This window comes from Coptis chinensis, chromosome 6 (genome assembly GCF_015680905.1).
Source record: "Coptis chinensis isolate HL-2020 chromosome 6, ASM1568090v1, whole genome shotgun sequence".
In the NCBI taxonomy this organism is placed as follows: Eukaryota; Viridiplantae; Streptophyta; class Magnoliopsida; order Ranunculales; family Ranunculaceae; genus Coptis; species Coptis chinensis.
In genome coordinates this window covers 37,617,845-37,685,243 of record NC_141461.1, presented here as the reverse complement: position 1 = coordinate 37,685,243, position 67,399 = coordinate 37,617,845, and the positions used below count along the sequence as shown (strand labels likewise).

The 67,399-nt window shown below is 36.8% G+C and overlaps 1 protein-coding gene and 1 long non-coding RNA gene across 52 annotated transcripts; both read left to right on the top strand.

Moving 5' to 3' along the window:
* The first annotated feature begins 7,894 nt into the window (after nucleotides 1–7,894).
* Nucleotides 7,895–21,939, top strand: LOC147492853 (putative prolyl 4-hydroxylase 12). 50 transcript variants are annotated; one of them, XR_015198346.1, is made up of 18 exons: nucleotides 7,902–8,278; nucleotides 10,822–10,879; nucleotides 10,992–11,164; nucleotides 11,269–12,489; nucleotides 13,167–13,482; nucleotides 13,630–13,692; nucleotides 13,785–13,869; nucleotides 14,938–14,998; nucleotides 16,179–16,234; nucleotides 16,594–16,627; nucleotides 17,344–17,433; nucleotides 17,523–17,568; nucleotides 18,466–18,497; nucleotides 18,620–18,801; nucleotides 19,464–19,611; nucleotides 20,167–20,307; nucleotides 20,667–20,742; nucleotides 21,757–21,939. XR_015198346.1 is itself a non-coding variant. In XM_086565497.1 (12 exons), coding segments are annotated over exons 5-11 (411 nt in total). In that variant the 5' UTR covers nucleotides 7,897–8,278; nucleotides 10,822–10,879; nucleotides 10,992–11,164; nucleotides 11,269–12,489; nucleotides 13,167–13,480; the 3' UTR covers nucleotides 18,798–18,801; nucleotides 19,464–20,095. The 50 variants fall into 50 exon arrangements, 6 of the variants coding, with proteins under 6 accessions (XP_086421622.1, XP_086421626.1, XP_086421625.1 ...); XR_015198348.1 differs by lacking the exon at nucleotides 14,938–14,998; XR_015198345.1 differs by lacking the exon at nucleotides 16,594–16,627 and having other exon boundaries at nucleotides 17,328–17,433.
* Nucleotides 21,940–22,447: 508 nt separating this feature from the next.
* On the top strand, nucleotides 22,448–29,838 carry LOC147492852 (uncharacterized). Of its 2 annotated transcripts, XR_015200170.1 has the most exons (4): nucleotides 22,448–23,349; nucleotides 23,517–24,489; nucleotides 24,609–24,696; nucleotides 29,694–29,830. It is a non-coding gene; the product is annotated as an uncharacterized LOC147492852 (long non-coding RNA). The 2 variants fall into 2 exon arrangements; XR_015200169.1 differs by having other exon boundaries at nucleotides 22,448–24,489; nucleotides 29,694–29,838.
* Nucleotides 29,839–67,399: the final 37,561 nt, after the last annotated feature.

Sequence of the window (67,399 nt, the reverse complement as noted above, 5' to 3'; positions counted from 1 at the left end):
ATCAATTAAGGTAGTTTAATTATGTTTGTATTGTCAACCACTCTATTCAATCGCATCAACGACAAAACCGCACTTGCACCAAGTGCAACACCAGTACAGGCACACTTCCAGCACTCTCATAAGTTCCAATGCTCTTAGTGAGTAGTACGCCTTCAGAGGGTCAATACGCTCTCAGTGAGCCATATGCTTTCATAAGCTAAATACGCGAGCTTACAGGCTCACAGCCTCTCCAATTCTCACTAAGTTGAGAACCTATACTTCTAGGATTGACTCAGTGAGAACGTTGTCAGTGAGTAGTACACCTTCAGAGGGTCAATACGCTCTTAGTGAGCCATACGCTTTCTTAAGCTAAATACGCTCTCCACGAGCAGCACGCTCTCATGAGCTTACAGGCTCACAACCTCTCCAATTCTCACTAAGTTGAGGACCTATACTTCTAGGATTGACTCAGTGAGAACGCTCTCAGTGAGCAGTATGCCTTCAGAGGGTCAATACTCTCTCAGTGAGCCATACGCTTTCATAAGCTAAATACGCTCTCTGCAAGCAGCACACTCTCATGAGCTTACAGGCTCACAGCCTCTCCAATTCTCACTAAGTTGAGGACCTATACTTCTAGGATTAACTTCGGTGTGAACGGCTCTCGATTGAAGCGGTATGCCTTCGTGAGGGTCAATACGCTCTCAGTGAGCCATACACTTTCATAAGCTAAATACTCTCTCCGCGAGCAGCACCCTCTCATGAGCTTACAGGCTCACAGCCTCTCCAATTCTCACTAAGTTGAGGACCTATACTTCTAGGATTGACTCAATGAGAATGCTCTCAGTGAGCAGTACGCCTTCAGAGGGTAAATACGTTCTTAGTGAGCTATACGCTTTCATAAGCTAAATATGCTCTCCATGATCAGCACGCTCTCATGAGCTTACAGACTCACAACCTCTCCAATTCTCACTAAGTTGAGGACCTATACTTCTAGGATTGACTTAGTGAGAATGCTCTCGATGGCGATGACTCCTTCAAAGGCTAAATCGCTCTCGATGAAGCGATGCGCCTCTTCATAAGGCTAAATCGGCGCTCGATGAGCGATGCGCCTTTAGAGGCTAAATACGCTCTCAAGTGAGTAGTACGCCTTCAAAGGCTAAATATGCTCTCAGTGAGCAGTACACCTTCGTAGGCTAAATACGCTCTCAGTGAGCAATACGCCCTCATAGTCTATATACGCTCTCAGAGAGCCATACGCTTTTGTAAGCTAAATACGCTCTCCACGAGCAAAATGCTCTCTTGAGCTAACATGCTTCATAGCCTCTCTAATTCTCACTAGTAAAGGACCTATATTTCTAGGATTAACTCAGTGAGATTGCTCTCTCGCGCAAAATTTAACGAGTAAAATTTTTGCTTAAGCTATATCTCAGGCTTCGTAGCCACTATGTACTACAACCATCATAAACAACACACTAGCTACAAGCAATCAAGCATAAGCAAAAGCATGGATTCCATACATATTCATCAATAGAACTACCGACCTAAGGCCAGAAAACCAGTTTGCAAATTCACCGATCTGCTGGGTTTACCCAGGAAATCCAGATCGGTAGTTCTTACAAGTGAGATAAAACATCGAGTTGTCACTCTCATGGAAACCAGCTCATTAAAGATTCTACACCAAAAAGCGAACTGCTCAGGCAAGCCTGAGAAACCAGCTCTATTGTTTCACTCTTTTGCAAAGAGGAGAAATTGTAACATATCCAAAAACTCGCTTTAACACTTACAGAGAGAAGTCTAAAAAGTCATCGTCATGCATCAGCAACAACATGCTTGTCCCTTGGAACGACACCAGTAGAAGGGATATGACTTGGCATCACGGGCAACAAAAAGTGCGGCGGTTTCTTCAGCTTCCTGGTCCTGCTTCTCCAGTAGCTCCACGTACAATTCCGCCAGCAGAGCATGATCTTCACAAGTTCGATCATACTCCTTTTGCGCTTTGTGAGCCACCACTTGACACTGCTTTCCGTACTCAGTCACGGACGCCAACTATTTTTGTAGATCCCTCATTGCCCTAGCCAACACAGTCTTCTCCTTTAGGGTGTCCTGATGTTTGTTCCTCAGGGACGTCAGCTTCTTTTTATCGACTTCCCAAGCAGCACGTATCCTCGCCAGCTCAGCCACGCCACCATCGCTGCTACCAGGACGCTGAACAGTACGCTTCAACCTATCGTACCTCGCCAAAAACTGCATGAAGAACATTACTGTTAACAGTCCTCATTCATGTCACAATAAAAGATACAACTAGAAAACTTACCAAACAACAAGCCGCGTCGGTGGTCTTCAGGGTCGTTTCCATACTTTCACTCTCTAGCTCGTCTTTATCACCGTCTAGCACTATCCCCTCCAAAAGACAGCTCGCTATAGAGGCTGAATGGAAACTACAATCAGAACGCTTCACCATGCGCTTCTTCCCTATCTTCCCAATGTAGAAGAAGTCGCGCCCCACATCACCAAGACGCGGGGACAAGCTGCCAGACGTAGCATGGTGATCTTGCCCCGGATCGTCCCCCCCTCCATGACGCGGAGACCTGAACACGACCCACCCCCCCCAGGTTGTCTGCGCATCCCTCCACCTTCACACGCTTGCCTTTCCTAGCATCAAAATCGTCAGCTTTACGCTTACCATGGTTACCAAGAGGATAAGGTCTAAATTCCATCTCCTCCATCACCAGGGGAGAAGTTTCCCTCGACCCCTCACTACCACCAGCAGTCTGTTCTCGACGTCTAGCCATTTTAAAGTCTACAAACACAGCCAATGATCAGCGAGCCGCTACATGAACAAAGTTTACTAGGACAAACAAAGAAAATAGGAACAAAAATACGTACCTGAGATGATCAGTAGAGGAAAGAAAGTCGACACTATCTAAAAGAGCAGAGCAACTTGAAGAAAGAGATAAGCAAATACTCTTCAGATTCTCGAAACCGTTCTATTTATGCCCAAGTAATGTCTCTTCCCAAGGCAAGTCATAATGGCATCGAGACGCCAAATGGCAGGCCACCTGGCAACCATCATTTCATATCTCCCGATTGCTCATATTCCTACACGTGCCGTGCATGTACTGTAGCCCAAGTAACTTCGGAATATAGAACGCTCCAAGCGTCCTCAAGATATGTGCAACCTACAACGCTTAAATCGAATAACAAGCAAGACAGGTCAACAAATTCACATGTCGGTTAGACTATATCACTCTTACAACAAGTCGCAACAGCAGTCACACGCTTACAAAATGCAATCAGATATATAATACGCAAAGCTAATTGAACAAAGTGAAGCAGCATGCTTTCCATACAAGCACATGAGTCAACTGACGACCAAAGTTAAGTCAAGCGGTTAAGCGACTAACCGAAATATTTGTCGACTCAGAAATCCAAAATTTCGCTTAGCCACCAGTCATCACTACTTGAACCCCCCAATACATTCAAGGAAGCCAAGTAGTTCATCATTGTCACAAACATAAAGCAAGACGAATTGGCCAGGTTATCCCAGGAAACCAGCTCTATTGTTTCAAGCCAAAGGCCACATACAAACACAAATTCAAATGACCATCTTTAAACAATGTGGTTAAAACTTTCAGTAAAAATGACATCTAAAACTTGAGAAGAGCTCGGGTCACCAGAAGTCGCTACAGCTGCATCAGTCACGGTCATGTCCAGGTCGCTCGAAACCGGAGGCTACTCAACCACCGCACCAGTAGATGAAGGAAGCACGACTTCGAGAAGAGTACTAGCATCTTTGAGTGGTTCGCCCTTATGATCACCCAGAGCCCCACGTTTGTGTTCCTCTTGCAGATCATAATATTTTTTCTCTAGCTCCTCTATCTCAGCACGAATTGCAAGATAGGCATCCTTTGCTTGCATGGCGGTAGTTTTGCACCTTTTAGCATAAGCATTCACGGTAGCTACCTTGTTCTTCAGGTCGTCCACTTCATGCCTCAGCCCGACCGACTCATTGACAGCTGACGTTTTCTCTAGCGTCAGCAACGTCAGTTCCGTCCTCAAAGCATCCAGCTTTTTCTTCTCAGACTGCTCCACTTCCTGAAGAGTCGAGAGCTCGTCCCTCAGTGGCTCGACCTTAGTCTTTTCTAGCTTCGTGAACTGGGCAGCCGTCTTCAATTTTTGGTACCCAGCAATCAGCTGCGACAACTCGCACAGTATATCACATTAGCATCAAGTAATAACACAAAGCACAATAAAACAGACAAGTCATAATACATGAGCTACTCACCAGACACAACGCCTTATCCATCCCCCTCAAATTCGACTCCAGCTCCTTGGCATCCAAGTCCTTCCTATCACCATCCAACGTCATTCCCCCAACAAACAAGCAGCTATATGTGCGGATTTGTAGCTACAATCCGACCTCTTCACATAACGTTTTTTGCCAGACACATCATCCATATACATCAGATTGCGCTCCAACTCATCTTTCCTACCACTGGAGGGACCTTTGCTATCTCCAACGACCTTGGTCAGAGCGACCTCCGTGGTCTCCTCACCCAGCACGCTGAAGTTGGGCATCGGCCTAGCCCTCGAACCACGAGCCGCCCTCCCCCCGGTTTACCTTTCACCACCAGTTCCAAAACCACCTCCAAGCACGGTTTCAACTACCCTTGTGACCTTGGCAGGTCGAGACTCTGATCGCTACCCTTCCTCTTGGGCAAGCGACTTTGCTCAGGGATTTCAAAGTGGATGTCATCCAAGTCGAATGGAGCATCCTCTTGCCCCCTCCCAATTCCAGACCCAGACGTACCAGCACCTCTAGCGGGTCACTTCAACCCAGCATGGCCTCGGTTCTTATCTTCCCTCGTCACCAAATCACTCTTACGCTTTTCCATCACAGGATTCCTCAATGCTTTACCACTCACCTTACCCCGCGCCTTCTTCTTTTGCACTTTCCTTTTCTCCCTAATCACGGGCCCTCCCCGTTCCTTAAAGAAATGCACAACCTCAGGAAGCTTCGCCCATTTCTCAGCTCACGTCAACCTAGCAAACTTCTCAATTACCTCCCGATTCGTCTCCTTCTCAAGAGCGAGCTCTACAACAAAATAGTAATGTCAGTACAAAATCAACTAATGCAAGATTAGAAATCTCACATAGTGTACTGGTACCCGCCAGTAAATTTGCATATTTTATTTTCCACACTGAACCCCCTAGCACAGTAGTTTCCAACAAGCAGCAATGGTCTTTTATCCCAAGACTTGTTACTCACACCATCCATAACGCTCGACAGCTTAGCTCGAGTTTGCAAGCTAAAGTTTAGCGCCCGAGATCGCTTTACTAAGAAATGCTCAATAATATCAGCGACCTCTATCCGGTATTCACCGCTGACATTCAGCAGGTCAAACACCTTGAACAACTGCCACGTGTTACCCACAAACTGAATAGGCGCTTTGCCACAACGGTTCAATAACTCACAAACCAGGTTCGAGAACGGTATCGTCATGTGCGCCCTCAACTGCCCCTCATAGATTATAACCCCATAGTTCGGTGGGTTGTACCTATCACTAAAGACCCGAGCGTCCTGATCGGGTTCATGGATCTCCAGACTGCTTACGGTTATCCCATACGTTTCCTTTAAATAGGGGAACGCCCTCAAAGCGTGTCTGTATACAGCCCTAGGAGGCAGCCCACTAGAAGATGACCTCTCACCGCGACCTGAAGTGCTAGTTTCAGCAACCACAGACGCAGATCAGGCATCATCTTCCCCACTTGTCGCCTCATCATCTTTGTCGCCACCCTCACTCACCCCACAAACCGACTCTTCCTTCTCTTCCTCCGCGTCATCCCAACCAAGGGAAACCTCACGAACCTCATTAGATTACGTATTGTCTGAGTCAGACATCTCCTGTCTCTCACAACTCTAAACGCAAGCAACTAGGCAAGCGACCTAACAACTTACTAACAAAGCGCAAGAATGAAGCACACAGTAGAAGATCAACAATGGCAGAAAACTAACCTGAAAACTCTTGGTGTAGTGAGGTTTTTCTGCAAAGAGAAGCAACAAAATGGTGTTTCAGTGAACCAGTGTAGTTTTTGTATAACCGCCCCTCCAGTTCCCAAAGCGTTATGATTGCACCCTAGCCCTAGCCGCACACGACTTCCAATAAGCTGTCTTGTCTTTTCAAATCCCAAAAAATAGGGCGGCACGTTTTCTCTGCAACTGCTCAGATCTGCTCACGTGTTGTACACGTGTCAAATGTTTTCGCCCATCAAGTCACCAGATAGCACGGATCGATCTCCACAGTCCGTTGGGTATTTCCACTATCGCCTGCTCCACTCTTTAGCCATGCTTAACACGCGCTAATGTGTTCTCTCAGCAGATCGCTTCAATGACCCCCGCGACCTACTGAGAGGGGGCTGCGAGAGAGTAATATTCTCTTCCGGAATATCAAGCACGTGCTCAACATGGTGGAAATACCACACCAATCTCTGACGTACTTCGACGACCTATGTCACTAACTCGCAGCGGCAAGCTACGAGATCGCTCCAAAACAATTCATATCATCATACAGATCGTTCTATAGCGTGACTCATCTTACCTTCTAGAAGCAATCATGAGGGAATCTACACGTACGCAAATCACTGCCGCCAGCTACTGACCACTGCCGCAAGCTACTAAGCTAGGCTACTAATCCCCATCATTACAGTAGGCCTATAAACACAGTTCCCACATGCCTCCACAATCATCACCCTACATTTGCATTGTTCTTTACACGTGTTGAGTGGGGATTCACTTTTATCGCCTATAAATACTCTCCATATGAACTACACCAGACCTGATTCTTCTCTCCCCCCAGAATCAAGATCGAGAAGATACGTAGGCAGTTCGCTTCTCGATGAACTCGGTCTTAATCATATTCCAATCCGTTCTCCTACTCTCTTTTTGTATGTAAAGGAAAGACCAAAATGCACCTTTACACCATGCACCAATTGGGAGAGGAAATTTTGTGTACGTTAAAGGCTCCCAAAACTAGTGTGGGTTAGTTGAAGACTTAAAGTTCTTAGGAATGTGAGGGAGTAATATTCACATCCAATGAATATCACACACGTGTCCAGCATATACAGAACTACCAACCAATTAATCTCGCATCCTCGTCCTCAGAGCTCGCTTCATAGTGACTTATCTCAGGTAAAGAGATCTGTTCAATCAAAGCAATGATCAACCGATCTCAACTATTCGACCTAAGAGCTCGCTTCATAGCGACTTATCTTAAGCAAAGTGATCTGATCAATCGAAGCAGTGATCAACCGATCATAGCTATTCGACCTAAGAGCTTGCGTCTCAATGACTCAAGTCGATAAGACGATCTCGCCCAAAGACAACCTCCATAAAGCTCACTCATCCCATCTCATAATGGCTTGTAACGTATGTCTTTATTATCACTTTCAAGACCGCATCATCATCCACGTACTTCATTAAAGCTCATGACTCGCGAGTGGGATGAAGACCAGAGCCTGACCTGACGTGGGAGAGCAGGAGGCATGGGAATCTTGCCTATAAAAAGAGGATGAGTAACTACGTCTGACCTGATTTAAGTCTCCCCCAGCAGAAAGAACTTGATACGTAGGCAGTTCGTCCATATGAACTCGGTCAAATCCAATTCATTAATCCCATCTTACCCAATTTGCCTACGTTTATAAGGTTAACCCAAATTCAACCTTTACAAGGAACAAATGTAGTAGTTAAATAAAATATGTAAGATTGCTAATAGATAATAGAAAAACTTGAAAAAGAGAACTCATGTTCCCGACCCCATTAATATAGGACAAAAGCAATGACAATGATGATGTGACAACGAAGACGTTTTATAATGTACTGATGACTAAGATAGACATTCCTCTAGTCAACTATTCACGGAATCCCATTACAAAAAGGAGAAAGAACCTATCAGTGGCAGTCATATTAATTATGCAAATTTCCAAATTCTTGATAAGCTCAAACTTGTCGTGAGCGCAGATTCTTTATATATTAAGAGGAGGCTCAAGATAGAACATAGGTCGGACAATAATTCTTAAAATCAATAAACAAGCTAGTTTAGGTTGTGATATCTTACCATTTCCATCACGAGTAAAGGGGTTAAACAGCTGCAGGTATCATTCTGTATTTGGTGTAGTATGGGTTCTTCGATTTAAAAATAATACAGAATAAGTTTTCAGGAGTTAATGTTAAGGCAAGCATTTTGAGTAGTGAGGAGCTCTCCTCTGCAGCGCGGTTCATAAGGTTTCGGCGGTTTTACATGTGAGTCTTTCATCCACTCTACCATTCTATTTTCTCTTGGTCATTCTATCAAACTGAAGAAAAACAACACTTGACATACTTTTCTAAAAGGAACTGGGTACAACTAAGATGTAGAAAACTGAACATGTCTATTTCATTGTTTACGTTTTGATGTGGTTCCTATGTGTAAATCATATAACAAAGAAAAGAGAAATAGAGATTTGCCTCATTTTCTTAAATTTGATCTGGATATAACTAGCACACACACTATTGAATAAGCAAGATTTTTAATTTATTTTGCATACAAGTAGGGATTTTTTTAAGAATATTAATTGGAATGGTACAATACTCCAGATAGTGGAGGCATTACAACCAAATTAAGCAATATTTTAAAGATAGGGTCGTTTACTAAGAGTATGAAGCTTTACTTCAACTAGTATTTTTTTAACAAGATCTCTAAGTTAGTACCGCTTTCTTTACACTACTGCAGAATCACAAATTTTCTGTCTATACTCTCCAGTGTCCATTCAAATGCACAAATCTGTTCTTCTGCCATGTTACTATTTCTGGTTGTTAAATTTTTATGTCCAAAAAAGGAAAGAGGGTAGAAGAAGAAGAAAAAAACAGTAAATTGATACAAGAACTCAATAATTGTATTATGATTAATTTGATCTCATAAATCTGTATCTTTCTGATGTCCAACCTGCTGCCCACTCTTGTATGCTACAGTTTGCAGCACTATTTATCATTGGCAACTTCGAGCCGATGCAGTTTTTATAATAAGTGGTCTGAAATGCTCTGTAACCTGGAAAAGACAATAAAAACTATTAGTTGTTTTTTCATTATGCGTAAGAAGGGCAGTAATACAATAATGTAATGGTAATAAGACATACATTTGGGAGCTGATCAATCTTAACAACACGTTTGCATTTGCAATCTCTTCATATTCATGGTTGCCACCCCTTTGAGCCCTTGAAGTACTCCCAGCAATTCTAGATGTAAAACTGATAATTTCTTTGAGCTTCCAGTGAACTCCATTTGCACATCCCCATTCCAGTCTCGCAAAGCCCTTCCATATCCAGCTCTTCCATGCTTAAGCGAGCCATCAGTGGGAAATTGACAGTGAGAATTACCAAGAATTCTCACAGTTTGCCAAACAGCCATAATTCTTGCATAATCATGATAATCTGATTCCATTAGGATTCTAACTCTAATTTCTTGTTTCCAAACGGACCCTAACTTATTAGTATAATTGGGCTTTGAGAGCTCGAGTGGAATAAGGGCTTTTAGGAAGTTATGTTGCAGTTGGTTTGGAATTAGGGGTGATAATTTGGTCCTCAAGCCCTCAACCCACCCCGACCTGGCCCTCAAAATTGTGTGTTCAATCCCTCAAAAATTGGCCCTCACAGATTTAAGGGGCGGGCCGACCCGGCCCTCATGCTTATAAAGGGCGAGCTAGGGTCTAGGTTATGAAGCATGAGCCCGACCCTCATTAAGCCCTCACCAGCTCTCACTTGGCCCTCATACGTGTTCTTGTTATTTTACATTATATTTATGTATTATACTCTAATTTGTATTAAAAAACCACTAAATTATATTTATGCATATGTTTTCTTGTTATTTTACATTATATTTATGTATTTATGGCCCCCATACGTTATCTAAGTTGTATAAAAAAAAATCACTAAATTAGTTTTCAATATGAGATAGATTAGAACATAACATGTGCGTTTTTTGTAATTGATTGAATGATAGGTATATAAGTCATACATAAAAGCAAATCCAACCTAACAGCATATCAAAGTATGATAAAAAATAAATAAAAAATCACCTAAAAAAAAACTAGTAAAGTATAATTAGAGCGGGCCCCACCTGGCCCTCATTTGGCCCTCAAAAATGAGGGTCGAGGGGCGGGTTAAGGGCTTGAGTTTTCATGCTTGACCCTACTCGACCCGGCCCTTAATACAAAATAAGGGCGGGCTGATCCGGCCCTCAATCATAAGGGCTTTTATGGTTTGAGGCCCGGCCCGACCCTTTTATCACCCTATTTGGAATAGTGGTAATAAAAAAATAAAACATGTTAAGTATTCGTATTTAATTAAGTAATTAGAATTCATATTTAGTTCGTATTCATATTTGTATTCGTATCAAAGACCATTAATACTGAACAGTCGAGAATGCTCCCAGGAAGCCACCTCAGCCCCCTTTTTTCTCTAAGGTGGACACCTCATCTTTTACAATGATTCAGCATAAGAAAAAAAAACAAACTCACGCCCAGTTTTGGGAACTGTTCGCGTAGCAACAACCGATGAAAAAAGAAAAAGATAAAAAAAAAAAACATTTCATCAAAACTCAAAACCCCACCCCGACCTTTACCAAAAAAAAAAAAAAAAAAGCTTGATAAACAATAAAGCCTTCCTGCCTTCCTCTTCAATCTCAATTCTTGCAACAATTTTATTCTCCTCCTCCTCTTCTTCTTTTATAGGGTTAGGGTTTGACATTTTGAGCGTTTTCAGTATCACATTTTTAATTGATAGACCATTTAATTTTATTATGTTGTCAAGGATGATATTGTAGCGATGATTGAGGATCGTATTTCTGGGTGGACTTTTCTTCCTAAAGGTATTGTGCTTCTGTCAATCTCTTCAGATTCTATGCCTCAATTTCATTTTGTTATATTTTTGTTGCCTTTGATTGTGTACATGTACATATGAAAAGATGTTTGTATTTACAGAGAATAGTGAGCCTATGCAAATTATGCATTATGTTCATGAAGATACTAGAGAGCGTATTGATTACTATGGTGATAAAGCTAGACTGGGATTTGACGAGTCATTGATGGCAACAGTAGTGTTGTATCTATCAAATGTATCTCATGGTGGCGAGACTTTCTTCCGTAAATCAAAGGTATGTGATTGGAAGGATATTCCTTAACACTACTTCTATTTACTTATTGGCTATTATTCTAATTCTAATTTATGAATGGCACAATCTGTACATTCTGCTGTCAGTCTAAAAACAGCCAATCAAAGGAAGATACATGGTCTGAGTGTGCAAGGACAAGTTATGCCGTCAAACTACACATAAATGGAATGCTCTTCTCTTCTTTAATGTGCAACCCAACACAGCACCGGATGAAAACAGCTCAAATGCTAGATGCCCTTTCTTCAGGGTAAGAAGTGGTGTGCCACTAAATACTTCTACTTAAAGGCTTTTGACAGAATGAAGATCTCATTGAAATCAGACAGTGACGAATGCACTGATGAAGAAGATAGTTGTCCAGAGTGGGCTGCCCAAGGAGAATGCAATAGGAATCCCACGGGTTCTCAAGCCGATAGCAGTCACCAGCAGCAGCACAACTCTCAATTCCTTCTTTTGTCTCGCCAAACTTCCTTTTACAATCTCACCCTCGATGAGGTTCAAAACCAGTTATTGGGGAAACCCCTCGAGAGTATGAACCTTGACAAGCTTCTCAAGAATGTGTGCACTGCCGAAGACAAGGAAAATGCCACCTCCGCTCTCCACCATTAGCCTAGCCTTAGTAAAAAAACCGTCGATGAGGTTTGGAGATATATTCAGCAAGGTCAAGACAACAACAATACTAGTAGTAATCAAGAGGATAAAGCTCAGGAGAGGTAACCCACTCTTGGTGAGATGACTCTCGAAGATTTCCTGGTCAAAGTGGGGATTGTCTCTCAAGGGTCTTCCTGCGATAAAGCCGCAACACCTATTACAGGGCCTGATCTTATGATATATGCCCCGCAGGCCCAATGGTTGCAATACTAGCTCCCTTCTATCCAGCAGCAACAACAGTCTCAACAATAAAATATGATAGGGGGTTTTCATGCACAGTCACCCAGTCCCACAACCTCTACCCGGAGTCCCAAACTCTCTTCTGGACACCGATTGTCCTGAAAATCAATTGACCATTTCATCCCCTTTGATCGGTACCTTATCAGATACACATGCACCTGGCCGCAAACGGGGTGCCTCTAGAGAAATGATAGAGAAGACTGTTGAGAGGAGGCAAAAGAGAATGATCAAGAACAGGGAGTCTGCAACTCGATCGCGTGCCAGAAAATAGAAAATAGGTTGTTAATTGTTGTTTTTTTTGGATTGTTGCTTGATAATATTGTCACCGTGTTGAATTTTGTTGACAAGCTTACACAAATGAGCTGGAAAACAAGGTATCACGTCTGGAAGAAGAGAACGCAAGGCTCAAGAAACAACAGGTATGAGGTTTCTAGCCATGTGTTTTGAACCTGTGTGACCTTCTATGAAGAAAAAATATCATATTATCTTTTCTTAATTGGCATAATTCTGAGATAGGATTTTTAAGAAAGTGTTTTGTTAACAAGATAGATGGTCATGGTGTAAAATCCCCCACCACACGCGCATGAACACAAAGAAAACCAAATTTATAGAAACATAGAGAGATAGGGTGGAGAGATCGTAGCTTGAGTAGAGAGATTGTACTTCATTAGATATCTTCACTTACCAGAAAGGTCTGACCATGTATGTGTGGAAGGTGTAGTGTGCATTGAAGATCATGCTTTGCAAATGGAATCAGTAAGGCACTAAGCCACTAAGGTCATTTACCGATTCAGCATATCCCAAAAATTATAACCACTTTGTTTGTTAGGCTCAAGTAGGTTGCGCACGAAAGAACGTATCAAACGGATTAAGACAAATTAAATAAACAAAACATACCTTTAGCTACTTTAACAAACAAATTACTAAAATGAAATAGAAATGACAACTTTGACTTGGATTGGAAAATCATCTTCGTTGAAACCATTTCCATTTTGTGATCTTCCTTCAACCGAGTAAAGCAATCCATTTGTACATGTCCAGGTTCCACAATTTCATATTTTTTTTTCTCATGATTTTGTCATAATGTGGTTTTCAGGTAGTCGATACTAAGTCATTCTTGATCGATTGGTACACTTCAAAGCAATGAAAAGGAACCTAGCTTTCCTTGAGGTGATCTTTTAAGTCGTAAGTTACATATTAACTTAGTCCTTTATAATTACACATTTCTCATATTGCGCATTTTTAAACCCTCCAACTTCTAATTTCCACTTTTGTTGAGCTCATAAGTCTCCAGTATTGGCTTAAGGCTTTCTCTCTCACAACCTCTCTTCTCTCTTTGATCCTCGATTCTCTTGATTCAATGGTTGCTGATGATCATTAACACCTTCTCACTGAAAGGAAATAAATAGAATGTACACTCTCCATTCTCTTTATGTTATCCGTTGGCAAATTATTATTTTCTTCCCTAAAATTTTGGGGATTTAATCAAATCAACTTCTCCATAATTTCTAAAACTCTTTGACGTTAATCTCAATCTCATTTTCTCCTTATGTGCATAGGCTTCATCTTACCTCCAACATTGCATTCGTGATCGATTATGCTATCGGGAGATCGATGCCCAGGTATGTATACTCTTCATGCAATATACACTACTTTCTATAATGATGGGCTTAGTTCATTTTATTACTACACTTATATGTAGTTCTTATTTTAGTAAATTGCGTCAGTTCAATACGCTTGCTACAGCTTCACTATCATTGCATATAGAATATCTGATGGAGTGGAGGTTAGATGTAAAGGTATTGTTATTTAAGTTTATTTTTAGGTGTACTATTTAAGAATATATGCTTATAAGATTGTGATTTGCATATATTTGAATTATTATTTTTTGTTAGTAGAGTTAGCACAAGCCACAAGGTGAAGAATTTTGTTGGACTTGGAAGCCATCAAAAATTCGATAAATAGTTTACAGAAAGCGTTGATAAACATTTATGATATTTGTGGGCCGGGTTTTCTCAATGATTGAAATTTGTATTTAATAATTCACTAGAATGCAATTATAGAATAACCAATATTGTTAAAGATCACTTTTTAGAAAAAAAATTTAGGGTTTCCCTCTTCAGTAAATTTTGGTTACACATGGAATGGTTGTGGGAATTATAAATTAGGGACAATTTCACCTTAAGTTGAATGTTACAAGTCAGCGCAATGGTTGAATTTTATGTTGCATTTAATGAAAGTTACATAAAGATATGATTGATTTTGGATTGAAAATTGATGTGAACTGTTGTAGGGTGTTTCCTTTATCTCTTTTAATTTCACTACCATCTTCATTGGTTGTTTACATAGATGATTGTAAACAAGGAAGGCACACATGATGGTATAGGACTCCATTAACATGTGATTTTTTTCAAGAGTTTTCTAACAATATTCTTTTTCTATTTCCTACAATATAACATCTTAGTAGTGGTTGCTACAGCCTAAAATGGCATGTCTTCACTGGCTTTTTGGTTTTTGAATTTTCACATAGGGTGAGAGACCCATGAGGTGAACAACCTTAGGAGACCAACCAAGCTGCTGAGCTCGGCAGAACATAAAAGATGTATTGGTCAAGAACCCCATGAATATATTCCACATAGCATGACCCTATGGATTTAAATACCAAAATGATACCTCTTTGCAGAAAAAATGATCGCCCAGCCAACACATACTCGCTAAGAATAATGTTATCAAGTATCGCTTGGCAAGTCGCTTGGCAAACACATCTGTCGTGTGGATGTTTACTATTGTACTTTAGAAACAATCACTTGATATTTATTATATATTTATTTATTTTTTATTTATTGTTTTTTCATTTAACATTTTAGGACTGACCATATACTATCCACTTTGCTCTTTAAACTCCTGCTCATTACTTTGAAGTTTCAGGTAATGCTTGAACCACGAATTAGATTTTCTACTTCAAAATTGCATAATTGGAGTCATTAGCTTACAATAAGGCTTGGTGAATAGTTTATCGCTTATATGAATAGCTTTATGTAGTTAACTGGGTCGCTCGCTAACTCTGTAGATGACAATAATGATAGTAAGAATACATGATTGTCGCATGCTTGGGCACCCATCTTTAACTCTGAATCCTCCAATATACATTCCCTGTTTATATTGATTTAGAGTCCATGTAGATATACACTTTTACAGAGGCATCTATATCTTGATACAGCTTGGTTACGTACACCAAAACGAATCAGACGTGTTTATGTTTTTTGAATTTGATGAAGTACGCTCTTGGTCATATGTTTCCTTTTCCTTCACCCAAAAATTAATTGGATTCTTCAAGACACCCATTAGTACTGCCGTTAGAGCACCAGTGATTGTTTCTTTCCATTATTCTGATATCCTCTCTAATACTTATCGAGAGCTTAAAACCTTGAATTAAAACCCCAACTCTCCACGGGTGGAAATTTGTTCTCTCAACTCTAGCAGTATAAGACTGCTCGCGCGGCAATCTCTCTCCCCAAAACTTTGCACAAAGCTTCTTGTTGTAGCCACCATCCCCCATAAAACACTGTTTTTGTCTTCATTATGTGTGATTATTATTATTTTGCCGGCATACTCAATCTGTCATACTACTTCATTTCTAAAATCCTCAACTTTTGTTGTATTTTTGTAGTGTATTCACTTCATCAAGGAACTTGGTTTAAACCAATTATTTGATTTGGTTTAAACACTAACGATTGACATTAATCATCAGTCATTAACTCACAAGTGTTGTCCATTAGTGAGAATATAATTAAGGTAATTGCCATCAACGTGTCGCAACACTATAAAAGAAAATGTGTACAAATTCTCACACACTACACCAAAAGGGTGATTTAGTAACGCACTCCGTTTTCACTTAGTAACGTTTTTTCACTGTGACACACTTATTAACGTTTAGAAAGCGTAACTATGTAAAATTTTCCGTTACTTAATTTCGGATAATTATCGAAATTCATTTGTCATGGTGAGCTAACATATTGATACTGTTAGAAAAAACAAATCAGAAAAATAAAAGACAGTCCAAAACCAAAGGATGTCGTACTCATCTCTCTCACTTTCTCACTTTCAGAGGGCCGAGATGTGGATACCTCAAACCTAGACTACCTGATCTAAAAAGAATTGAAGGTAAGTTTTTTTGTCTTCTTCTTCTCTTTTTAGGGTTTGGAAAATTTAGATTTTTTATTTTTGCTTCTTCCTCTTTGGTTTTTTAGTTATTAGTAAAGATATTTCAATTCGATTCTTTACTTGTTGTCATTATTGGTGTTGGGTTTAATTGGATTTCAAAATTTTGTTTTAGAACGAGGTAGGGTTTTGTCAATGGTACACTCAACATTTCTGATTGGGTCAATTAATTTTGCTAACGGGAATTTGAACACAAGTGTGTTGGTTATCTCTTAATATTCTCTAAATATTTTAAATTGTTACATAAAAATTAAGTCGTTGTTCAAAAGTTTTAATTTTTACTATTTTTTCACCCTTCATAGATCTTGTTTCAATCTCTTGGTTCGAGGGAAAAAGGTATGAAAACGGTGGATTTTAGAATTTTGTTGTTAGCTTTAGTGTGTATTCCCAATAGATTTTTCTTGTTGATCTCTGATTAACATGGTTGCAGACTTGACGCGGAAACAATGATAAAATGATTCTACCTCCTGAAATAGGCAGCAAACATTATCTACCTTACCTTTAGATATGGGCATAGAGTCATAGACACATAGTTATGTAATCTGCTATGGCTTATAAGCCACCATTGCTTGATGCTATAACCGTGTGAACTACAGAATTATGAGGCATTACTTGGAGTCACTCTGTTCAGATTTGTGGTCTCATACAATTATTAGTGTACTAACAATGGCAATGTTAGATCAATGATGTGTACTTTTGTTAGCACCCATCTTTTATGATCCTTAACTTATTTATCTAATGTATGCTATACAATTTGCTTGAAATGATTATAGCTAGAGCTTGTTCTCTTGTGTCATTGAATTAATCATATTTCTTGTTTTTGTTTCTTTTCCAACAAAAAGGAAAGGAAATACTTTATAGGTCTTAGTCATAGTTTGCTTTCTTTGTAGCTGCCATGTTAACCATTGCACTTATATGTCATGTTAATTCTTTAATTTTTTTTTCTACAGTCCAGTCCACTGATCTAGATGTTTTCTGTTCATAAGCCTGCTTAGATAGATTTTGAAGATACATGGCCTCTTCTTATGAAATATAGATTTTTGTTCATGAAGCAATGCAAGTAGAGGTTTTGAATAACAAATCTGCTGCCCAAGTATTCATGAAAGGACTCACTGTAACACTTGCATTTGACCTTCGCGAGGGTACTTTTTTTCAACATGGGCATGTTGCTAAGCCATATATGTCATGGTTTTGTCTAATGGGTGTTGTTGTATTGCATTTCACATTTCAGGGATTTATCTTCTAATGATCTCATTGGACCTGTGCCTAAGCTTAAGGTATTTCGTATAATATCTCTTTGTTGCATTTAAAAGTTTTGTAAGAGTCTATGTCAGCAAATTGGGATGAACGGTCTATGGGGTAATTGGCAGAATGTGGTTAGTGATAGTAATTGCTTCTAACGTATTATAGTTGCACAAAATTACATGTGTACACACATCATTTCTCTTATTAGAGGACTATATTGATAACAAGGTTTCAAGAAATTTAGAATTTATGTGGTGTAGAATTTATGTATTCGTTCTTTGTTCTTATTGTTTGAGTTATGACCTTTGATATATATCATTTTCTTGTATGTATGAGTACTAATTTTTTGTAACGCATGTATACCCCCATACTGATACCATATCAAAACTTTTGAAATGTTGAATGTTACTTAATGTATAACTCTAAATTTCATGAAGTTTTTGAACCTTGAGATCCTTAGGTGATTAAATATTACTTGTGTGTTTGTGGCAGTTGCAACGTGCTCGTGTGCATTACTTATATAAACCTACACAGCTAGAATTGATATTGACCAATTCCTTTTTCAACTGTCTCTGCTAGAATTTAAGTATATGCCCCTCGCTCTTTCCTATTCAAGTGTCTCTTGGTCCCTAATCTAACACCTAAGTCGTGTCGTTGATCTTCTGGTATGGTCTTATACTAATGGTTGCCTCTTTTCCTTTATTTGAGAACTGAATTAGAGAATGATATAATAAAGTCATGCCTAGGCTATACTACATATATAATTCAGTTTTTTCGTTTTAGAATTTGTTTCAGATTCAAGCACATAACAAATTGGTACACCCTTAGTTGACTTTATTGAGATAGTCCCCGCTAATTCAAAACCTCCTACTATTTTATGTTGGATCATCTATATGTGACCACGCCAATTCCTATTTGGATCTTTTCAGGAAGGGTATTGGGTGGCATCTTCTCAAAGAATGTGAGGAACTAGTATCTCAAATGAGTACATCAACAAAACTTTACGCACACTACTTGCAGGATGATTTATGCAGCCCCATTCAACATGTATACTAAAGCAGGTTATACTATCATCAATACTGCACAACATCTTGATTCTGTTGACATTGCAGAGGCGGAAGCATTTGATGTGCACGAAATTTCCCGAGAAGTCAAATTTGGAAATTTCAAGTTTTGGAGATACTCCTGTTTTGTTTATTCCTTGGAGGGGGGATCTGCAAAACGAAAAGAAAAAAACAAGTGTATTGCCAACGATGAGTGAAATGGTACTAGCTCTTTTCATTTCCAATGAAATAATCTAGTGTTATTTTCATTTTCGGGTAATACTCTATTCCTCTTGTCATGTCACACATAAATGTTATTGTTGTATATTACAAGTACAATGAGATTCTTTTATTGAACTTTTTTTTCTTTAATTACATTTGTCACATCAAAGATGAAAGTAAACATTGTCAGAAAAAAGAAGAAAAAGCTAGGTACAGTAGGTTTTACTCTTGTTGCCATCTATATTGTAGTGTTTTTTTTTTCAATAAACATCTATACTGTAGTGTTGGTCCGGTTTGGGTGTATTTTAAGGATTGCTTAATAATGAATCCTGAGCGAGGTTTTCGTTTATAAACTTATAAGTACCAATATCTATGGGATGCAACTCTATACTTCCTCGGTTTGGAATTTTTTTTATGTTTCTTCTTTATTGGTAAGCATATACTAACTTCTTGAGTTGAACCTGGAGATGTTTGGCATCTTTCAAGATTCTATTCTTCCCATTCTTTGCTTGTTGTTCCTTGTGTCAATATCTTTTGTTATTCCTCTCAAATCAATATATGGTATACTGCAACACACACATAAGTAGATTTAGAACAAGTAATATAATATCAGTTTCAGTTCCTCATATATGCTTGTTGTTCTACTTATCTCTGGTGTGCAGAAACTGAAGCTCAGGCATTCAAGATCCATTCAAAATCATCTACTACCCTTTTAATGAGCTAATAGTCTTCGATCTTCACAGCGACAAACATCAAAGAAGACTCGGCCGGTCTCCCACTACATTAGGTGGAAGTAGGTAAAGAAGAAAAGTTAGTTTTCTTGACTTCTTCAATTTAAGTGGCATATCTATATCTGATGGTTTGTTTTACTCTTAGTACGTGTATAACTCTTACTCTTTAAACTTTTTTCTCTCGATTACAAAATAACCCTACTCTCTCCCTCTAACTCACTTGATCACATGGACAACTATTAATTCTCGGAGATAAGTTGATTACAAAAACTAACATCTCATTGATACATAAGCCTAGGGGAAGAAAAACCCTAGTAAAGGAAGAAGATGTGACGTGCAAGACTTGGGTTGAAGTTGTTTGTGGTTTATTAAAGTGTTATCGTATGGGATGTTGTTCAGGTGCCAATATTGTGTACTATGCAGGCTTATACACAATGGTATGTTGTGGCCTAGTAAGGTATTAAGATGCTATTTAGGGTGCATTGGTTGTTGTTCTACTAGGGTCCTTTATAGGATATGAGGTTGTTGTGTTACAAGTAGTTATTTTTCAGTTCTTCCTTTATCCTAAAGACCATCGCCTTCGTAATGTTTTCAAAGAAAACAAGAATAAATATGATCTTCTATTTGAGTATAGGTCATACCGTGTGCTGTTTTAGCTCTAGTCATTCATCCGTCAACATCACATCACTTGTTGAACCGAATATGTTGGGCCTTATGTGTCTATCTGGAAGCAGTCTCAGTACTGCTCCTGTTGCGCGTGATGCAGAATACAAAGGTACATTATGGGAGAATTATAGGAATCTAATTTATTATTGTTGGATATTTTCTTTGCGAGTTTAACCCTTTAATATTTTCATATTGTTGAACCATTTACGGCTTGTTATGTATTTGTTTTGGGCGTTTGAAATTTATAGTGTCTGACAACTAGGATATCTAGTTTGTCCCATTGTATGTACTGAGTTTTTCTAGTGCTTATATTATCCACCACAAGTAATGGTATGTGTGAAAATGTGTAATGGACTGAAAACACTTTTTTCCCCTAGGTAGTCTAGGACTCTAGGAGTATCTCTTTATTGTATTTTTCCAAGCCAAATGCATCTTTAGCTAATTTATAAGAGACTATGTTTTCAACAGTATCTTGCAGCATCAAAAGGTTACAAGGATATCACACTTTTCCTTATTCAAGAAGGTGTGGACGTTAATATTTCAGGCAAGTCTTTATGTGTTGAACTAAATGTTATTCTATCATTCTAGGTCTGTATTATTCTTATAGTTTGTTTGGTGTATTTTGGAAGTGATACATCAGAAATGTATAAATAATTTCTCCCAACCAGATAACTTTGGGACCTATAGAAAATTTCGTGTGGAACGTATTGTATCTATTTTGTTGTATAGAAGCATTTGGACTAGCTAGCTTATAGCATTTTTTTTAGGTTATCCATTTGGATTATTTTCACTTTAAGGGACATGCTTATTTTTTTTAATAAAGCTTATGAAATTTAATGGAAGCACCTCTATGGGGAAACGTATAGGAGGAGAGGACTAATCCTCATTATTTGAAATGTTATAATAGTTTGTTTTCTCACTGTTTGTTTAAGGTTGGGGTAAGATGAGGAAAACCCATCGCCACATGGGAGATTAAATACTTACATGAGCGACCCCACTTTAATTGATTGAATTTGTGGTTAATTTAATTAGAAAGGACATTTAATTCTTGGAATTTGAAAGGGCTCTTGACTCTTGAGGAATCAACCGATCAGACTATGTCTTTCCCTCCAATTTTCAAATAAGAATGGGGTATTGTTATTCTATCCTTCTCATTGAAGTTAGACCAGCTCTTAATACTCTTTAGAGTGGGCTGGTTCAATTCTTTCATATAGTAACTTTAAATAGGAAAAGTTTAGTTATTACTACATTAGTTAACTGGGACTACTACTAGTTAGTAGTCAAACACCTTGCTGGTTGGGATGTTTTTTTTACGTTCTTAGTTGTAATAGACTTTTCACTTTAGCTAATATTTGGTACGGTTACAACACTAAATGGTATGATTATGGCATTATGCACTCATATAGGTTTTGTCTTGCAAAAAATCATTTAGCTGGAAAGTTTTTGAGTACTTGGGTAACACTTGGAATTAGACTTGAAATTAGCATTCACTGAATTCAGGTATGGATGCTTCTTTCATTTTGCCTGTCTTACATATTTTAATTTATGTTATTCTCAGGACTCAAGATTTATGGAGTGTCGAGGCCTAGATAGTCAAAGAAGAAGAGGATGAGTTCCCTGACAAATTTAAAATGTTTATTTTCTTGTGCATCAAATTTCCGAATTCGCATGTTCTTTATGTGTATGATTTTTTGGTTGTGATTTGTAGTAATATAAAGAAGTACGTACTTGATTGGATGTATTTGTGAGGTTTTTTGTTTATTGGTAATTTTTGTGGAATTTTAAAAAAAAAAAATGGGGACATTTTATGCAGGTGATTGGTGAAGGTGGTAAATGTGTGGTAGAAGAAAATTAATTTTTTTTCAATACAAAATTGTTTTGTAACGGCAAAAAAGCGTTACTAAGCTCTTCATTAAGTAACACTTATAAAGTAGGAAAAACTTTAGAAATGGGTGCAAAAACCGTTACTAAATGATTCAATTAGCAACACATACAACACAAAAAAGTGTTACTAATTTCTCATAACCGTTACTAATATCTTCATTAAGCTACATGTACAAACCGTTAGTAATTAATTTTAGTAACGCTAAATAAACGTTACTAAAAAGAATTTGTAACGGTTAAAAACCGTAAGTAAATAACTTAACATATTAATAACACCCAAACAGTTACAAAAATAAATCGTTACAAATATTTTTAGTAACGGTTCTAAGCTGTTAAGAATATCTTGTTTTGGTATAGTGACATAGGCCAACCATTTTAAAATACTTGGATGTATAACATACAAACAATATAATGAGCATCTCATAACAAAGAGAGAAGAAAAGGATTAAGGTTAAGTAAGAAAGAAAAGAAGAATATATTCTTCTTCTTACTTAACACTATTAAAAAAAACACAATCTCTGTCTACTTTCTTTCAATTTCACTTTCACTTTTTCTCTCTTTGTTTCTTGAATTTCAATGGCGAACAACAATCTACCTTCAAGAATCATCAAGGTTTGCTTCTTTTTGAACTTCTCGATCTTTCTTTCAATCTTCCTTCGGCAATTTGATACCCACTCAAGGTACGTATAATTCATCTTCTCTTTTTACCGAATTTGTTCCATTTGTTGTCAGTTTATATTTTAATAATCGTTACCTTGCGAAGCAATACCAAGATGATGTGTCTTGCAAATTTATTTTCTGTAAACTCAAGATAGAGTGGTAAGTTTGCAAAATAATGGATTGTCTATACTCTATAGTGATATTAGGATGTTATCTTATAGGTAAAAATCAAAACACATATGAACCCTTATTGAAGCATGCACATATTAGTGAACTTCTCGCTACTAACTTTCATTTTGAACCATCTACTTAGTAATTGAAGTGCTAGATTTATGTTAGTGTCAAATTGATGTAATCAAGTGACATGGGTTTTTATCCATAAGTGAATCAGATTAATATGTTGGGTTCCGCCTTCAGTATACGAATTCAGTTGAATGCTTGGAAATGCGCAATAGCAAGGTGTTAGAATGTCCAGTGCCTAAGTCTACATGATGGACTGATAGGTAGCATTGAGATCAGGTGTCCAAGCTAATCATTTCTGACAGGTTACCGTCAAGGCGTCAACAACTTACATGGAATATGATAGTGTCAACGTGGATTTGTTCAGGTTACTATTCTCTCTTTCTATTTGTTGAATGAAAAATAAATTTCTCTAGTAAACTTAAAAGTTTAGATACCCATCTCATGATTTGATAATGTTTTTCTTAATTATATAAATTGATATTCTTTTAATTAATCGAGCTATTTTTTTATTAAAACAACCCAAAACCCCAGGAGTTCTAAATCTCAAAAAGTTGAAGTGCTCTCCCACTGACGAAGAAGGAAGCAATTTCATCAACGAAATTTATTTTTTCTTTTTTGAATTTTGAGCTAGAGTTAGGCATACCCTTACATGTATTAATATAAGAATTTTTGGTACACTTACCATGCACTAACATCTATAATATGTGTTTATGCTTTTGTGTGTACACTAGATTTCATTCCTGTATAGCATCAGCATGTATGGGACAGTGTTTATTTTGTTAGAAATATGGGTATGAATATAAACAGACTTATGTTTTCTTGCCTCTTTTGCTCACATGTTTTTATGTGTTCTCGAATACTGGTGAGATAATTATATAAGTTTTGAAATGTTAAGATAGTGTATATTTGTGAAAAGCTATTTGAGATTTTTAAAGTTGGGTGTTTCAGTTTTTGCTTGGTTGGTTCTAATTATTGGGTATAGAGCTATTTTGGGATTGTCAGGATATGTGATCAATAATATCGCATTCGTTTTCACAGCAGTATGCTTTTACAGGTATATCATTTATTTTCTCATGGAGTTATTGAGGGGGAAATGGAAATTTAATGGAAGGCAACACATAATTGAATGAGAAGAAGTAGTAGAATAGGAAAAGACATATACTATTTTATGTCATCGTGTTAAGTTTTAGGAAAGTATAGTGTTAGAAAGTATGCAAAGAACGCAAGAACAAAGTCACAAACTCTATTGGAAGAACTAGATGGGTTGTTTTCAGTGTGTGGCAGAGTCACATAGTTCCTTCCACTAATAACTGTCATACTTAAGCTTTGAACATTAAGATCAAAATAAATTGTTACAAATGTCATTATGCAACAAAAGCAGCCCTCTACTGCTAAGGTCGGCATTGTCTTGTAAGTCGTTGCATTAAATACAACAAGAAGAAGAACAAGAGCGTCAGACTTCTTCAATCCTGCTGAAGAACCCTTTCTTAAACAAGCTCTCCAGGTCTGTTGCTTGGTACCCCACTTATTATTACTCCTTCCTCTAATTTTCTTCATTCATTACTACTGAATACTAATAATATTTTAATTTTTTGTCTCATTAAATTAAATTAATAAAAAAAGGGACCGGATGCTTTCAGGGGTGGCATGTTTGCTAGGCTTTTGAGACTTGATTTGTTGTTTTCCTTTGAGTGATGCTTCTTGGGACAAGGTATACATTTTCTAAAATAGCCGATACCATATTCTTTTATTCAATTTCTGCTGCAATTATCAATTATTAGTTCTACTCGGTTTTTTTATATGTTTTATTTGAGAATAAACTTACATGAATTGACATTAAAAACAACTGAGATGGGAGTTTTATGGGTTCCACTTGATTAATTAGGTTTCAGATTCATGACACCACACCTAAGGTTTATGCTTATTCAATTTTCAGATTCACTCCTTCAAATCAACAAGTAAAATTTCTTATTTGTTTTAGTTTTTTGTCCCAAATTTTATTTGTTCATGATATCCTATTTCTTTCATTATTTCATTTCCAATCTACTAAGATTTTATTACTTTTAAATATTGTTGGTTGTAATTCTTTATTTGAAGGTTTTTCTTCAACATCGTTCTTTATATCGTTTTTTAATTATAGCAAGACTAAATTTTTTGTCGAGTGTGGAACAATGAGATAGAGGTATGCATGTTAATGAGTGCGGGCATAATTAAATCTTGGTAGTCCAAAAGTCGATGAACTAAACCAATTGCTTCAAATTGGCCACTGTATTGAATTGGCCTGGAGATGTTTGCTGTTCAAGTTACTACATTTGATTATATGGTGGAATAGTGATTGCAACGTGTAATTGTCTATTTCATATAAGATTGCTAATGTAGCAAGTCTTAATTCTATAATCAATACATGAGCAACCAATTGTCATGTGTACGATAAAACCATTGTGTCTCCTATGTTGAATTCGATCGGAGTCACTTTTCCCCCTTAGAGAAATGCTCTCTCTATGGGTACCTCACACTAGAAGTGCAATCAAGAAGTTGTCAGTATGAGTTTTGTGTTTGACGCGTTGACTTAGCTACTTTTAAAATCGAATCTACCAGTGAGTTATGCATGGTAAGCCCAACGTATGTGTATGGAGGCAGTGATGGCACTCCTACTGCGATGTATAACCAACTTGGCTAAGTCACGACCTGGACCGACAATAAAATTAGTTATGGATAAGCCCACCATTGTCTCTACATTCTTTTGGTTATCTCATTGTGACAACAGAATTGCAATGTCTGAAGGAGTCTATCAAGAAGATTGAAGCAAAATATATAAAGAAAGCACAACATGATCATGGAGCCTTTTTTCCTAATTGTTTTAGAGAACAGCTTGGTGCATACTGTGCTACAAAGTCATTGGTCTTATCATTTAGTGTTTGGTGTATGTACCCTTACTATGAAGTTGATTTTTTTAGTGGGGAAATCCCATATGGGTAAGTTATAACACCCCATTTTTTTTCTATTTTCCTAGTACAATAAATAAAAATAAGAATAAGAATAATAAGAATAGATAAAATAAAATAAAAAGGATAAAAATTAGTGAAGATAGGAAAGGTAAAGAGATAAACCTTCATCCCTGTTTTCGGTGGTTTTGAAAAAAAAAAAAAAAAAAGTTTACACAGGAGTTTACACGGAGATTTTTAACAAAGGAAGAGAGAGTTTTACACACAGTGGAAAACAGAGAGAAGGAAGAAGATTATTGGGATTGCTTTCTGACGATTGTTCTGTGGCTTTTTTCGTTCTCAAGTTTATATTCTTTCACGCCGTTCGTAAACACAACAGAAGTGAGTAGATACTTTCAACTATTTAAATTTTCTATCGCGACATCAATTTTCAAAGTGGGCGTGTTGTTGATATTTTGTTTACTATTGATAATATTAATTTTGGTTAATTTGGTTATCACAACTCAAAACAAGTTACAGTAGATAGCAATGAAGAAAAAGGGGAATCGACCTTTCATCTCATAAAGATTTCTTTGTAATCAGTTATATATATATACATCATTTTAATTCTGCCAAATTGGGTTTGGTTATTGTTGGTTTTATATTGATTAATGTGATGTGGATCTGTCGGATCGAAATTGGGCTTTATTGTTCTATTTTGGAGTTTGATTGGTTTGATCGCTTGAATTGGTGTTGATGATGTTTGTAATCGGTAGATTATTGAGTGATGTTGAAGCTTTGATATTGGTCACTAATAGAGGTCGAGATTTAGATATGTTTTTGAGGGAGGGTTTTTGAGTTGATGATTTAGTATTTTTGATTAATTAAAGTTATTGGGTTTTTCACCCTAATCAATTTCGAATGATTTTTGGGCTCGATTGGTGGTGGCGGTCGGTGGGTTAGTGCTTAGGGTTTGCTGGTTCAGTGGTTGAGGAAGAAGATGAGGGCGAGGCTGATCATGTACACCTGGTTGTTGTTTAGTATTTTCTTTTATTTTATGGGCTGGGTCCTTTTATTTTAAGTGGACCGGATTCTATTAATTTAGATGGGCTTTGGTTAGAGTTTGTTTTTCAGCCGAATATGTGCCTGGTTTGGAATCAAGTTTTCACATCGTTAGGGTTAGATTCAAACTCTCACCAAAACATGAAAAAGTGAGTTTTCTGAGTCTTATTTCCAACCCAATTGGCCTCGTACCATTCCGAATAATGCAGAGACAGCTATGATGTCTGGAAGTGTGGTTGACATAAAACAGTGTGTCAGAAATCATTTTCTGCGCACTGTGTTCAAGTCCAGTTTTAATATAGTTAAAGTGAGAGTTATAATTTTTGTAAAACATAAACGAGGAAGTTCTGAGAGTCTTCTTTTCAACACAAAAAAGCCTTGTCACGTTTGGACACCTGTGGAAAGAGTTATGGTCTCTGGAAGATAGCGTGTCAGAATTCTAGGTTGCTGAAGATTAGGATTTTTACCGTTTTCGACCTAAGTTTTCTTCTAGATGGTCTAGGGTTGGGACTTTGAGTTCTACATGGAAATTTAAGTGTACATATCCTAGTTTTCAAATAATCAAGTGGTGTATCATTTGGATGACTGTAGAAAAAGTTATTGCTTGGACAAGTTGGCTAGAAAACCTACCGTGATATCCTCTATGTGCATGAACCTGTTTTGGGAAATATGTCTAGTAATTAACTAAGAGTCTCTTAAACTCTTCTTGGGTGTTTTATATTGTGTTTATATTATACTTTTAGACTTTTGTTTTATTTGGAACCGACATGGTTCATAAGATCATTTTTTTTTAGAATCAAAAGTAGAGAAATATCCATTTGTGAGTTTTTTTATTTATTTAAAGGTTCATAGTATATCTCTGGATATGAAACTTTACATATATGATTGTGGGAGTATTTGAAACTTATTGTATGTGATTCTATATATTATAAATTGTTGTTTTTCTTAAAGGTACATACAAGAATATTGATATTTATTGGTTAAGAGCTACGTAAGGCTTGATTCTAATCTTAAAAGATTGGATACGTAGGCAGCCTTATGTACAAGTGCAGTCACTATATTATATATTATATATTAATTTTTGTGATAACTATATGTGTATAATGTTAGTATTTAAATTGTGTACGTGATTGTGGATGTTTGAATTGTATTTGATTGATGACCATTCGTGTTGCGTTCAATGATATTTAAATGCGTGATTGATTTGTATTGATGCGAGAAAATAACTTTCTGCACATGTGATCAATTGTTATGCATGATTAATGTTAGTACAATGATAAATGAGCTGAGAATAATATTTTCAACGAGTCGACCACACCTTTAGAACTCTCCACGCCTCAGGATTTGGTAATGATATATTATGACTTGAGATGTCATGTGATAGGAAGGTATTCATTGAATGTGCCATAAATGACCTGCTAATGTTATGATGGGTATTCCTTGAATGTGGCAGGAATGACCCAAAATATTCATTGAATGTGCCATGAATGACCTGTTAGTGTTATGATGGGTATTCCTTGAATGTGGTGGGAATGACCCAAGGTATTCATTGAATGTGCCATAAATGACATGTTAGTGTATGATGGGTATTCCTTGAATGTGGCGGGAATGACCCAAGGTATTAATTGAATGTGCCATGAATGACCTAAAATATTGAATGCACATAAGAGGCTGTGATTATGCGCATGGAAAGCCCAAAGATGGCTGTGACTCACAAGTTACGAGTTTGCAAGGTGTAAATATGTTCCTGGAGGCGATATCCCTGCTTGGGACATATGTCTTGTAGTGGTACTCAGTGTGAGAGAGGCACACAGGTATGTGTGATTTGACAAATGTGTGGAGTGCAAATCGTGGAGTAGGAACTAAAGGTGAGGTCAGTAAATAATTAATTAATAAACAAGATACATTGTGGAATTGAATGAACAAAAAGTATGTGAATTTGTGTGTTGTTATGGATGTGAAGTGTGACTGTGAATAATATTAGTGAATGTTTGTGATCTTTTATGTGATTGCAAAATGATTATAACTTGATATGTTATTACAAAAATATTAATGACTTGTAATAGTCTGAGATCTATGGTTATGCATGCAGAAACTTTATGACGTAATGATATCATGTGAATGACTACCCTAGATATAGGTATTATGATAAGTGGTATTCCCCGAATATGCGGGACGAACTCAGGTTATATCAATTAGACTTAAATATCTTAAATAAGGTTTGATTATAAATGGAAATTTAACTTGTTGAGATACATCATTTTATTGTGATGTCTAACTCTGTTTTTGCAGGAGGGTAGGATCTATTAATCTTTTTTGCAGGGACGTAAATATCCTACCCTAAGACGACGTGTTGGCTTAAAGATAAGGTGTATCAAACTCATATTTAATTAGGTTATCATATGTGTATTTAATAAGTGGAATGTAAGTGATATTTATGTTGTGAGTTATTTTGGAAAGTGGGAATGATGAGTATTGTTATATGAGATTTTTAGAGTTGTATATTGGGGGTGAAATATTACTTGGGAAGAAACTATATGCCGTTTTGAGAAAACGGAACTAACTTGTCTTCCAAGTTGAAATGATTGAATAGTATATTTATTTATTCAAAAGATATAAATGTATTGCTATTTTATATTTAGTCTTACTCATACCAGTAAATTCAATTTGCTGACCCATGTTTGCTTTGTTTTGCAACGTGGGTGTGTTATTGGAAACATAGATGGTGGAGTGCAGTGGATGAGGACACGTGATTTGGATTTGCTCTTGGAGTCTTCTGGTTTAAGTTTTCTGAAGTAGAAAGTTTTGATTCAGAACAGATGTAATAGAGTTGGTTAGTTATTTTTTTTATTCGTAAATAAAGAGTTGTTATTTTGATCTAGTTTGATATAATATATTTAATATTGTGTTTCATAATGGGTTATTAGGGTTTTGTTTCATCCTGAGTTTTCAGATGATTAAATAGGGTGACAATTGAGATATTTATATCTTGGATAATTCCCTATTTTAAATTTTATGAAAATTGAGGGTGTGACATAAGTCCTCTTAGTCTGCTTCATGAGAATTTAATTGTGGTTATGGATACAAAGAATGTTGATGGGATTGAAGCATGGGTGGCCTTACATGAAGAAGACATGCCTTGCTTTGAAGAGATGGGAATAAGTAGTCATAATGATACAGTCCCAAGTGGAGAATTCTAATGAAGAGCAACTATGGAGTTATAGAGAACAATATCCGGTTAAGGATTTTAATCATACAAGTTTTGGAAATAGTCCATTATATTGTGGTGGAGGTGAGAGTGAATTGTGGATGAGTTTGGTGAGGATAGCAAGTTCGTTAAGGGTGTTTGATTTCATTATAGATGCTTGGATTTGTTTGAGTTCTCAAAGGGAGTTGCATGTGGATATTTAATTATAACATGGTCAGGTCCTTTCAAACTAGAGTTGAAAGGAAGTCAACTTCATAAAAAAAATGTTTATCATATCAAAAAAAAAAAAAAAAAAAATCTACTATCTATATACTAAAGCAGAGACTTCTAATTGAAGATTTTCTCTCCTATGTGGCACTCTAATATGAGAGTTAGTTTTTTCTCTTTCCTATGTGCTTATATATTTTATCAAATAAAAAAAATTGTTAAAAAATGGGTGATTTGTAAAAAGTAATTTGCTATTACGAATCAAACACTTTTAGTGTTCCAATTATTATATATTTGATCAAATAAAAAAAATTGTTAAAAATAGGTGATTTGTAGAAACTAATTTCCTATTACAAATCATACAATTTTAGTGTCTATGATAAAGCACCGACTTATTTCGAATATATCCTTAACATGGCCTCAAAACATAATTAAAAACAATTATACAAAAAATAACATCACAAAATATATAATAGAAAATGGAAAAAAAAATAATGAGCAAAACAATAATGACAAATATTTTAAAAAATATATAATACTGAATGAAACTAACATCAAAAAATAATTAATGGGGAACCGAAAACTGGATGCAAATGCATCGAACTAACCTCAAATAATATATAACGGGAAATCGGAAACTGAATGCAAATACAAACATTAAACTAATCTTAAAAAGTAATTAACAGAAAATTGGAATATGGATACAACTGCATTAAACTAACCTCAAAGAATAATTAACGGAAAATCAAAACTTGGATGCAAATACATCAAACTATCATAAAAAAATAATTGTCGGAAAATTGGAAACTAGATGAAAATGCATTGAGCTAACCCTCAAAGATTAAATTAATGGAAAATCGAAAACTGGATGCAACTGCATTGAAACTAACCTAAAAAAAAATTAATTATAAATTGGAAACATGATGTAAATGCGTGGAACTAATCTTAAAAAATAATTAACGGAAATCGGAAACCGGATGCAACTGCACTGAACTAATCTCAAAAAATAAACTGGATGCAAATGCATTGAACTAACCTCAAGAAATAATTAACGCGGAATCGAAAACTGAATGCAAATTCATTGAACTAACATTAAACATTAATTAATGGGAAATCAGAAACTAGATGCAAATGCAACTTTATCAAATAATAAACAAGAAATCGGAAACTGGATGCAAATGCATTAAACTAATCTCACGGAATAATTACGGGAAATCAGAAACTGGATGTAAATGCATTGAACTGACCTCAAAGAATAATTAACAAGAAATTGGAAATTGTATGCAAATGTATTGAACTAATCGAAAAGAATAATTAACGAGAAATCAGAAACTGGATGCAACTGCATTGAACTGATCTCAAAAAATAAATAACGGGAATTGGAAATTGGATGCAATTGCATTGAACTAACCTCAAAATATAAATAACGAAAAATCAGAAACTGGATGCAAATGCATTGAACTAACATCAAAACATAGTTGGGTTATATGTTGTGGCAATGTCTCGATAAGTATAATTTTGCATTTAAAATGGTGTTTATCTTATCTCTTTCAGCATGATTGGGAACTCCTTGCTATTCAAGTAACTTCAATATATATAAACTTCACCTTATTAGGCAATCTCACAAAACTTCAATCAAACTTTTTTTATTAAATAATAAAATGAAGTTGAAGGGTTTTATCAAATGTGAGTTCTTTTTTTTTTAATGGAGAGTGAGGTTTTCACGTTATAAGAAATTTGGTTGAGTGACCAATATAATATTAATATATAATAGTTCTGCATATTTGCAAATATTTTTCATAATAATTAATATAATAACACTCGTTCATAGATAATCTTTGAAGATTTCACATAGTGAGTCATGCATAATTTAAAAAATAATTAATGGGAAATCGGAAACTGGATAATCTTCGATGATCCCACATAATAAATCAAACATAATTTACTTTTTATGTCATGTTGGCAAGGACACTACAGATGGATCAGTAGAAGTTGGTATTACACACCACATTAGATAATTAAAAGGAAATCAGAAACTTGATTCAAATACATATCTGAGCTCAAAGAGTAATTAATGGGAAATCAGAAACTTTATGCAAATGCAATAAACTAAACTCAAAAATTAATTAACTAGAAATAAAAAATTGGGTACAATTACATTAAACTAACGTAAGATAATAAGTAACGGGAAATTAGAAATTAGATGCAAATCCTTGAAAAATATTTAACGGGAAATCGGAAACGGTATGCAAATACATCAAACAAACCTCAGATAATAATTAATGGGAAACCGGAAACTGGATGCAAATGTATTGAACTAAACTCAAAAAATAATTAACAGAAAATAAAAAACCGAATGCAACTGCATTGAACTAACCTCATAGAATAATTGGTGGAAAATTGGAAACTAAATGCAAATGCATTTAAATAATCTCAAAGAATAATTAATGGGAAATCAGAAATCGGATATAATTGCATCGAACTAACCTCAAAGCATAAATAATCAAAAACTAAATACAGATGTATTGAACTAACCTTAAAGAGTTATTAACGGGGAATCGAAAATTGGATCCAAATTCAATGAACTAATCTCAAAGACTAATTAACGAAACATTGAAAAATGGATGAAACTGCACTGAACTAACCTAAATGAATAATTAATGGGAAATAATAAATTTGATGTAATTGCATTGAACTAACCTCAAAAAATAATTAACGAGAAATCGGAAACTTTATGCAAATACATTGAACTAATCTCAAAGAACAATTAACATAAAATCGAAAATTGGATGCAACTACATTAAACTAACCTCAAATAATAATTAACAAAAAACCAAAAACTGGATGCAACTGTTTTAAACTAAAATCAGAGATTAACTAACGGGAAATCAGAAGTTGGATGCAAATGTATTGAAATAACCTAAAAAATAGTTAACTAAAAATCGGAAGTCAGATGTAACTGCATCGCACCGACCTCAAAGCATAAATGTCCACTTTTTTAACCTTCTCACATGAGTAATTACGAGTAATTAGGAACCCAAAATGAAAGTGAGTTTATAAAAACAGACTCTTACATGTATGCAAACTGTATATAAATTGTAAACTATCGAACTAACCTAGAAAAATAATTAACGGGAAATCAGAAACTGGATGTAGATGTATTGAACTAACCTCAAAGAGTAATTAATAAGAGATTGGAACCTGGATGCAAATGCAATGAAAAAATCTCAAATACTAATTAACAAAACATCGAAAACTGGATGCAACTGTACTGAATTAACCTTAATGAATAACTAACGGGAAATCATAAAGTTGATGCAATTGCACTGAACTAACCTCAAATAATAATTAACGGGAAATCAGAAACTTGATGCAACTGCATTGAACTAACCTCAAAGAATAATTAATGAGAATTTAGAAACTGACGTACTACATTAAACTAACCTCAAAGAATAATTAATGGAAAATCAGAAACTTGATGTAAATGCATTAAACTAATAACCCTAAAACATATTTGTATTATATGTAGGGAGAATAAATGTCTCGACAAATATAGTTTTGCATTTTAAGTAATATTTATCATAATTCTTTTATTGTGATTGGGAATGTCTTGCTATTCAAGTATGTCACACCCTGAATTTCGACAAAATCGGAAAAACAATATTTGTTCCCGACTCTTCGATTTTCGAGGTGTGATCCACTCTCCACTTCCAAAAACCCATCATCTATTTAATTACTCTAATAATTTGAAACCAATAAATTTTTTAAATAAACAAAAGTTCTCTTCATCACAAATATTCTCAAATATGATTAAGTTACAAATCTCCTTTCAACAACTCTTTAATTATAAGGGTATTTTGGACTTAACCCCCCAAAAGGTGACCCAACTTTTGCGATAACCCCCCATTTTAAGAATCATTACAGATTGCCCCCCACTCCGCCTCTGTTTTGTGACTACAGTCAGTTGATATTTTCTATATTGACAATTTTGCCCCTACTTCAAATTTGTAAAAAACCCCTATTTTTAACATATGTCTTTGACCATTAACCAACCTTCTCAAAAAATTAGAAAATTAGGAAAAAAAATAAGAAGTTAATGAAGCTTGAAACACAAATTTATGTTAAAGTTTGTGAATTTACTATTAACTTAACATATCAAAAGAAGTAAAATCAAAAGCAATCAAGACCCAAACTATCAAAAAAAAATCCAACATTTAGGTTCAGGAGGAGGAGCACCACCATAATAATCCAATGGTCCATTCTCTCTTCTTCTCTTCTTCTTCTTACAACAAACAAACAACAAACACAATACAACAAACACTACTACTCCACCAAAAGCAATCCCAACCACCGTTCCAATCGATATCCCATTCAAAGACGAAGATGGTGGTGATAGCCCTGACAATGGCGATGGCGGCGAGGGTGGTGGTCTTCCAGAAACTGGCGTGAGAGGTGCTGGTGGACTACTTGTATTTCTAGGAGGTGGTGATATGTAGAGATTGAGAAGGCGTGGTCGGTGTCGGTGTTGGCGAAGGTAACGGAGAGCCTGCAGGCATTGTAGGAGGTGTTGGGGAGGTGGTAGGAGGTGTGGGCGATGGTGCTGCCGTAGGTGGCGGTGGAGAGGCGGAGGGTGGTGTTGTAGTTGGTGGTGAGGAGGTTGAATTGGGAGATAGGGCTGGTGGTGATGGTGGTGTTGTTGGAGCTGGTGAAGCTCCGGGTGATGGTGTTGTTGACATTTTACAATTTGAGGCTACCTCTCAAAATTAAAGTTTGTATTGTGGGTTTTTTCTCTCTCTCTCAAAATTAACCCAAAATATTCCCGCTTTATAATAGGGGTAAAATGGCCAATATGAAAAATATCAATTGACTATAGTCACAAAACAGATGGAGTGGGGGGCAATCTATAATGATTCTCAAAATGGGGGTTATCGCAAAAGTTGGGTCAACTTTTGGGGGGTTAAGTAAAAAATACCCTAATTATAATTATAACTGAAAATACAAAACAACATTGTATCAATTGAAAATCTATTGCACCTCAAGAGAAAACAAAACATATCCTGAAATGCAACGCTAACGCAAACCACAAGCAGCAATCAATCTTCTTCCACTAATCCTATCAAGACTTATCAACTGGGTTCATTTTATGAACACACCCGATAAGCAAACATGCAAATTGGGTCAGCATTATAAACAATGCTAGTGTGAGTAGCCCTAAAATACAAAATATACTTATATATATACACAGTCCATAAGGCAGTTAGTTCCTTCACAGAGGCGCCTTAACTTCCAACGAATAATACAACATTCTTAAATACAATAATTAAGACAACTAGTTCCTCCACTGAGGCACCTTAGCTTCAAACCGTACTAAATCAATTGTATCTAATAATAGAATAACCAAACTAAAACTTACTCTATACCTACACTAGTGTAAGCATAATCACAGAGTGGGTCACACCTGCATAAATAATCAATTCAACCCATTCTTATGCAGAACCATTGTGAATGTAACATAAATTACAATAAATCATTTATTAGAGATTTAACGTACACTTTGTTATATCATCACAATTATTATTTAGAGTTTCTTCGAGTGTCTCTAGAATCACGTTGTCTCTATGTCTTACCTAGTTTTCATGGCTACCACAATCGCTACCCAACGCCGAACATGTACATCCACATGCCTCCCCTCACATAATGAACCACTCCGTGTGTAGTTACCCTAAACGGGATATCGCATACCAGGTAACCCCCACACGAATGCTATTATGTGAGTACTGCCACTATTCGGCATAAAGTATCACGCGTCTCATTCTAATTTTGAGAACAGAATAATTAAGCCACTATTCGACTACGCCAGAAGGGCCATTCAGATTCACTGAAACGCCAGAAGGGCCAATCAAATTACTTATGCCAGAAGGGTCATTTAGATTCACTGAAATGCCCATAGGGCCAATCATATCACATACGCCCATCACAAGGCCCAAATAACATGAGTTGTGGTAGCTAGGTTCTAGGATTTTCGTTACGTAATTTATTCAGGTATCATACATTTATATCTCATAATTATTTCACTATATCACGTGCATGCCAATTAATTATTACACTAAACCACACTATTTAGAAATATCTCAATACATCTCATAACACCTTTCATTTTTTTCACGTGCCAATTAATTATTGCACTAAGCCACAATCCCGTGGGAAATATCCACAAATATCAAACTACCTCATAGTAGTATCTCATAGAAATAATAATGGAGCGTTTACCTTTATTTCGCCCAAAAATATTGCATTTAATAGATATCCTAACATATGATATCATTTAACAAAACAACAATTTCAACATACCACATAACGTCACAATAGCTCCAAACGTACCGCATAATATTTTTATAGTGTTTTAGGAATATTATGTCTCCTAACATTTCAATCTCGTCACGTGTCAAAAATACATAACATCAACGTCAAATCTTTCTTAGATAATGACTAACCAATTATGCAGGCTTCCGCACCATTTTAGCATTTGATTTGTCCATACAATTTACAATATAAAACGTAGCACAATTAAACAGTCAAAAGTCCACAATCAAAGCCCAAAACCAAAACCCAAAAGTCTAAATATTTAAAGACACCATTTGGATCTATATTAAGTTATATGGACCGGCCCAAAACCAAATTAGAAACTGGCCCAAAGAAAACACTAGTTAGTTTCACCCCAAGCCAACTAAACAAAACTGAAACTGAAACTGGCCCAAAACATAAATGGGTTCGGCCCAAAGAATTAAATTGAAACCGGCCCAAAAACTTAAACTAAAACCGGCCCAAAACTTAAACTAAACTGGCCCAAACAAAACAAACTAAGGCCCAAGCCCAAGTGAAATAGAGTTGCACTGGTGAGATGGGGAGCACTGGATCCCAATCGCAGTCATTCTCTCCACCACACCAGCTCGGTTTCCGACCACCACCATCCTCCAAACCTAACCGAAAATACTCCCCATCAAAAACCAATAACATTTAATAAAAGAAAAATCCTCAAATCATTCAATCAATATTCTTCATCAAAACTAGATCTAGAATTATTGACGCCATTAACGCCCCTTTAGAGCTCCAACAACACCCATCCCCTCAAACAACCACATTTACATTCACCACACACAATCCACCCAACAGTACACCACCGAATTTAAAACCCGACATCCCCCATAATCCAACAATCACAATCGCACCCGACGCCATTGCTGCCTTTTCCAAGCTTGAGCAGCACCCTAACCCATATACTACAACAACCCAACATCAATCAAACATCAGCCCTTAATCAACCCAAAACAAAAACAGTATAATAGTTCCAAACAATATACAAGACAAACGTTGGTTTGGGCTCGCGCCGCCATTAACGGGCCCAATAAGCTTCAACAGTTCAATTCCAATTTCTGAGTTTCAACAGAGTTTAACAAGTTTTAACAACGCAGGAACAATTTTAACAACGGCAGAATTAGCAAAAAACATGAGCGAAAACCTTGAACAGTAAAGTTAGATGTGAAATAGAAAAAAACTAATCTACTCACATTAATTAAAAGCTCCACGAATCCCTCATAGTCCGAATCGTTGCACTCTAACTCTCTAGCAAGCGAGTTTTCTTATCTTTGCCTCCATTTTATTTTATTTTTATCCAAAAACTCTATTCTCTAGAAAAATATGAATATATATTCCTGGGTTTGAAACCTAAGCCCAACATAGATCGGGCCCAAAAATCAGGCCCACCCATCCCAAATCCAATCCAACAATTTTTTTTAAAATTAATTAATTAATAAATAAATAAATACATATTACAAATATGGGCTTTACAAAGTAGCTTCAATATTATCTTCGCCACATTGGACATTATCACAAAACTTCAATCAAATTTCTATTGTTAAACCTAACAATAAAAAGAAGTCGATGAGTTTTATCAAGGTTTGATGTATTTTTTTTTTTTTTTTTTAGATTTATGGTGCATGAAATTTAAATGAGTAATTAATATAATTTTCATATCTCATAGCTATGCATAGTTGCTAGTATTTTTTAGAATAATTTAATATAACGGCACCCGTTCGTAGGACACGTTCATGTGATAAATCTTTACAAGTGGGAGTAGTGTATTCTTTGAGGATATGGAAACAATCAATCTGTTTTAGTGATTTGTACATATTAGGACGTAAGCGGAGCGATGATGATTTACTGCTAAATCACCATAAATTTAATAAAACTATTATACAAGCTAGATCGAGTTTAAGATAATTCCATTTGAAAATTACGGATTAATATCCTAAACTACAAAGTGAAGAGGCTATCTCAATTTGATCCCTTAGTTTCCAAGTACTTATGCACCATAATCGCTGCTCATTAACGTATTTCGGTTTATTTTCAACAAAAATATATTCTTATTCGAAAATTTGCTGCTAAATCACCATAAATCTAAAAAAACTATTATACAAGCTAGATCGAGTTTAAGATAATTCTATTTGAAAATTATGGATTAATATCCTAAATCACAAAGTGAAGAGGCTATCTCAATTTGATCCCTTAGTTTCCAAGTACTTATGCACTATAATCACTGCTTATTAACGTATTTCGATTTATTTTCAATAAACATATATTCTGATTCAAAAATTTGCTGCTAAATCACCATAAATTTAAGAAAACTATTATACAAACTAGATTGAGTTTAAGATAATTCTATTTGAAAATTATGGATTAATATCCTAAACCACAAAGTGAAGAGGCTATCTCAATTTGATCCCTTAGTTTCCAAGTACTTATGCAATATAATCGCTACTCATTAACGTATTTCAGTTTATTTTCAATAAAAATATATTCTGATTCAAAATTTTGTGCGAGACATTTTGTAAAAGCCTTTTCAGCACACAAAATATTTAATAGATCCCGGGCGATATGACCCATTAAACTAGGGGATGAATATGTTGCATCTGCATTCATTTGGTAAGTTAAGGTAGTGCCAATGGCAATGTTGGAATTGGATTGTATAGTTTGTACCAAATAGTTATCTGCCGAAGGGTGCATTGACAATCACCAAATATAATAATAGTATAGAGGCACAAACCTGTACATGAAACATTTTTAGCTGAAGTGTTAATAACAATTCACTTCTGGCATTAAGGACCTCCGACTTTATTTAATTAAATAATCATAATTAAACAATCAACTCTTTATGGACTTTATCCGTCAATAACTTTGTGGAGAAATTTAGATATTGAACTAACGTCCACATCTGTGATGAAACAAAGATTAAGGTTTTCTAATTCTTTGAGCTATGGAATGGAATAGGAATTACTGTGACTTGATTTGTAATGTTGTGATTGGATATAGAGTTGATAATTACACTAACACTAACATGCACACTTTTGTAGTTGTGTCAGTAAATAATCATGGTTATCTTACTTTGTAATTGTTAGAGCTCTTAAGACACACCCTCACTTTTCTCTCCTTTTTCCCCTCTAATCAAAATGGCGCCGCTGCCGTTCTAAAGACCAAGGACTTGTGCTACATACTGGAAATTGCTCCAAGGGGAACCACCACCCTCATCTTTCGTTCCTTTTTGATGTTTGCTATGTTTTTGTTTTATTTTTTTTTTTTTTTCATCTCGCAAAAGACCTGACGATTATCGTATTTTTTGTTGTACGTCCAGGAACAAAAAGTTAAGACCGGGAAAGTAAACTACACAAGAATCTAAGGTTGCTGTGAAAATTTTAGCTCAAAGTGGGAGAATCCTCCGCGTGCGTGGTATTGGACTCGCATCCGCAGGTGTAACTCGCGTCCGCGGGTGTCGTACCTCTTTTGCTGCTCATGTTCTAGCTCCAGCATCCACTGATATATCTTGATCCATATCCAGGCCTAATTCTCTGAAACGGTAACAGAAAAGTCAAATATCTTCTGGGATTAATTACATAGACGGATTGAAACGTCTGTTTCATTTCTTTGGCGACTAGCATGACGCAACAGGTTCCAAATTTTTACTATTTTTGTATGAATGTCATGTACGTAGTTATTATGTACTAGTTTATGGATTATTATTTACGTATTAGCCTAGAAATATGCATGAATCATGTTCATATAACCTGTAAATATTTATATACGATTAACTGGGCATGAATTGCATATTAATGTATATATACATATAAATGGTACTGTTTTGCATGGTTATCTGTCTTTCTACGTATAAGTGTCTATTGTTGCATGTTTAGTATTTCTCTATGTATAAATACACGTCCTTGTATAATACTTCGATTGTGTCAAGAAAGAGGAGAACATTCCAATGAGAGTTAAAATCTGAGTTGGGTAAGTTGTTTCTAAACCCTACGGGGTGAAGCTGCTCTCTATATGACACTCCCAATCTCAATGAGTATTGTCGAAATCGAATTATTATGCAATACAAGAGTCGTATTTTAGTTTATGTATAATACGTTACATGCTTAGTTTTAGAATCGTCGTATTTATCTGTGTATGTATACTATATTCGCATGCTAATGTATTTAGATACTTATGAGTGATTCAAATTTGCCTGTTACTGTTGATATACATCTACGTAATATCGATTTACAAATTAGCGTACATATACGTATTACTGATGTATATTTGCTTGTACGTATCGAAGTATTTATCGATGATACAACATTGCCTATTCGTATAGCTATACGTATGAGCAGAGTATCTTCACATGCTACTGCATCTAGTATTGTATGAGTAGATCGTATTTGCATGCTTGTACTTTCACCCTTGCATAAATCTTTAAAAAAAAAAAAAAAAAATAAATAAATAAAATAAAAAATTAAGAACGGCCTTGCATAAATTTTAATTCCATAAATCTTAATCATATTCCAACGGTGTCTAAGAAACTTGAAAGATTGAGGTTACTTAATTAGAACCGTGCTTGCACGGAAAGCCTCCCTCATATCTCTCTTGTAACCTGGCCGTTGGTTTATACACACGTATTCCTCGCTTCACTGCTACATTAGCAACAGCTTAGACCTATGTTGTTCAACTCCAAAATATTTAAGAGAATCATAAAATTCAAGTAATAATAAGTTCCTTCTGTCAATTAGATCTAATTTTATGCTTGCATGAGATTAAGGTCTGGTTCCACTAAAGAATTTGAACATACCTATTGTCGAAAAAAATACGATAAACAATTGCGTAAGTTCTCACCTAAAAATTGTTTTTCTTCTGTTAATTACCTTCATCAAGTTCCTTCGTCGCCATTAACTTCTGTCGTTATGGCTGACGATCCTCCACTGGGTAAAGCCCCTCAATGGACTTCTATAATTGCATTACAGGAAGGACCTTCTTCGTGCATCAAACTTGAGGACATTGTCAGTGATTTTCGAATTTCGCCAAATGTTTTTAGTTTGTTACCTGTGTATCATGGTTTGGATCACAAAAAACCGTACAATCATCTTCGTATGCTTCAACAAATGGCCACGACATTTCACCATCCAGCTGTCTCTAAGGAACAACTCTTGCTTCGGCTATTTCCATTCACTTTAGCAAAAAAAACGTCAATTTGGCTTGTAGGACAACAGCCATAATCCATAGACACATGGAATAAACTTGTTCAAGCTTTCATGCTTCAATTTTACACTCAAAAGAAAACTACTCAAATGCTTCAGAAAATTCAATTCTTTCATCAAAATCCTCATGAATCCTTTACGGAAGCATGGAGTCGCTTTATTGATCTTCTTTTAGAATGTCCTCATCACCAACTAGACAAAGTCGTCCTTGTTCGTTCCTTCTTTAATGGACTTTCTGATCATCAAAAAGAAACTCTTGATATAATTAACGACGGTTGCTTCATGGAAAAAGGAGCTACTGAAGTATATACTTTTCTTGAAAAACAAGCGAAAAAAGGTACACACTGGGGTAACACTGAATCGTCTAGGTCATCAAAGGATACTGTTACAAAAGCTACATCTATTTTTTAGGTAAAACCCGATCCTGAATTAAAAAATTTAATAAAATCCCTAACTAAAAAAGTAGATGCCCTTGCAGTTCAAGTAAATGATCAACTACCAAAACAGGTTATGAACGCGTTAACACCTCCCCATGTGTTCTTTGTCTTAGTCCTGACCATCCTGATGCATATTGTCCCTTGTTATATGCTTCCTCTACTCAACCATCGGAGGAGGCATGTGCATTCAACATTCTTAATGCACCTTGGAGACAACATCCAAATTTCGCTTGGCGCCAAAATAACCAACAGCTGGGGGCTCCTCCAGGTTTTGCTAATCCACCAGTTCGACCAACTAACAACTTTATTCCTTACCGCTAAGGAAATAATCAGCAATACCAACAAAGTCTGAATCAATTTCCAAATACTTCTAATGCTAACTATCAAACTAACCGCACCCTTGTTCCAGCCAATCCAAATCCCAACTATAATCAACAACTTCTCAGCAATAATCGTGATCTAGTACCTGTTGCACAACCTTCGCCACTCATTACGGACATGACAAGTGAGACTTTCTTAGCTTACATGATCCAACAATCTCAAATTTTAACGTCTATCCAACAATCACTTCAACAATTGGCGCAAGAAAAAAGTCAGAAATGCGTGTTTCCTGGACAGGCAGTTCCAAACCCTAAGCTAGCAAACACTGCCTTTAAACTCACCAATGCACCTGGTACAAGTACTCCCAACCAAGGTGAGGTGCATGCAATCACTACTCTTCGATAAAAACTGTAGACAATCAAATACGTATGCCAGATGATCAACCAAAGGAATCCGACAGTTCCAATGAATCTATTTCCAATAATGAACCTACGGAGGATTTACCAAATACAACAAAGTCAATATCTCATAATTTAGGAAACAAGCAAGTGGACCCTTTTGCCAAATTCCGCCCTAAGGCACCGTTTCCTGCACGTTTGGCAAAGAATAAACCAGATGAGAATTTTGATGAAATTCGAGAGACTTTTCAGAATTTGACAATCAACTTACCTTTTCTCGATGCCTTAAAGCTATTGCCAAAACATGCAAAATTTCTGAAAGATATGTGCACCACAAAAAGGAGAACTAATGTTCCTCAACAAGCGTTCCTCACCGAACAGTTTCCATCCATCACCGAACACAATGGTATAGTCAAATACAAGGACCCTGGTAGACCAACGGTTCCATGCACCTTAGGTGACAAATATACGGCTACTGCGCTAATAGACCTAGGACCTAGTGTGAACTTACCTCCATATTACTTATTTAAACAACTAGGTCTTCATGAGCTAAAACCTACCACCATGACTCTACAGTTAGCCGATCGTTCCATTAAGTATCTAAAAGGAATTGTGGAAAACGTCCTTGTAAAAGTCCAAGACTTTTTCTATCCTGTAGACTTTGTTATTTTGGATACAGAAGTTGGATGTGATTCCATTCCTATCATCTTAGGACGTCCGTTCCTAGCAACTGCTAATGCTCTTATTAACTGTAGGGATGGTTCCATGACCATGTCCTTTAGAAATCTTTCGGTCGAGGTAACTGTGTTCAAGATGATGAAACAAATTCCAGATCCTGACATTGATGGTGAGGTGAACAGGGTTGATAGCATTGTGCAAGAGTATTTAACAAACACTTTTCCTAAAGATGAAGTATACCAATTTCTTTCCTTTAGCGATTCTGAATTTGAGGACGATGATTATACACAAGAAGTAAACGAGTTATTAGAGTCAATACCATTATTTGACCCTACGACCGTGATGTCTAGCAATTTGGATGAACATCAATATGTTTACTATATGGGCGATGACTTTCCTCAAGAATCTTTAATACCCACTCCACCCGCCCCTGACTTAAAACCTCTTCCTTCGGAATTAAAATACGAACATCTTGATCCAGATGGTAGTCGTCCAATTATTATATCATCTCAATTGACTGATGATCAAGAATCTCGTTTAATAAATGTCATTCAACAACACCGTTCTGCTATTGGATGGTCCCTCGATGACATTAAGGGCATTGACACTAATGTATGCTCCTATCGCATACATCTTGAAGAAAATGCTTAGACGTCATGTGAACTACAGCGTCATCTAAACCTAACCATGGAAGATGTGGTATGGGAGGAAGTTTTAAGATTACTCGATGCAGGTATTATTTACCCTATATCCGATAATGTTTGGGTGAGTCCAGTACACATTGTTCCAAATAAATTTGGCATTACAGTTGTGCGTAATGATAAAGATGAATGCATCTCCGCTCGTATTCCAATGAAATGGTGAATATGCATTGACTATCGCAAACTTAATGCAGTCACTTGAACGGCTAGCCGGTCATGCGTATTACTATTTTCTTGATGGTTATTCAGGATATTTTCAGATAGTCATAGATCCTGCTGATCAAGAAAATACTACGTTCACCTGTCCTTTTGGTACATTTGCATATAAACGAATGCCTTTCGGCCTTTGCAATGCACCTGGTACTTTCCAACGCTGCATGCTTCACATTTTCAGTGATATGGTTGAACATTTTATGGAAGTATTCATGGACGACTTCTCAATATATGGAGATTCTTTCGATAGCTGTCTATCAAATCTTGAAAAGGTCTTTACACGTTGTGAAGAGAAAAACCTTGTTCTTAATTGGGAAAAATGTCATTTCATGGTTAAAAAAGGAATAGTTTTAGGACATATCGTTTCAAAAGACGGAATCGAAGTCGACAAAGCTAAGATAGAAAAAATTGCTTCACTTCCTATACCAAAAATAGTTCGCGACATTCAGGCATTTTTAGGACACGCAGGTTTCTATAGGAGATTTATTCAAGATTTCTCAAAGGTTGCTTGACCTTTAACCAACCTCTTGCTTAAAGATGCCGCTTTTGACTTCAGTTTCAATTGCAAACTAGCTTTTGAGACTTTAAAATTTGCCTTAACTACCGCTCCCATAATTCAACCACCTGATTGGTCTAAACCTTTTGAATTAATGTGTGACTCGAGTGACTATGCTATTGGAGCTATACTAGGGTAACGCCGAGAAGATAAGCCAATTGTCATTTACTACGTGAGTAAAACCCTTAATGAAGCTCAACGTAACTATACCACCACTGAGAAAGAGTTTCTCGCCGTTGTATATGTCTTGGATAAGTTTCGTCCTTACCTAGTAGGTTCTTCCACAATTGTCTACACTAACCATGCGGCGCTTCGTTACCTATTAGTGAAAAAAGATGCAAAATGAGGTTTGATCCATTTGGATTCTCCTCTTACAAGAATTTACTCTAGAAATTAGAGATAAAAAAGGTTGCAAAAATGTGGTTGCAGACTATTTATCAAGACTTGTCAGTGATATTGATACTGATACCAAACCTATCTGTGATTCCTTTCCAGATGAATACTTATATTCCATTTTTTCGTCCCCACGTGCGACATAGTAAATTACTTAGTTACCGAGGAAGTCCCTTCATCTTGGTCTCAGAATGACCGAAAAAGTTCTTATCCACTGTGAAATTTTATTTCTGGGATGATCCCTACCTCTTCAAGTATTGTTCCAACCAACTAATCCGTCGTTGCATTCCCGACTGGGAACTGATAAGAGCCCAAAACTGTAGTTTTAACCCCTTAACAATTGTACTTTTAGACCAATTATGTGAATAATAAGTAAGAGTTAATACTGATTACGTGTTTTTATGCATTTTTGGCTTCAAAGGCCATTATGTACAGAAATGTGCCACTTTAGCGAGATAAAGGAGCAAAGGTCGGTTGCTAAGGAGTTCTGTGATTAAAGGCCAATTTTCAAGAAGACAAAGCGCAGAAACAATGCACAAAATCAGCAGAACTTTCGAAGACCATATCTTTGAACTCAGACCTTGGAATTGGGCCTACCTTATGTCAAAACGACCGGCTCGGAAAGAGCTTTCCAATGGTCTAAGCCTTCACCCAATCAGAGGGGTAAAAGTGGACGAAAAGTTTGTCAAAGCCAACTCTAGCTGAAGAGGCCTTTTTGGACTGAAAGAATTGGGTTTTGGGCTTGATTCTCTGGCCCAAAACATGGCTCCAAGCCCATGCACGATTTTGGATCTAAAACATATAAAAACAAAGAAAAACTTAGTTCTTAAGTTAGCTAAGGATATTTAGAAAACTAGTTCCTTGTAATGGTAGCTAGGGTTAGATTAGAATAGCTTCTAGATCTAGTTTTAATGGTTTATAATTAAGTTTAGTTTCATTTTCATTCCGTGTTTTAGATTAAACTTTTAAAATATTGTTATTCATTTGATTAGATTAAATAAATAGTTTATTATTATTCAATTCATTTTATGTCATTACATTTATAGATCTAGTTTAATTTCTTGTTGATATCATTTCTTAATTATTAATTAGATTTCAATTATTGTTTAGATAACTTAGTAAAGTTAGAATCTTGATATTATGTTTAGTTTAGATTCTTATGGAAATGATTGTGGAATGATTCTCGGCTAAACCTCCATTAGAGGGGGTGAGAAGCCTTGATGAAAGCTTGATTCCGATTATCGTAGAGTAGTCGTAATTTCTATTCCACTCTAGAAACGATTAATTCACCATGAGAATGGGCTTAATCATTCACATGCTAGTTATGAATTGGTAGAAGTGCCATGTGTAATTAGGGATTAGGAAGAACCAATTGTTCTGCGTAGCAGTTCAATTCGATTACTGACGATTAAATCGTTAGTAAGTTAAGTTGAGTTAAGGTGGAATCAATCCCCTCTAATGCCTTATCATAGAATCAACGCAAAGATTCAAGAGTTAATTAGTCGTATTATCTTGTGGGTAGTTGCATCGTAGTTTATAATTCGTAAATCTCTCATTAGACTTTAGTTAAGATTATTTATACTTAGAGAACATTTACATGTGAAAGAACTAGGAGTGGAACGAATTTCCTACTCCACTGTATCTGTTCAATAGATAGAGAGTAGAACAATATTTGATAAATTAGGCACGTATAATCGTTTAGTTTTACTTACGTTTTGAGTTTTATCGTTCATTTTGTAGGTAAACTATTATTTTTACGTTTATCAAATGGCGCTGCCATCTTAGTTCACTTTCGCATTGTTTTCGTAGTATAAGTACTCTTCTTAAAGTCCCATTTCACCCACCCACCCTTGTTCGATTCTAACTGTGGTCGTCTTTTTCAACATTAAACTTCCTCGCAAAAATTGCACGGAGCACACTTGCGCCCCAAAGGAGCGCGACCTGCGCTAAAGTTACTGGAAGTTGAGCGAACCGCCAAAAACATCAGAACTTCGAAGTTTACCGAGGCCCTGCTTCAAAGTGAGCGACCTGCCTTAGCTGATTTTTGCCGGATTTCCACAAGTTTGTTTCGAACTTCGATTTTTCAAGTTTTTCAGTGTTCTAACTTGTTATATACACTGAACACGCGTAAACAAGACGCTATTCATAAGCGAAGCAAGGACGCAATCAGGTATTCCTTTCTTCCACACCTCGATCTTCTGTTAGAGGTTTATACTAGAATATTAGGATTGTTTGGAGGTTGTCGTGTTTAGTTAAGTTTGGTCTTAACCTTGTATGAGATTAAAGTCTGGTCGAACAAAAACACCTAGCGTAATTACACGGCAATGCCAACAAGCACGCCTATCTAGTATACCACTCATTGCACCTCTAGCTACTATTCCATATACTCTACCTGACACAATGCCCGACGAAGGAGAGACTCCTCTCTCGGACTTTTATAAAGCCTTGAGCTATAGCCCCAAATCTTGCATCGTTCTTGCAAACCCAGTGGGGGATTTCCGAATCCCCCCAAATATTTTTAATTTGTTACCCGTTTTCCATGGTTTAGACCATGAAAAACCTTATCGGCTTTACGCGTGGATTGAACAAGTTCTTACAACATTCCACCATCCTACGGTGAGTCTTTGAACAAATTAAACTTCGGTATTTCCTTCACTTTAGCCGATAAGGCGGCATCTTGGTTAACTGCCAAGCACCTAATTCTCGTGGACTCGTGGGCTAAACTTGTTCAAATTGTTTATGGAACATTTTTACCCACCCCTAAAGACCGATGAGATGCTTTCCAAGATTCATTTCTTTCAACAATATCCTCATGAATCATTTTCGTAGGCTTGGAATCGCTTTCACCGATCTCCTTATAGAGTGTCCACATCATAACCTAGCGAAAGACACGTTAGTTCATGCCTTTTCAAAGGACTTCTACACCAAAGATAAAGAAGTCCTTGACATAATGAATGGGGGTAGTTTTCTTAAGTAAAGGAGCCTCGGAGGCTTGTAAATTTTTAGAGGATCAAACTAAGCGAAATAACAACTGGGGGGTAGTGACGATATCCACAGCTCCGCTAGTTCTTCTAATATAGTTAAGGCCGCCGGTATGTTTAAGATAAAACACGATCCTGAGCTTAAAACTCTAATCGAATCACTCACTAAAAAGGTAGATGCCATTTCTGTGCAACAAAAGCCTATCCTCGTCATGAATGTAAATTCCAATCCATGTAGTTTCTGTTGGAGTCATGAGCATCCCGACTCCCACTGTCCTATAGCCTATGAACATGATTGTTCCATTAATAGTGAACCTAACGCCCCTTGGAGACAAAATCCCAACTTCGGTTGGAGAAATAACCAACAAGTCACACCTCCAGGGTACAATAATCAATATGTTAGGCCAACACACAGTTATAACCAAGCTCCACCACGACAAGGACAGGATCAGGGTAATTATAATAATTATAACAACTAAGCGCAACCTCGACAAGGTCAAGCACAAGGTCAAGGTAGTTATAATAATTATAATGCTAATAGAGGTATCATTCCGGTAAATAATAACTATCACAATCCACCCATAAATAATCAACGCGAGATAGTTCTAGTCACACCACCCGTGACCACTACACCCACCCAACCGGATCGTCTTGACACCTTCATACAGGTGAGGCAACAACTCTTCCAAACCATGGCTCAATCTAACCAACAGCTTCTACAATCCGTTAATAATTTAAGCTAACAGTTGGCCTAAGATAAAGCCCAACCCAAAGGTGTGTTTCCGGGTCACGCGATACCTAATCCTAAAATAACAAACACGGCCTTTGAGGTAACCGGTAATACTAGTAATGAAAATGAAAACGTAGGTGAGCTAAATGCCATCACCACTCTCCGTTCTGGCAGAGTGGTTGATAACAAAGTAACTATGCCTATAGTTACCCTATCAGTAGCCCCTACACATGCTACTTTACTAGATACCGAAATAGAAACTGAAGAGCCTACCACTGTAGAGGTACCAATTACAACACAACCTAAGAAATAGAAAGCCAAGGTTAAACATCCAGGTGCTACATATGCTAAATATAGAGAGAAACCACCGTTTCCACAAAAATTAGCCATGTTAACTAGGGATACAAATTATGAGGAGATTAGGACGTTTTCAAGAATCTAACTATAAACCTTCTCTTCCTCGAAGCTATTAAAAAGCTACCACACCATGCTAAGTTTCTTAAGGAGTTGTCGTATTACTATATATCCACCGATATTGACCCCATTTTTCCGGATATACCAAAAAAGATATCTTTTTTTCGGTTGATAATAATAATTCCCAAATCTTTATCTAAACATATATCGGAATTGTATAAGTAGATATCAATTTTAGAAACTTTAGATTAGTCACCCCATATCCGATAATGCACCTTTTTGGGATTTCCTATATGAACCGATGACCGAAATTATTTGTAAAACCACACCATGGGGGTTAGTGTTAACTTACTCCCATTTTATTTGTATCTAAACAAATAGGTCTAGAGGAGATGCAACCCTTACTAAAAGCGTGACGCTAGTTTAACTAATTTGTATAGACAAATAGGTCTAGAGGAGATGCAACCCACTAAAGGTCTTAAATTAATTAAGTATCCTAAGGGTGTGGTTGAAAACGTCTTTGGTAAAGGTTCAAGATTTCTACTATCCGCTGATTTCGTCATCCTTCGATACAAAAAGTCGCTAACGACTCTGTCCCGATCATCTTAGGGCGCCCTTTCCTCGGCAACCGCCAATGCGCCATAAATTGCCGCGATGGTTCGATGTCCATGTCTTTTAGCCATCTTTTCTCATTGAAGTAAATGTGTTTAAACCAAAGACACGCTTACCCGATTCGTTATGGATGGAGAGGTTAGCATGATCGAGAGCTTCGCTCGAGATTATTTCAACAACACGTTCCCTGATAATCAGATGCCCAAATTTCTTTCCTTTGAAGGTTCAGACTCCAACATTTTCATTCCTACACTAGTCGATACACATATTATGGATGAGGACGAGATAGATGACTTTCTCAAAGATATAGAGGAATACCATAGTAATGTGGATATGACCAAGTTAGATGAGGAATTCGATGAGTTTCTTAGATCAGGTGATGAGTCACCCTATCAAGAACTACTTTGAACAACATCCGCCTCGACTCCCCTCCTTCCACCCTTTCAAAGGAATCTCGAGTTTGCACTCGATCCTTTTGTTTCTCCTGTGCTTCATAATTTTTTAAATCCTCCTAGAAAACAAATATTTCAGAAGGACAAACCATTTGACACCTTCATTTTCAGAATTGAGACAGTCCCTACCTACACCATCAATAAGTTTTGTGCTAAACCCACATCCTCATTTTTTCCATGCTTTCCTTCTACAACTTATCCATATCCACCATATTCTCCATAACCATTCACTTTTCCACACTTATTCACTAGGACACCCTCTCGTTCAAAGATGAAAAAGAAGGTGCATGCTAGGTTACGTTATAGGTCTATCCGACTTTGTTTTCACTTCACTAGGTTTCGTCATAGGAAATCTTGGTGCTTGATTGTATTTGGGTATGTTTTTTGTGATATTTATTTATGGAATGATCCACAACTATTTCGGTTGTTGATATATGATAAACTGCATGTTCATACATATGTTTAAATAAAGTCTCGAGTATCTGACTATAAACGACTCAATTTTTGTGTTTGGTGCATTTCCTTTCATTTCCAGATATTGGTGAGTGCACCATTAAGGTAACCGGGCCCTCCCTATGGAGTGTGTGGCTGTAAGTACCGGATCCTAAGTCCACGTTTAACATAATTCACGCTTTCCACTCTTGCATGTTTTCTCGGATTTTTGAGTCATGTTTCTCTATGGGGTGAATTATGTCCTTATTGCTTATTGTTTTTCTTTATAAAAGTAAAAAAAATATTAAATAATAAACATAGTAATCTAGGAAGTCTCGGGAATCTGACTTTAAAAGACCCACATTTAAAAAAAAAAAAAAAAAAAAAAAAAAAATTTTCTAAACTCTGTTGTAAAAAAATTTGTTTGGGGGTGGGGTGTTCGTGTTTCCGTCCTAGAATGTTTTATGTCTCATTAGAGTTGCTTAGGCCATTTAATTGTATTCCAATTCGGGTTGAAATAATCTATGAATTTAAAGTTTATTCGTTCGCATAACTTACGTCATGCACGCACTTCGAGGCATTTTCTACTATCTTATATGTCATCCATGGTCAAAATAGAGTGTTTTATAGATCATTGGATTGGAAATTCTCTCCTGATCATTTCCATATCTCATTTGCAAAAATCGGACCGGTAACGAAGCGGCAATATTAGTTTGAAGTCGCGCTAAAAATCGAAAAAATAGGAAAAATTCGAATTTGGCTTGGGCCCAACTCGCGCGCACCGGCAACGCACCTGCGCCCCTATGTTTCCACCAACAGTCGTGAGTTTTCATCTTCCAAACCGCCATTGACAAGCATCCAAGCTTCAAACCCTAAACCAAAAATTAAAATTAAAAAGAAAACTACCTACACCCACGCCAAACATCCAAACCCACTCCAAATCTTCTCAAAACCATCCCACCACCACCTCCATCAATTTACAAAACCAAAAACCACTGAAAAATCCAAATCTTGGAGCTGCTGCGCCACCACACCACCACCACCATCGTTTTTTTAGTAAGGTTGTCCCTCATTGCTTCCCCCTACCTTATTCAAACCCCCTAACCTTATCACAACTTCCAATGGCTCAACAACGCCGGATTTTGCCAGAGCAAGCATTTACTGGCGACCACTTCGTGCCGTTTTACGGTGACAAAATGGTTAGTAGAGATTGGAATAGCTTATGGTACTCGACCGACGCCTTTTACCATGAAGAGTTAGTCCGACGGTTTTACAACATGAGGGAGTTGGAGGGGAATAGAATTTTTGTTACGGTGGCAAAGAGGAGGAAGGAAGTAACTACTGGGTTGTTGGCTGAGATTCTAGGCATTCCGCCTAGAATCCACCTTGATGCCACGTTACAGGAGTCCCAATATACTGGGGTAGAGCCTTTGATGCACGACATCATTACCGGAAGGAACTATAATGTGAGCTCGCATTGTATTCACCAGCATCCCTCGAACCAACCAGACTAGCTACAAACCAAATGGATTGGTAGGAATGTCATAGGGAAGGAGAAGGTCAAATACATCGGTCCGAACTGCCTTCACATTCTATGGATACTCCAGGAGCGTAAGTATGAGTTCAGATCTTGGAGTTTTTGCTTAACATGATTAGGGGAGTGGGGAAGTCTATTGCACCTCTCCTTGTTTTGATAACCAAGATCATGCTGAAGTTGAGAGCGACTCCGACGTCTGATAGGATTTGCCTCACCTTACACCGAAATCCTCGGATTTATAAGGAGTGTATCCAACAAGTTTGGAGGTTGCCTGAGGATAGGGTAGTCGACGAGGAGGACGTCGGAAATGAGAATGACTCGGAGGATGACGAGGACTTGACATGTTTTGATGTTGATGCCTTGGAGAGGTGTTGGTCGATGCGTAACGCATGACCGCGGATTCATCGTGGCATCGCTCACTCAATACTATCTGCGAAGACCTTCGACTCGACAAGCTACTATGCACCATAACTTCGAGATTCGTACCCGGTGAGAGGATGAGCGGTCGCGAAACAGATGAGGGTGAGCTGGAATCTCGGCCCGGTTCGAAACGATATGCTTGCACACTTTCCACCTCACGGGGATTCTCCTTCGAGGATACATATCATCAAGGCACGGCGTTGTCGCCGAAAGATCTAATGGTGTCGCCCATCGGGAGCTCGGGAGCCATCTCCGAAAGTGTGCCCTCCGCCACCCGATCCGACGCGTGTTTAGGGATAGTATAGCTTGATGATTTTTATTTGTAGTTTTATTATTGTTAGTTATTTTAATGTAAGTTTTAATTCGGTAATTTGAATTTTGTAGTGAAATGTACTTTGAATGAAAAATTTAATATAATGCGGTTATTTTCATTGTGCGTGGTTGTTTAATATTGATCCCACCTTCCCAAATTGTTTAGGGGTGGTATTATTTATTCCAGCATGAATTTTATATGGCCCTCATTTCTAGAAGTTATTTCGGAGTCAGGGTGAGAATATTGCCGATATAGGCATATCTATGAATAAATATTGGTTAGGATGAAATCTTGATAAGTTAGGTAGTTTTAACCTAAATTCAATCTAAAAGATACTAGGGTTGTTTTAGAATCAAGAATATGAGTTGTTTCCGTATCGGGTTTGAAAATTTTAGTATTTCCGAAAATTGTCGTAAAAGCTTTTTGGCAACTTCCCGAGTCGTTTTAGCAACTTAAAACCTATAAAAACTTCATTCATCCTACACTCACAACCCACACTACACCTAACTTCCATCTCTCACCTTTCACTCCCACGTTTCCCGTTGTTCTTCACCATTTTCACAAATCAAGACCTCGAGTGCACTCAAGCTTCAAAGGAGCGCACTCCGCACCTAAGCCATTGTCAGAAATTTTACACTGAGTGCACCTACGCCCCAGAGGAGAGCACTTGCGCCCAAAACACTGTAAATCCAAAAACACCCAAGCGCACTTGTGCCCAAGAGGAGCGCACCTGCGCCCTAACCTCCGTAGACCGTAAATTTCTAGTTTTCTGCGGGTTGTTCCCGGATCAGTTGCAGCTGTTCCAGAGGGTCGTTTTGAGATGACATCTCCTACAATAATACCGGAACAGTCTTTCGAAGATTTATTCCAAAGCACTACTTATGGTGCTTGGTTTCGCGAGGTGATCACATACGTAGGCTGGGAACCGCTTATGGTAAGACCTGATGAACTTTATTCTCCAGCACTTGCATCTTATTTTTATGATAATTGTATTTTCTTTGAGAGACCGGATGGAGAACAAGTGTTCTCCATCAACATTAATGATGAACCAATGGAAATTACCAGGTTCTTGTTAGCATTTGTTCTTGGACTTGCTATGCCCGCTGAAATACAAGACCTATGGTGCTATTGGGTAGATAATATGCATGTCTACACTTATGAGTTTTTGCATGAGTCGTATGGGGCAGGCATTTTCCGTTATCGAGGACCAAGGGGAATATAATGTCGCCTTTCAGAGCCTTGCCCATGAACATAGGAACTATTATGTTTTGGATCATGCTAAACATTTTAGGGAATGACGTTTTCTTCTCGTGAATGATGCCACTTGCGCCGTCTTCCTTGCTTTAGCCACACGGGACGTATGTGCTATGACCTTCCCGAACCTTGATGTCTAGTTTAGCACGAGCCCATATCATGAGGCATAAGTACCTTCTTATGCCTGTTCTAATTTCCCCGTATTATGCTATGTTTCTTTCCTATTTTTGTACACGCTTCACGGATTGGATTACGGTTATTAATCGCGTATGACCCACCACCAAGTATTATTCGATCTTTCCATGCAATGACTTGGCAGGGGTGGAGGATACAACCTCATCGGGTTGCACCCTACACCCACGTCCAAGTGGCACTTAATAGGTTAGCAATAATAGATGATAAATGGTGGGAAGCCTAGCAAATTATCATGGCATGGCAGGACGCGAAGGAATCTCACTTCTTTATAGAAGAAGAGGATGAGGAGGATGAAGAATAAAAGCGGGAGATAAGGTCAGTTTTTAATTCCAGTTAGTGTCTGCTTATGTCCCAAGCAATTTTATTCTTGTTAACCCCATAATGGGTGGAAATCTTACAAAGTTGCGTCAGTTTTCTTTTCTATATTAGTATGTTCTAACCTTGTTTTGCAGATGTTCCAGAATTTCACGCGTTTCCATGGTATTTTTCTACCCTCTTTATTTAAATGCTTTGAGGACAAAGCATGCTTCTTGTTTGGGGGATAGAAACACGTATAATTAAGGTATCTGTTAGGATATAGATATGTATAATATGCATTTGTTTTCAAGTTAAAAATTTCAAAAATATAAATAAATAAGTTTATGTTATACATTTAGGAATATTGGTATTGTTTTCTTTTTCTATGCTCTTAATAATTTAGAAGTCTCATGTAGTGTTGCATTAGAATAGTCTTTAGAAACCTAGGTTAATATGTAGGTAATAATCCTTGCATCTATCTATAAATATATTACATGAGTATCTATGATTGTTAGCAGTAAGTTTCTGGAATCTAGGCTAGAGTACTTATTCTACAAATCCTGTGAGAATATAGCCTAAAGCCTTATATGAGCAAAACATTTGAGAAATGACACAAGGGAGAAGTAAAATCCGGATAGAGAAATCACACGTCCACTTACTTGATCACTAAACCATATCCTAAGCGAGAATTTAGGCCCTCTTTGGATTGATATAGCCAGAAATTCAAACCTATGAATTATTTTCCGCTAGTCGCCCCTCTGAGCCTTTTTTTAGCCTTTCATAAACCACAAATCCTTTACCCTGTTACAAAAACAAAAAAAATAAAAAAATTCAACTTACCTAATCTAGAATAAGTCTGAGAATAGAATGAGTAAAGAAAAAAGAAGAGAAAAACCTGTGTAAACAAAAATTAGTTAGTTGCTTCAGAAAAAGAAAAGAAGTTTCCATCCAAGGAAAAGAAAAAGAAAAATAGAAATAAATAAAAACTCCAAAAATAGAATAAAATGGAGTCAAAAGCCAAAGAAAAGAAAAAGAAAAAAATATGGCTAAGGATGGAAACAAAATATAGAAGCAAAAGGAAATAACAAGGTTTTCTCTAAATTACATAATATGAAGACTCTATTATCTCAGACTTGTCCTTTTGAATATCCATTTCCTTCCTTCTTAAACCATCTCCTAATCCCCAAGAACACCTAATAAAGACCTCTAGCTCAATTAGGAATAAGGTTAGTGTGATAAAAATGGCAGATGTGTTGATCGACTCGGCTTCCTTGTTGTGTGTCATTGAGATTGTAAGGTAAAGTGTGCCCATCACAAGACTAGAGTAAATAAACTTAAGTGGAAAAATCAGAGTGTTGTATCTTGACTATTATTGTGAGAACCTACTTAAGGACGCTATTCCGAGTTTCAGAGATGGACTTGTTAATGCATTTCATAGTATTAGTCATTGTATATATGTTTATTCGTAGATGATCAATTATTATGCATATATTAACTTAGGGTTCAACTTGATTATTCTATATTCATTACTAGTGAGATGTATAGTTAATTTAGCGCATGAATAAGGAAACAATAGTTTTATTTCTTAGTTGTTGTAGTATAGATGAAGTTTGTGAGTACCTTCACTGGAAAACTCTCACGAGGCTACAACTCGTCCACTAGGGAATTCCTAGTGGTTTAAGGTCTTGTTGCATATGGTCAATGCAATCGCACTCAGCGAAACAAGATTAGTAGAACTCTATTTTTGGTCACTTATTCAAATTTCTCATATTTGCTTGAGGACAAGCAAAATGCTGTTTGGGGGTGGTTTGATAAGAGCCCAAAACTGTAGTTTTAACCCCTTAACAATTGTACTTTTAGACCAATTATGTGAATAATAAGTAAGAGTTAATACTGATTACGTGTTTTTATGCATTTCAGGCTTCAAAGTCCATTATGTGCAGAAATGTGCCACTTTAGCGACATAAAGGAGCAAAGGTCGGTTGATAAGGAGTTCTGTGATTAAAGGCCAATTTTCAAGAAGACAAAGCGCAGAAACAGTACACAAAGTCAGCAGAACTTCCGAAGACTATATCTTTGGACTCAGACCTCGGAATTGGGCCTACCTTACGTCAAAACGACCGGCTCGGAAAGAATTTTCCAATGGTTTAAGCCTTGACCCAATCAGAGGAGTAAAAGTGGACGAAAAGTTTGTCAAAGACAACTCCAACTAAAGAGGCCTTTTTGGAGTGAAAGAATTGGGTTTTGGGCCTGATTCTCTGGCCCAAAACATGGCTCCAAGCCCATGCACGAATTTGGATATGAAACATATAAAAACAAAGAAAAGCTTAGTTCTTAAGTTAGCTAGGGATATTTAGAAAACTAGTTCCTTGTAATGGTAGCTAGGGTTAGATTAGAATAACTTCTAAATCTAGTTTTAATGGTTTTTAATTAAGTTTAGTTTCATTTTCATTCCGTGTTTTAGATTAAATATTTAAAATATTGTTATTCATTTGATTAGATTAAATAAATAGTTTATTATTATTCAATTCATTTTATGTCATTACATTTATAGATCTAGTTTAATTTCTTGTTGATATCATTTCTTAATTATTAATTAGATTTCAATTATTGTTTAGATAACTTAGTAAAGTTAGAATCTTGATATTATGTTTAGTTTAGATTCTTATGGAAATGATTGCGGAATGATTCTCGGCTAAACCTCCATTAGAGGGGGTTGAGAAGCCTTGATGAAAGCTTGATTCCGATTATCGTAGAGTCGTTGTAATTTCTATTCCACTCTAGAAACGATTAATTCACCATGAGAATAGGCTTAATCGTTCACATGCTAGTTATGAATTGGTAGAAGTGCCATGTATAATTAGGGATTATGAAGAACCAATTATTCTGCGTAGCAGTTCAATTCGGATTACGATGATTCGTCGTTAGTAAGTTAAGTTGAGTTAAGGTGGAATCAATCCCCCTCTAATGCCTTATCATAGAATCAACGCAGCATTCAGTAGTTAATTAGTCGTATCTTGTGGGTAGTTGCATCGTAGTTTATAATTCGTAAATCTCTCATTAGACTTTAGTTAAGATTATTTATACTTAGAGAACATTTATATGTGAAAGAACTAGGAGTGGAACGAATTTCCTACTCCACTGTATATGTTCAATAGATAGAGAGTAGAACAATCTTTGATAAATTAGGCACGTATAATCGTTTAGTTTTACTTACGTTTTGAGTTTTATCGTTCATTTCGTAGGTAAACTATTATTTTTACGTTTATCAGGAACACAATGACGTGTTATCCTTCTGCCATGAACAATCTTGTGGTGGTCATTTTAGTGGTAAGAAAACAGCGGCCAAGGTTCTACAATGTGGATTTTATTTCGGCCAACACTATTTAGAGATGCACATGAGCATTGCAAATGCATGCAACCCTCAAACCGGTGCCCTAGTAGAAGTCTCTAATAGAGAGATCTAGGGCGTTAATCCATTACTCAATTATCGTAATATGATGCCCTTAAATCCCATTTTAATTGTGGAAATCTTTGATGTATAGGGCATCGACTTCATGGGCCCCTTTCCAAAAGATTTCAAAGTTGATCAAAAAGTTTTGTTGTACAACTCAAGATTACATATATTTCCAGGAAAATTAAAAACTCGATGGTATGGTCCTTTCATTGTCTCTACTGTCACCCATTATAGGGCTATATCTTTGAAAAACATAAATGATGACATCGAATTTCAAGTAAATGGCCAACGCGTTAAACATTATCAGAAGTTCGCTCTCCAGATGTCGAAGAGACTCTTCTCAAAGATCCAGTCTACACAGACTAATAGATTTACTGGTGTACTTCTTCCAATGTGATATAAACAGGGAAAGTACGCCATTAGGGTAGCCAGACCCTCTTCTATTTTCTTTTCACAAATCCCTAGAGTGTGTGGTTGCAAGCGCCGGAACCTTAGTCCACAAAAACTCTACTTCAAAACTGAGTATAAATGTCTTCTGTTAATCGAGCAAAACGTGCCTTCTGGTAAACAATGGGTACCAAAATTTTTAACTCCTTCCTTCTCTTCCCTTTTCTATCCTCTTCCTCACGAACTTCAGCTATCATTTGGTGTAAATCTCACCCATCTCGAATAGGTAATGGTCGTAGTACTTTTGCTCGAAAGTGACGGGCGAAAAGGATGGGGTGGTGTATGAATTGTCAAACACCTTTCTGTCCAGGTCTTGATCTACTATCCGATATAAGCCGATATAAGGTATATTATTGTCTGACACCAGCTCAGCAGGATAAACTTCATCGTCGTCCCGTTGCTCCCACAGGTTGGGATTCGTCTTGAGGATCTGACGTTAAAAGACTCACATTCGTCTTGAGGATCTGACGTTAAAAGACTCAACTTGTTTATACTCGTGTCTTTTATTTTCACCTTTGTACTAAGTGTTGTGCACAAAGAGAGACGTGATATGCAACATCGGATGGTCCCTCGTTTACACGGGCAATGGATTTCACTAGGCTAACCCCGAATAGTTTTCTATTTGATGACAGTTCGGGGCAGTTTGAGACTATACCATATGTACTAAGGGTAATATTATTATTAGACCATTGCACATTGGTCAGGGATGGTACAGTCCTAAACCCTAGGCCCCCAAAACATAAAGGTTAAGCCAAAATCTGGCTGGATTGGGTTCGCCCCAGAGCCGACATGATAGTTGCTTTATATTTTAGTAATGATTTTCTTCTTAAAGTCCGATGTTGTTAACACATTCATCTTCCCTTGTACATTTGTATATAAAATTTGTAATTAAATAAAAACTTAAAAAAAAAAAAAAAAAAAATGGGGGTTGCGTTCTGTTTTTACAAAATTCATCCCCCCAAATAAAAATAAAAAGGTTTGAATGTGATTTTGTCATTTTCCAGTGGATGGAATTTTTCATGCCGGTTGTTTTGATATCTCATTCGTTCAATTTGGAGTTAAAACGAATTGAAATTCTACATTTGAAATTTCGAACCATTTCAGGACATATGGGTAATTTCCAGTTTTACTATAAGCTTGGGCAAAAAATTGGACCTGACCAAAAATCACGTGTCCAGTCACAAAACCCACACGCGGGGCAGCCCCTCACTTTTCTTCCCCCCCACCCCCTTGATCAGCGCACGCGGACACTACACCACCAATTCATCCAATTTTTTTACACCAACATCCCCTCCCTCCACACAACCAATATAGGCCCTCAAAAATCCAACTCGATCCCTCTATGGTTGGAAATCGGAGAATCACAGTTGAGAGAATTTTTTCAAATCTCTATAATTTCGGAATGTTTCATCCATTTTTTGATGGGAAATTGCTAGTAGAGAGTGAGAATATCTTTTGCATCGAATTCCAGCTTATTATTCCAAAGATTTAGTGTTGAAGTTCTATAACAATGGAGGTTTTCAGGGGAATGAGTTTTGGATTACGGCGGATGGGTTGGAACGTGAACTCACGTTGGAATTGATATCGACAACGACGAATATTCCAATCAACTCCGATAGTGCAACACTGCTGATTTCGGAGTATCCGAATACAATGGAGTTGATGTTTGACACGCTTCTCGAGGGCAAATATAATGCTACCTCGAACTGCGTGTACCAGCACTCGCTCAGACGCGTAACCAACTAGCCATTACTCAGTGGCTGGCTTACAATGTCATTGGAACTTCAAAAACGTCTGACGTGAACAAGACATTCTTGCACCTGCTGTGGATCCTCCAGGAGAAGAAGGATACCTTCTGTATGGTCCATTTCTTGGGCCATGTTCTTACGTCTGCGTTAACCAAGTCAGCTCTTCTTGCTATACTTGTTACTCAGCTTATGCTTAACTTAGGGTTCCAGTCCGCTAGTCCTTTAACTCAAACAAGGTTTTTTGAAAATTTTGCAATTTTTGAGACTTGTGTCATGGATCACAAGGACCCTATAGCGAGAGATGATATTGAGCGTGATAACGTACCTCCTCCTCCTCCTTCACCACCCAATTGTTTTAATGAGGATACCATGCGCCGAATCAGCACTCCCATGGAAGCTTTAAGACACATGAACACTAACATGCGCAGGATGTTTCTTTATCCGGAAGAGATGCTTACTTCCCAAAATGACTTCCAGCAAGAAATGCGTAATCGCCAAGGCCGTTTCCAGAGAATGATGATGGAAAATCAGCAACAATTCTAAGATCAACTACTACAGTCTTTGAGCCACATTCCAGACTAGTCAGCTCAACCAGGAGTACGTCGTGGCCGACGAAGTAGAAACCCTAGTTCATCTTCTGCTAACCCTGAGGATTCCTAGTAATTGTTTATTTTCCTTGGTTTAGAAATGACTATGTCATTTATTTCCCTTATGCATTGCTTTTTTATTTTTCTAGTGATAAAAAAATTATATATCGTTTGATTTCTCATAATTTTGTATCTCCAGACGGTTTGAATGAGAAATTGTTTATGATATGAAATTATTGTACTTCATAATATATTAGTTGTTCCTTAATGCATTGGGCCTACTCTCAAAGCCCAACGGTCAAAACCAAACGGACTGATCCAAACGGTCAGATGCCCAACAGTCAGATTTCTAATTATAAATCCAACTCTCCTTTTCCACTTTCACTCATCCCTTTCTTTCACTCTTCAAATGCTCCTCTTCACAAATTCTCATTTTCTTCAACATAATGAATCAACTCGAGCGATAGGAAAAGGAGCAACGTGAATGGGTCATCACAGTATTCGTGATAACAATGTTTATCATTATACTACTATCGATCATGCATAACATGATCCAGAATATCTAAATCTATGTAACCGACAACTCTCTTTCCTTCTGTCATTTTGTATATTAGTATGGTGTGTTAAATAATTCTCACACATTTGTACGGTTTACGTATTAAATGGAGAAGTTTCGTATTAAATATTTGTGTGTATTAGTTGTATATTTATATATATATATATATAAAATAAACAACTAAGAAAACCATAACAAAGAAATTACCATCCAAATCTCACCAAAATAATTCTATCTCTACTTATGGTGTTCAGAGAAGATCGCGCACGTTACACAATACGCATAACAAAATGACAGAAGGAACGAGAGTTTTCGGTTACACAACACTTGTCACACACGCAGCTCGATTATTCTATCCATATTCTATTACTGAGGCATGATCATAAATTCTGAAATTATGGGTAGGTCTAACTGCCATGTGAAACCTTCCCCCATACTTTCTATCATTTTAACACCTCATTAATTATTTGTGGAAATCTGACATGAAAAGACTTACTATGAATACCCATTGTTGTTATTCATAAAGGTCGGTGTCACAACAACACAAGAGTCACTTGTGTTTTCATATATTAATTTTGGATTTAACTAAACTTGGAATCCTGATTGGTATAGACTCATAGATTGCCTATAAATCTTTTCTTTTCAGCCATTCTCTTTCAAGCATTCTTCACTATACTTCCTTCCATAATACTTCCAAATGGATCAACCAAGAAAAATAATGCCTGAGAAAGACTACCTGAATTTTTTTGAAGATGGCCGATTTTCTCCTTATTTTGACACTGAAATTGTACGTCGAGGATGGACGCCTCTTCTATATCATTCAAAGCAATACTGGTTATTCCCAAGAATTGGTTATGATGTTCTACCAATTTAGCGGAACTGAAAATGGAAAATGCTATTTCAATGCCTATGGACGACGATTGGAATTGACTAGGGAAATTATCTCCGACATACTTCAAATCCCAATGAATACCCAGGAGTTCCTTTTTCCAGAGTTATCATTTGATTCCATCAAAACTTTACTACGAGCTACCGTATCTCATGGCGAAGTCGAAATAGACATCACGTTGTTCTTCAACACTCTTTGAAACAAAATCAACGAGTTGTGCTCCACTGGTTGGGACACAATGTGGTAGGTACATCACACCAATCAGAAGTCACAGTCTCAACTTCACCTACCTTGGGTTTTGCATACTCAAAGGGATGATTTTTGTCTAATCCAACACCTCTGGAACGCGATCACCAGGAAAACAAAAAGGTCAGCACCTCTACCTACTTTAGTCATGCAAATTATGATGCGTTGGGGTTATCCAATAATTTCTCCAGAGACACCCCTTCAAAGAGCAAATATTAGTGTACTCCAAACAGACTACTCCATTAATTTTGGACTCCTGACACTCTGACAGATGAACAGAACGACCCAAGCTCAAACTATGAACTTTTCTTTGATGAAAATGCCATGCTAAACATTTTTAATCTCATGGAAGGCATTCAATTTCTTCATCACGGCATGCGAAAACTATACGCTCGTCAGAATATCATCATTACAACTCTTAAGGATTTCCAAAAACACTAAGCAATGCATGATGTTGAACAGGAGGAAATCTTGGAAAGTCATTCTCAGTTCTTGCAAAATCACGCTCTCCTAATGGAGAATCAAACTACACTCTCTGCCAGCCAAGGGGACATTCAAATGTAGCTCCGCCAACAAATAGAAGAACTAAACAGTGTGGTGCACGATTTGTGTCTCCAGAATCATCATAATAATCCATGATTTTCTTATTAAATAAAAATAGAATAACAATACTAAGTCAATAAATAAATAATCGTATATATTATTACGTTTTTCGTCGTATTATGAATTTTGTTGCTATCTTTATGTATTCTTTTGAAATGCTTACTAGAATTGTCATCATTTACGTTGTGACTAAAATAATTTTAACATGTGATTTTCAATGTCATTATAGGAGGGTCTATTTTCTTCCATACTCATTTATCCATCCAGTTTGCCTTTATCATTGCCCATTTCTTTACTTCATCCACCATGACATCTTCATCAAACATGACACCTCCAAAACTCATTCTTGAGCAATCCTTTCAGTCTATGATGGATTCCAATACTTATGGCCATCTCTTCTGTGACTACATCACTAACATTGGGTGGTCTTCCCTAGTTCTTCAACCTGACCAAACTTATTCTCCGAGTTTGGCCACATACTTTATGCTAATATGGAGGACACACCAGCATTCAATCATGCGAATGGCTTCTACTTAGACGGGTTCACAATCCTAGTTGGTGACACACATCATATTTTTTCTGAACAACAGCTTGCCATAACTTTGGATCTTCTATATCACGAACCGGCCACATCATGGCATTACATCTATCATAATTCTTACCGTTCCTTTCAGTGGCAAATTTTTCTCGAAACTTACGGTGATGTCCTTGAGATTAAACAAGAAGGAGATGGCCGTGTACCATGGCGCGACATCACCATTCCCTTAGCAAGCATGACCATGAACATGGGGACTGCGACGTTGTTTATACTCCTGAACATCATGGGAGATTGGCCTTTTTCTACTGCCAATGAGGCTGCCTATGTAGTATTCAGTGCACTTGCTTAAGGTCATACATTATTTAACATTTTAGGTTGTGTTATTTCCAACCTGAAACGAGCTCGCACTTTTCAGGATTAGTATATTCTTTTACCTGTAACCGCTTGCCGAATCATGAAGACACATTTCCCACAGTTTGCAGCTACTTTTCATGACTGGGTCAAGGTAGATTCTATGTGTCCAGCAAACAAAATCATTCGTTCATTAAGGTTTAGGCAATGGAAACGTCCCACTAGGTACCTAAGGCATGTTCGTTGTTACCCGAAGGATGAAAATATGAAGAAACATTTGAACAAATCCAGAGACAAAGAATGGGCAGAAATTTGGCAGACTATTATCTTTTGGCGCGATGCTAAGGAAATGCATTTCCTTATTGAGGATGCCAAACCTACACATCCTGCTGGATGGTAAATTTGAGCTTGCCATTGTACATATATCTAGCTAAACATTATTTTTCGTGTGCTATTGTCTTTCATTATTTCGTGTGCTATGTTTCGTGTGCTATTATACATTTCATTGTTCCTTTCTGTATAATATATTATGTTCTCCAAACTTTCTGTTCCAGCAATCTAGCCCTAATTTTGCTCACGGTTCTCAGATAATTTCTCTCTTTATTTATTGATACTTCGAGGACTAAGCATCATTTTGTTTCGGGGTGCTTTTAAGTTGTAGCAAAAATTAGGCAAATTGTAGCCTGTATATAGTTTTTATTTTCTTGTTAATAATTGTACTTAGTGACAAAGTCTTATTTTCTTTTCAATGATGAAAATTGTTTATAAATCTCACATTAGTATCTGAATTAGGATTCATTTTTAAGAAACTTAAGATAATACGTATGCAATAGTTTATACATCTTTCCATGAACATTCATATACTGAGTATCATCGAGTGTACATAGCAGTAAGTTTCTGGAACCAACGGTTAGTTACTTAAATGATCAATCCTGTGAGAATCTAACCAAAAAGCCTCGATATGTGTAATATGTGAGTAATGACATAGAGGAGTAGTTTTTCTGATTAGAGAAAATCACGCGTCTACTTACTTTATCACCACCTGAACCCTAGGCGAGAATTTAGGCCTTTTTTGGATCGATATAGCTAAAAAAATTCTTACCTGTTACAAATTTTTCCGCTAGTCACTCCACTGAACCTTTCATCAAACCTTTCACTTTTACCAAAAATTCCTTACCCATCTATTAAACCAAATAAAAGAACCTACCTAAGTGATGAGTATGAGAAATAGGATGAAATATGGAAAAATAAATAGAAAGACTACCTGAAAATAAAAGTCAGTTACTTGCTTCAGGAAAGAAAAATATAATCATGTTCTTAAGTTATATTAAAAAAAAATAAAATGAAATAAAAAAATAAAAATAAAACTAAAAATCATCAGTATCCAGAGGCTTAAGAACAAGGTTGGAAAACTCAGTTAGAAGAAGAAAAGAAAACAAGGATTTCTCTAGTATAAATATCTTGAAGACCCTATTCTCTCATACTCGTAAAGTTTGATTATCCATTTCCATTTTCTTCTACACCATCACCTAAGCCCCACAATACCTAATAAAGACCTCTAGCTCATTTAAGGAGTAGGAAGGTGTGATAATAAGTAGTAGATGTGATTGATCGACCTCGGCTCCTCTGACTGTCATTAAGATGTGAGGAAACGTGTGCCCACTGCACGCTAGAGTTAACGAAACCTGAGTGGAAAATTTTTGAGTGAATTTGTGTTTCGACATAGACCTGTGAGAACCCATTTAGGTACGCTCTCCAAAGGATCCAAAAACAACCCTGCTAGTACATTTCAATGAAAAGTTCACTACATGCATGATCATATGTAGATGTTTTAATTATTGGATGCATATTAACTTAAGTTTCAAAGAAATCAATCCTCGTTCCCTGCTAAGGAGATGTATGGATATTTGAGATTAATTTAGGAAACGAGTTTTTGTCACTGAGTTGTTGTAGTATAAATGAAGTTTGTGAGTATCTTCTTTAGAAAACTCTCATGAGGCTATAACTCGTCCACTAGAGAATTCCTAGTGGTTTAAGGCCTTATTGTATATGGTCAATGCAACCGCACTCTGTGAAACGAGAATTAGTTAGGACTACACATTTTTGGCCACTTATCTATTTTAATGTCTCTTCTTTGCTTGAGGACAAGCAAAGTGCTGTTTGGGGGTAGTGTGATAAGCACCCAAAACTGTAATATTAAACCCCATTGAGACATATAAATTTGGTTAATTATGTGTTTAATAATTATGAAATAAGTATGTTTTCGTACTTTTGTAGGTTTTCATAGTAAACATGAAAATATTGGTTAAACCTACGTTAAAGCACGGGGAATGATGTATATATGAATTCTTCCAAATCAGCCATGTGAATCCCAACAAATCCGCACAGAAGCACCAAACTTCTGAAGCTCCCACCTCTTGAACCAGGACTCCGAATGCGACAAGTGAGCTGCTCAGACAATCAAAGCGATGAACTCTATGCATAGACGGGAAGTTCTAAAATTGCCAAAAGACTGAACCGCCACTGGACCGCACGTGGACCCACTATGTGGGCCCACAAGATTTGATGAGTCATCATACAAGTGAAGACAAAGTTGCAAATAATTGGTGCAAAAGTGACACCTTGCATGTAGTTAATAAAGTTAGATGAGATTAGGTGTTAATAGTGAAAAAAATATAGGTGTCACGTTG

Excerpts from the sequence above, each read along its gene's own strand:
- LOC147492853 (XM_086565496.1), top strand. The coding sequence starts at position 12,428 with ATGAGCTGGAAAACAAGGTATCACGTCTGGAAGAAGAGAACGCAAGGC. Across the intron at positions 13,693-16,178 it reads ATCGGGAGATCGATGCCCAG|AGGGCCGAGATGTGGATACC; the intron begins GTATGTATACTC and ends TCTCACTTTCAG. Across the intron at positions 16,235-16,593 it reads TGATCTAAAAAGAATTGAAG|ATCTTGTTTCAATCTCTTGG; the intron begins GTAAGTTTTTTT and ends CACCCTTCATAG.